Consider the following 60,948-nt stretch of genomic DNA (forward strand, 5'->3'; position numbering starts at 1 on the left):
GGTGCCATGACTGTTTAAATAAGCATGTGACAAATCGATGTGAGTGATTGGCAGGACATGTGTAGGCATGTGTACGTGCTGCGCTGTAACGACTCACTGCACTCCTGCCTGCTCCCATGGGGCACTCTCTGAAAAGATCTGGTTCATACCCTGCATACATCTTCATTCACTCTACCTCTCCCTTCATCAGTGAGACATTTACATTTACATTTAAGTCATTTAGCAGACGCTCTTATCCAGAGCGACTTACAAATTGGTGCGTTCACCTTATGACATCCAGACATCATGTGGGGCATGTCCAATGTCAGCAAGGATACCCTTCAGTTTATCTGAAAACGTGGCACAAGATGATAACACTCTGAAATCCTCCCCTATGCCCGATGGTCTCCTGTAAGGTATGGTACATGGCATACAAATGATCCCAACCAGATGTATGGATGTTGGCATTGCAAAAGGATATCATGCCTGTCCACCTCATGACTTACTTTACTTAAGCCCTTGGCTTCTATGGAGCACAGGCCGTTGATAAATGTTCTCCATCTCACTTGGTTTAGGACAAGTTTTTTCAGGTCACACCAGTTGAGGCCTCTCCCAGTCATTTCTGCCTGGACGTCTTTCTTCCAAGTGTTTCTGGGTAGCCCTCCTCACGAGATAGTTCTATATGAGACAGGGAGATAGGTTAGCTCCCACTATTGTAGCACTTAGCTAACAGTTCCCATAGGGGATTTAATTAGAGGTGGACCTCTGTCTCTGGCGTGGAGATAATGACTGAAGAGTTACTATACAGGAGTAGACCATTGTGGTTCAGCATATAATGGGAAACCTCACTAACACCAGTGTTATGTCACTGACACTTTGACAGGATATCATTCCATCCCTAGAAACTTCAAATTGACTCACCGTTGGTTACACACAGGGGTCTCCCTTTATGGCCCTTTGCACACTCTTGGCATTCTTCCAATCAGCGTCACCTGGAAGGCCAAAATTCACCCAACTTATTGTGGGAAGCTTGTGGAAGGCTACCCGAAAAGTTTGACCCAAGTTAAGTAATTTAAAGGTATGTATGTAAACTTCTGACCAACTGGAAATGTGATGAAATAAATTAAAGCTGAAATAAATAATTCTCTCTACTATTATTTGACATTTCACATTCTTAAAATAAAGTGGTAATCCTAACTGACCTAAGACAGGGAATTTTTACTAAGATTAAATGTCAGGATTGTGAAAAACTGAGTTTAAATATATTTGGCTAAGGTGTATGTGAACTTCCGACTTCAACTGTATACAGTTGTTTAACTTGGGTCAAATGTTTCGGGTAGCCTTCCACAAGCTTCCCACAATAAATTGGGTGAATTTTGGCCCATTCCTGTTGACAGAGCTGGTGTAACTGAGTCAGGTTTGTAGGCCTCCTTGCTCGCACACACTTTTTCAGTTCTGCCCACAACTTTTCTATAGTATTGAAGTCAGTGCTTTGTGATGGCCACTCAAATACCTTGGCTTTGTTGTCCTTAAGCCATTTTGTCACAACTTTGGAAGTATGCTTGGGGTCATTGTCCATTTGGAAGACCCATTTGCGACCAAGCTTTAACTTCCTGACTGATGTCTTGAGATGTTGCTTCAATATATCAACATAATTTTCCTACCTCATGATGCCATCTATTTTGTGATGTGCACCAGTCCATCCTACAGCAAAGCACCCCCACAACAGGATGCTGCCACTCCCGTGCTTCACGGTTGGGATGGTGTTCTTCGGCTTGCAAGCCTCCCCCTTTTTCCTCCAAACATAACGATGGGCATTATGGCCAAACAGTTCTATTTTTGTTTCATCAGACCAGAGGGCATATCTCCAAAAAGTACGATCTTTGTCCCCATGTGCAGTTGCAAACCGTAGTCCGGCTTTTTCTGGCGGTTTTGGAGCAGTGGCTTCTTCCTTGCTGAGCGGCCGTTCAGGTTATGTCGATATAGGCCTCGTTTTACTGTGGCTATAGATATTTTGTACCTGTTACCTCCAGCATCTTCACAAGGTCCTTTGTTGTTGTTCTGGGATTGATTTGCACTTTTCACACCAAATACATTCATCTCTAGGAGACAGAACGCATCTCCTTCCTGAGCGGTATGATGGCTGCGTGGTCCCATGGTATTTATACTTGCGTACTATTGTTTGTACAGATGAACGTGTTAACGCAGAAATTTGTGGAGTGGTTGAAAAACACGTTTTAATGACTCCAACCTAAGTGTTTGTAAACTTCCGACTTCATCTGTACTTCTCTGTTTATCACATACATTATCAAGTTTTTCACACATATTATAGACCGCAACACCGCCTCAGTTGGCATTTCTGTCTTTTTGGTAGATGTTATAACCATGTATTGTTACCACTGTATCATCAAATGTATTCTCTAAGTGAGTTTCAGAGATAGTCAGAATATGAATGTCATCTGTTACAAGAAAGTTATTGACTTCATGGACCTTGTTTCTTAGGCTACGTATGTTAATATGGGCTTTTCTGGATCCAGGGCCTTCTATTCTCAAACAGAACCTACACCATAGTTTGTCCTGCAAAGTGTATTTAAGCAATAATGCCCGAGGAGGTGTGGCATATGGCTTATATACCACGGCTAAGGGCTGTTCTTAAGCACAATGCAACGTGGAGTGCCTGGACACAGTCCTTAACTGTGGAATATTGTCCATATATCACCAACCCCTGAGGTGCCTTATTGCTATTATAAACTTGTTACCAACGTAATTATATCAGTAACAATACATGTTTTGTCATAAACTTGGTATACGGTCTGAGATACCATGGCTGTCAGCCAATCAGCATTCAGGGCTCAAACCACCCAGTTTATAATTGTATTTTAACCAGGTATATTTGCTGTGTGTGTATAGTTGATGATGCCTGTGACCTTAGTGACCATGGAGAGAGGCAGTAAAGTGGAGATGTTGGGCTGTAACCCAGGCAGCAGAGCACCAAAGGCCCACTCACTCACTCACTCACTCGCTCACTAACACACACCCAACACAAACACACACACACACACTTTGACCTTACTTAGGTCTAGGCTCTTTATTTTTCTTTCCGCACACACACACACACACACACACACACACACACACACACACACACACACACACACACACACACACACACACACACACACACACTTTGACCTTTCTTTGTCCATTGTTTATTGTTCAGGGGTTGAAATTGCATGCATACCATGCTGTTTTTTGGTTGCTATTTTAGTGCATCATTTTCCCTGATGCAAATTTTTTTTGCTTTCCATTATTTAAGTGCAGGAATGTTTCAAATCAGATTTTCAAATAACATTCATTAGCAATTCAAAGAATGCGCCTGAAAGATGTAGGTCTATGTTTTCACCATAACCATAATCTATGTCAAGGGGTCCACTGTGATTCAATAAAGTTTGATTTATCAAAAACTATTCAGACCTGAGGGGGTAGCTCTAAACTTCTCACCAGAAATCAGAACATTCTTTGAAAAAACGTATTTGCTGAGATATCCAGAGGGAAAGAGAGCGAGGGAATAATGTCCTGTGATCATTGTACAAAGGTCAGGAAGGTCTTACAGAGAAAAGAAAAACAACCCTGATGTGTTTTCCTCCTTAGCCATGATGTGAAATTATATTTAGCTCACCATGACACAACAAGAGGTTGTCAGCACCCCATTGCTCTCCCCTCTGTAGACCTGACAGGACACACAGCTGTGCTACACTCAGCATAGCTGCGCCAGCCAAGAGCACAATCCAAGTAGAACAAACATGTTTTCATCCAGTTTGTGTGTACGTGTGAGCATGAGCGTTTGCTTACATTGTTACATAAATATTTTCTGTCATTTTCAAAATGACACAATACATTAGTTGGCTATTTCAATCAGATGTGTAGTGCCAGGGCAAAACCCAAAATGTGCAAACCTTGGGGTCCCGAGGACTACGTTTGGGAAACCCTGGGTTAGCATGTCTTGGAGGTGTGATCTTTGACCCCCCTTTCTCACTCATCATTATTCATGATTCCTTCTGGATTCCTTAATTTAAACATTTACATATTCTATTCTTATTTACAATTAAGGTGACTCCAAAATGACACAAATACAGTGCATTCGGAAAGTATTCAGAGACCTTGACTTTTTCCACATTTTGTGACGTTACAGCCTTATTCTATAATTGATTAAACTTGAGTTTTTTTACCCTCATCAATCTACAAACAATACACCATAATGACAAAGCAAAAACATATTTATTTTTTTGCACATTTATAAAACTGAAATATCACATTTACATAAGTATTCAGACTCTTTACTCAGTACTTTGTTGAAGCACCTTTGGCAGCGATTACAGCCTCGAGTCTGCTTGGCTATGACTCTACAAGCTTGGCACACCTGTATTTGAGGAGTGTGTGCTTAGGGTTGTTGTCCTGATGGAAGGTGAACCTTCTCCCCAGTCAGAGGTCCTGGAAGAGTGACCAGCCACTCCTCAGTAAAAGGCACATTTTTAATTTTTAATTTTTTTATTTCACCTTTATTTAACCAGGTAGGCCAGTTGAGAACAAGTTCTCATTTACAACTGCGACCTGGCCAAGATAAAGCAAGGCAGTGTGCCACAAACAACAACACAGAGAGTTACACATGGCATAAACAAACATACAGTCAATAACACAATAGAAAAAAATCTATATACAGTGTGTGCAAATGAGGTAAGATTAGGGAAGTAAGGCAATAAATAGACCGTAGTGGCGAAGTAATTACAATTTAGCAATTTAACACTGGAGTGATAGATGTGCAGAAGATGAATGTGCAAGTAGAGATACTGGGGTGCAAAGGAGCAAAATAAATAAATAAATAACAATATGGGGATGAGGAAGTTGGATGGGCTATTTACAGATGGGCTATGTGCAGTGATCTGTGAGCTGCTCTGACAGCTGATGCTTAAAGTTAGTGAGGGAGAAATTAGTCTCCAGCTTCAGTGATTGTTGCAATTCGTTCCAGTCATTGGCAGCAGAGAACTGGAAGGAAATGCGGCCAAAGGAGGAATAGGCTTTGAGGGTGACCAGTGAAATATACCTTCTGGAGTGCGTGCTATGGGTAGGTGTTTCTATGGTGACCAGTGAGCTGAGATAAGGCGGGGCTTTACCAAGCAAACACTTATAGATGACCTGGAGCCAGTGGGTTTGGTGACGAATATGAAGCGAGGGCCTGCCAACAAGAGCATACATGTTGCAGTGGTGGGTAGTATATGGGGCTTTGGTGACAAAACGGATGGCACTGTGATAGACTGCATCCAATTTGCTGAGTAGAGTGTTGGGGGTATGTTTGGTAGCATGAGTGAAGGATGCCTTGTTGCGAAATAAGTTGCCGATTCTAGATTTAATTTTGGATTGGAGATGCTTATTGTGAGTCTGGAAGGAGAGTTTACAGTCTGACCAGTCACCTAGGTATTTGTAATTGTCCACATATTCTAAGTCAGAACCGTCCAGAGTAGTGATGCTGGACGGGTGGGCAGGTGCGGGCAGCGATCGGTTGAAGAGCATGCATTTAGTGTAACTTGCATTTAAGAGTAGTTGGAGGCCATGGAAGGAGAGTTGTATGGCATTGAAGCTCATCTGGGGGTTAGTTACACAGTGTCCAAAGAAGGGCCAGATGTCACGGCTGTTGAAGGAAGAACTGGACCAAGGTGCAGCGTGGTGAGCATACATTTTCTTTTATGATAAAAAATGACGCCAACAAAACAATAAACACTACAAAACCAAACCGTGAAGCTACAGGCTATGTGCCATAAACAAAAGTCAACTTCCCACCAACACAGGTGGGAAAAAGGGCAGGCTAAATATGGTTCTCAATCAGAGACAACGATAGACAGCTGTCCCTGATTGAGATCCCTACCCGGCCAAAACATAGAACTACACAACATAGAACATAGAATACCCACCCCAACTCACGCCCTGACCAAACCCAAATAGAGACATCAAAAGGATCTCTAAGGTCAGGTCGTGACACCATATGTATACAGAATGGTGTCGTCTGCGTAGAGGTGGATCAGAGAATCACCAGCCGCAAGAGCAACATCATTGATGTACACAGAGAAAAGAGTCGGCCCGAGAATTGAACCCTGTGGCACCCCCATAGAGACTGCCAGAGGTCCGGACAACAGGCCCTCTGATTTGACACACTGAACTCTGTCTGAGAAGTAGTTGGTGAACCAGGTGAGGCAGTCATTTGAGAAACCAAGGCTGTTGAGTCTGCCGATAAGAATGTCGGCTGAGTCGAAAGCCTTGGCCAGGTCGATGAATACGGCTGCACGGTATTGTCGTTTATCGATGGTGGTTATGATATAATTTAGGACCTTGAGCGTGGCTGAGATGCACCCATGACCAACTCGGAAACCAGATTACATGGCGGAGAAGGTACGGTGCGATTCGAAATGGTTGGTGATCTGTTTGTTAACTTGGCTTTCGAAGACCTTAGAAAGTCAGGGTAGGATAGATATAGGTCTCTAACAGTTTGGGTCTAGTGTCTACCCCTTTGAAGAGGGGGATGACCACAGCAGCTTTCCGATCTTTGGGGATCTCAGACGATAGGAAAGAGAGGTTGAACAGGCTAGTAATAGGGGTTTGCAACAATTGCAGCGGATCATTTTAGAAAGAGAGGGTCCAGATTGTCTAGCCCAGCTGATTTGTAGGAGTCCAGATTTTGCAACTCTTTCAGAACATCAGCTATCTGGATTTGGGTGAAGGAGAAATGGGGGAGGTTTGGGAAAGTTGCTGTGGGTGCAGGGCTGTTGACCGGGGTAGGGGTAGCCAGGTGAAAAGCATTGCCAGCCGTATAAAAATGCTTATTGAAATTCTCAATTATCGTGGATTTATCGGTGGTGACAGTGTTTCTTAGCCTCAGTACAGTGGGCAGCTGGGAGGACGTGTTCTTTTTCTCCATGGACTTTACAGTGTCCCAGAACTTTTTGGAGTTTGTGCTACAGGATGCAAATTTCTGGTTGAAAAAGCTAGCCTTTGCTTTCCTAACTGCCTGTGTATATTGGTTCCTAACTTCCCTGAAAAGTTGCATATCGCGCAGGCTGTTCAATGCTAATGCAGTACGCCACAGGATGTTTTTGTGCTGGTCAAGGCCAGTCAGGTCTGGAGTGAACCAAGGGCTATATCTGTTCCTGGTTCTACATTTTTTGAACGGGGCATGCTTATTTAATTAAGATGGTGAGGAAAGCACTTTTAAAGATTAACCAGGCATCCTCTACTGACGGAATGAGGTCAATATCCTACCAGGATACCCAGGCCATGTAGGAACAACAGACTGGGATAGGGATTGATTGAATATGTCCGTAAACACACCAGCCAGCTGGTCTGCGCATGCTCTGAGGGCGCGACTGGGGATGCCGTCTGGGCCTGCAGCCTTGCGAGGGTTGACACGTTTAAATGTTTTCCTCACGTCGGCTGCAGTGAAGGAGAGTCCACATGTTTTAGTTGCGGGCCGTGTCAGTGGCACTGTATTGTCCTCAAAGCGGGCAAAAAAGTTATTTAGTCTGCCTGGGAGCAAGACATCCTGGTCCGTGACGGCCCTGGTTTTCTTTTTGTAATCCGTGATTGACTGTAGACCCTGCCACATACCTCTTGTGTCTGTGCCGTTGAATTGAGATTCTACTTTGTCTCTATACTGACGCTTAGCTTGTTTGATTGCCTTGCGGAGGGAAAAGTTACACTGTTTGTATTCGGTCATGTTTCCAGTCACCTTGCCCTGATTAAAAGCCGTGGTTCGCGCTTTCAGTTTCACGCGAATGCTGCCATCAATCCACGGTTTCTGGTTTGGGAATGTTTTAATCGTTGCTATGGGAACGACATCTTCAACGCACGTTCTAATGAACTCGCTCACCGAATCAGCGTATTCGTCAATGTTGTTGTCTGACGCAATACGGAACATATCCCAGTCCACGTGATGGAAGCAGTCTTGGAGTGTGGAATCAGATTGGTCGGACCAGCGTTGAACAGACCTCAGCGCGGGAGCTTCTTGTTTTAGTTTCTGTCTGTAGGCAGGGATCAACAAAATGGAGTCGTGGTCAGCTTTTCCGAAAGGAGAGCGGGGCAGGGTCTTATATGCGTCGCGGAAGTTGGAATAGCAATGATCCAAGGTTTTTCCAGCCCTTGTTTTCAGATTAGCCTTGTTAAAATCCCCAGCTACAATGAATGCAGCCTCCGGATATATGGATTCCAGTTTGCAAAGAGTCAAATAAAGTTTGTTCAGAGCCATCGATGTGTCTGCTTGGGGGGGAATATATACGGCTGTGATTATAATCGAAAAGAATTCCCTTGGTAGATAATGCGGTCGACATTTGATTGTGAGGAATTCTAAATCAGGTGAACAGAAGGACTTGAGTTCCTGTATGTTGTTGTGGCAACACCACGTCACGTTAACCATGAAGCATACGCCCCCGCCCCTCTTCTTACCAGAAAGATGTTTGTTTCTGTCGGCGCGATGCGTGGAGAAACCAGCTGGCTGCACCGACTCCGATAGCGTCTCTCCAGTGAGCCATGTTTCCGTGAAGCAAAGAACGTTAGTCTCTGATGTCCCTCTGGCATGCTACCCTTGCTCGGATTTCATCAACCTTGTTGTCAAGAGACTGGACATTGGCGAGGAGAAAGCTAGGGAGTGGTGCACGATGTGGCCGTCTCCGGAGTCTGACCAGAAGACCGCTTCGTTTTCCCCTTTTACGAAGTCGTTTTTTGGGGTCGCCGGCTGGGATCCATTCCGTTGTCCTGGGTGAAAGGCAGAACACAGGATCCGCTTCGCGAAAGTCATTCTTGGTCGTACTGATGGTGAGTTGACGCTGCTCTTATGTTCAGTAGTTCTTCTCGACTGTATGTAATGAAACCTAAGATGACCTGGGGTACCAATGTAAGAAATAACACGTAAAAAAACAAAAAACTGCATACTTTCCTAGGAATGCGAAGCGAGGCGGCCATCTCTGTCAAGGCATAATGTACAGAAAAGGGTTTGGTAGGATGTGAATACAGCAGAGGTAAACCTAGGCATTGAGTGACGATGAGAGAGGTTTGCCTCTATAGACATGCTTTAGACCAGGTGAGGTCACCGCAAGTGTGGGAGGTGAAACAAACGGTCTAGCTAAGGCGTATTGAGCAGGGCTGGAGTCTCTACAGTGAAATAAGACAATAATCACTAACCAAAACAGCAATGGACAAGACATATTGACATTAGGGAGAGGCATGTATAGCCTAGTGATTATAGGTACCAGTGGGAGGCTAAGCTAGTTGGAGACACAGCGATTCAGACAGCTAGCGGGCCGGATAGAGCAGGGTAGCAGAAGGACCTTAGGGGGGATGTCGCAACGGAACAAATCTGTTGTTGTAGCACCCTCGGACGGTTACGACAACAGACCAGTCGTTTTGGATTGGCAGGGCTCCCTGTAGGCAGTAAAAGGGTAAGGCCAATTGATAAAATAGGTATTGTAGCCCAAGAAATGGCTGATGGTCCTTTTCAGCTAACAGTCCGATATGCTATAGACAGCTAGCGGGCCGCGGCTAGCAGGCTATCGGATGGGCCTTCAGGGGACGTCGTGACGGAGGAGGGTTACAGTTCTAAAGTAAAGAAAATATCCAAACCACATTGGATGAGGCGGGTTGCAGGAGAGTATGTTAACTGAGGTTAAAAATATACAATATATATATAATATATAAAAATATATACGAAATAAATACGAAGGAAAAAATATATACACTGCTCAAAAAAATAAAGGGAACACTTAAACAACACAATGTAACTCCAAGTCAATCACACTTCTGTGAAATCAAACTGTCCACTTAGGAAGCAACACTGATTGACAATAAATTTCACATGCTGTTGTGCAAATGGAATAGACAACAGGTGGAAATTATAGGCAATTAGGAAGACACCCCCAATAAAGGAGTGGTTCTGCAGGTGGGGACCACAGACCACTTCTCAGTTCCTATGCTTCCTGGCTGATGTTTTGGTCACTTTTGAATGCTGGCGGTGCTTTCACTCTAGTGGTAGCATGAGACGGAGTCTATAACCCACACAAGTGGCTCAGGTAGTGCAGCTCATCGAGGATGGCACATCAATGCGAGCTGTGGCAAGAAGGTTTGCTGTGTCTGTCAGTATAGTGTCCACAGCATGGAGGCGCTACCAGGAGACAGGCCAGTACATCAGGAGACGTGGAGGAGGCCGTAGGAGGGCAACAACCCAGAAGCAGGACCGCTACCTCCGCCTTTGTGCAAGGAGGAGCAGGAGGAGCACTGCCAGAGCCCTGCAAAATGACCTCCAGCAGGCCACAAATGTGCATGTGTCTGCTCAAACGGTCAGAAACAGACTCCATGAGGGTGGTATGAGGGCCCGACGTCCACAGGTGGGGGTTGTGCTTACAGCCCAACACCGTGCAGGACGTTTTTCATTTGCCAGAGAACACCAAGATTGGCAAATTCGCCACTGGCGCCCTGTGCTCTTCACAGATGAAAGCAGGTTCACACTGAGCACATGTGACAGATGTGACAGTCTGGAGACGCCTTGGAGAACGTTCTGCTGCCTGCAACATCCTCCAGCATGACCGGTTTGGCGGTGGGTCAGTCATGGTGTGGGGTGGCATTTCTTTGGGGGGCCGCACAGCCCTCCATGTGCTCGCCAGAGGTAGCCTGACTGCCATTAGGTCCCGAGATGAGATCCTCAGACCCCTTGTGAGACCATATGCTGGTGCAGTTGGCCCTGGTTTCCTCCTAATGCAAGACAATGCTAGACCTCATGTGGCTGGAGTGTGTCAGCAGTTCCTGCAAGAGGAAGGCATTGATGATATGGACTGGCCCGCCCGTTCCCCAGACCTGAATCCAATTGAGCACATCTGGGACATCATGTCTCTCTCCATCCACCAGTCTGTTGCACCACAGACTGTTCAGGAGTTGGCGGATGCTTTAGTCCAGGTCTGGGAGGAGATCCCTCAGGAGACCATCCGCCACCTCATCAGGAGCATGCCCAGGCGTTGTAGGGAGGTTATACAGGCACGTGGAGGCCACACACACTACTGAGCCTCATTTTGACTTGTTTTAAGGACATTACATCAAAGTTGGATTTTAGTGTTCCCTTTATTTTTTTGAGCAGTATATATACACGGGACACGACAGCCCGCTTGGAGTTTGCCAAAAGGCACCTAAAGACTCTCAGACCATGAGAAACAAGATTCTCTGGTCTGATGAAATCAAGATTGAACTTTTTGGCCTGAATGCCAAGCGTCACGGCTGGAGGAAACCTGGCACGGTGAAGCATGGTGGTGGCAGTCTCTCAGTCCCTGCCGTTGAAAACAGCCCCACAGCATGATGCTGCCACCACCATGCTTCACTGATTGCTCAGTTTGGCCGGGCGGCCAGCTCTAGGAAGAGTCTTGGTGGTTCCAAATTTATTACATTTAAGAATGATGGAGGCCACTGTTTCTTGTGGATTTTTTTTGGATTTTTTTATTGGTACAATTCCCTAGGTCTGTGTCACGACACAATCCTGTCTCGCAGCTCTACGGACATTTTCTTTGACATCATGGCTTGGTTTTTGCTCTGACATGCACTGTCAACTGTGGGACCTTATATATAGACAGGTGTGTGCCTTTCCAAATCATATCCAATCAATTGAATTTACCACAGTTGGACTCCAATCAAGTTGTAGAAACATCTCAAGGATGATCAATGGAAGCAGGATGCACCTGAGCTCAATTTTGAGTCTCATAGCAAAGGGTCTGAATACTTATAAATAAGGTATTTCTGTGTTTTGTTTTTAATACATTTGCAAAAATGCCTAAAAACTTGTTTTCACTTTGTCATAATGGGGTATTGTGTGTAGATTGATCAGATCGGCGTAGATCGACGCCGACCGCCGAGCACCGCCCGAACAGGGAGAGGAACCACCTCCCGTGGAAGTCGTGACAACGATTCAATGTGGATCAAATTAAAGCTGACAATCTGCACTTTTACTTCTTAGTCAGTGTTTGATTTCAAATCCAAAGTTTTGAAGTGTAGAGAATAAAAAATGCTTCACCTTCTCAATAATTATGGAATGCACTGATAGTGGAATGCTTCAGTATCATACCATTGTGCATGGTATGATAGAGCCAAACCACAGCACTGAGAAGCATGCTTATGTGCCTCTCCGATGCATGGCCTGACAGCCAACTGTGTAAAGAAGTGATTTTTCTGGCTCTTGGTTTGACTGTGCTGTCATTGTTTTTGAATGGCTCTACATAACACCTGTTCCTACGAGAATGTGGTCATTGTAAAATCATCCATGAGATTGTTCTATGAGGCTGCTTCACAGAAAGTCCTTCATGCTCCTAAAGAAAACAACTGAATACCATCCATGTTTAGTCTAATGTTAAAATCCCCTGTAACACACTGTGCACAAATAAATACCATTTGGTTGGGTCAGTAATTCCCTTTAATGAATGTTACAACCAGGAGAATAAGGCATTGTAATAAAGGGAAGTTATTGACTGGGTTCATGAGCCGTCCTCCCCGTTCATTTGTTTTCTTTCTTTCTTTTGTCTTTCTTTTCTTTTTTTCCTTTCTTTTGTTCCTTCTTTTGTTCTTTCTTTCTCTTAGACACACATACACTTTTCCTCACTCTCTGGTTATAAATGCTGATTTGCAAGTGGACCTAATTACTGCATGTGGTGTAGCAGCCACATGAATGGGTCCATCCATTAATCATCCTCCTCCTCCCACAACAACCTGCTCTGTAACACCACAGCTGGCTGCACACAGCACAGGTGTTAGACAACACTGGCCTCAGATCAGTTTGTGGAGCTGGCACGTTAAATAGAACACCTCACATTCCAGCCCTGAGATCATCACTGGCCTATTAACCCTCTTTCACATCCGTTCCCCTTCAGGAGGGGGCAAGGATTGCTGTGTTTGTCTCTGTGTGTGTGTTAGAGAGTGTGTGCGTGTGTGGAGGAAACCCCCCCATCTCAGAGCCCAACACATATTTTCATGTGCTCCACATCTGCAGTCATGTGTTATCAGGAGATCCATTATTCTCTCACCACAGAGCAGGGCTGCTCTCTGAGCCCACCTCCCTCCCCTTTATTGACTCAATATGAAAACACTCTTCTTGGACAAACAAAAGGGGTCAGAGGTAATGGTACTTAATGTTTTTCAATCATCAGAAAACAATCTGTACTGCTAGTAGGCTATACTTGGCCTGAGTTGGGGGACTGTTGAAAACAGTTGTCATGCCTATTGAAGTTAAGGGATTAGCTTTAAATGATATGGACTGGTCATAATGCAAGTTGCCCCTGATTGAAAAGTACAAATAGGATAATTCTGCAGAAATACAGTTGTGGTTGAATTCAAGTATGTTTAATCAATGTGTAATATGATCAGAGTGTGGTGCCGTCTAGTTTGAGCCTGGGAGCACTTGACTGGACTGTAGATAGTTTTTTCTTTACGAGACAGGTCTACAGTTGGATGTTTTCCTTCTGTGTCTCTTATTGTAATGCTGCCAGTGCCAGCAATGGGACTGACTTTACCTCACTCTGTATCTCTCAGGGTGTCAGGGTGTGTACACATGTATTTTGCATGTTGAATTATATCTGCAGTAATCCCCAGGCCGGCTTTAATGTGCCCAGATTTTTTGACCATTCAATGTTTTGAGAGAGAGCAAGAGGAAGATGGCACCCCATGGTCCTTTCTCAGGCAGAGGCAGTTTATACAATATCCTCCCATGTTCACTGTCACAGCAAGGAGGGATGTCCTGGGGGTTGGGAACACTGTAATCCCGGCATTCTGAGTTTTCTCTTTGGTGGTCCTGAGCAGAAATCTACATGCCTTCTGTGCGGGTTTAGCCTCTCTCTGAACTGCATGTGACAGTGAGATTGCTAGGATTACCTCTGCAGCTGAACATGACTGTGTGTGTGTGTGTGTGTGTGTGTGTGTGTGTGTGTGTGTGTGTGTGTGTGTGAGCGCGTGGGTGTCCATGTGTCACACCCTGAGAGATACAGAGTGAGGTAAAGTCAGTTCAGTACTCATGGATCATAATAGCTGCTGTGATGTTACAGTAAGACTAACCTGACATTGCAGGCCTGAGTGGGGTCCCCACATCCGGTTTCCAGGGGGAAAGGAAGCTTGGTTGAAGATGCTGTATCCCTGAAAACCGGATGTTTCCGGTTTCTATCTACTCCGTTGAGGGTGCGTTTAGGACAAGGCAGTTGAAAGATGGTACATTCATGATAAATATGCCAAATGTGGTTTATAAGTAGGCCTACTGTATAGAAATGTATACCACAATAGGAAATAGGGAGGTCTCCTAAACACAACGCTTCATTGTTGTAATGGAATATAAATTATTTTTGGTGTACATCCTGTGATGTTACATTGTCATCATTTGAGTTTTAACACTCCAAAGGGTTAAATGTGCTCATTTTGTCCATTAGTTGCTAAGGAAGTGAAGCCTCCTTGTGCAGGAAACAGGGAGAGCAATTTCCTGTTATGCAGAAATGTTTTAAGGGACTGCTGTCCTCCAATCAGACTTCAGATGTATAGGCAGGAAGCAATGTTCAAATGGCAGCAGTCTCTGGGATCCCACACATTCTGTTTTCAGCTGGATGTCTCAGAGCCTATGGTCACATAGCCTCATGTGGAAAAGAAAACCATTTTCAACACACAAAACGTTCATCAGCTTGGACAACATGAAATCCATCAGTTGTTTCTATATCATGCATGTTGTCAATTCCAGTTTGTCAATGCATTTAACATAGGCTATCTGTCTGATGAGGGCCAAAAGGCAATGCATTCTGGGTCAACGAGTCTTACAATGTCCTTGGGTTACAGTAGCCTACCCATATTGGCAATTGGAATGTAAAAATAAAAGATACTCATTGTGTAGCCTTTTCATGCAATGGCCATATGCTTTTCTATTTAAATTAACCGCTCTCATTAGTAGGCTACTCAATTTAAATAATAAGTTCAACTTTTCCACCTCTATGTGTGTTGTTTTAAGGGCAAGTCAGTCCCTGACAGGGAAAAAGGCGCTTCCTCCTCAGGAAACGCCAGGGGAGCACCTCCCGCGCTCAGGACCCAACGCCAAACCCTCGTGCATCAATTTAGTCGCGCCTCTCACCACATACAATGCGCGCTTCACCAGGCGAGGACCACAACAGCTGGAAAGTAACTTGACGAAATAAAAACGACATAAGAAAACTAAAGTTATTATTTGACCTTGCTTGTCTTTGAATAGCTTGCTTTCTGTTTCTTGGGATACGTATTGTTGTATGGAATGTACGAGTTGTTGCTTTCTCACAAGGATTGATAAATGATAAACGGTTCGGATGTTCGCGCGGATGGTTCACGAAAATGAACACAGGTAAGATCACTTTAATTTGGACAAATGTACAAATCATATAGGTCTAGACAACGTTTTGGTCAGTTAATAACAAAACGCTAATTGTCAGATTTTGTTTTGTCCCTATAAAAAATTAGTATGTCCTACCCATATAAAAAAATGGGAAAGGGATTGCGTGTGGAGGTAGGGAGACATACTTCCCACTAAGCATGGACCAACGCCAACGCTGTCATTTTTTGGTGCGGCCTTGATTTCACGTAGATTTTTGGTCGTGTCCCCCAAAAAAATCTGGAACATTCATAGACGTCTGAGTGGTGTAACCATTTAACCCTTGTGCTTCGCTGGAAAAAAAAACATGTCCATTGTGGTATGGGTTAGATTCACCTGCACAGTTTAAACACACTCAAGACAGTCAAAGAATCATGTAAAAATAGCCGAAACGATATTTTGTCTTGTCAGACCTTTCGGAAAGAAGAAATACACGAACATTTGATTTCAAAAACTATATTTAAGAACTATTTGTTGACATTTTTGAGTGTCTGTGTCAGAGATCTGCTGCTCTCACACTGAGAAGGAGAAGCTTGGGAAAGCTCCTTTTCACCCAAACATAATTATAAACGTGCAACCAGAACCAGTCAAAACAAAATACATCAAAGACGTGTTTATTTTGGACCTGTGCAAATACCTATACACATGAAAGTCCCCAGGTCAAAATGACCCACATCATGTTTGTATAAAATCTACACATCAGTGTGTCCACATTTTGAAGTTAAGTTCATGACCCTAAATTAGGAAAAGTTATTTAATTTCATGGAGATAAAGAGAAGTTAACTAGTAACTCAAAAGTGGAAATGGGTCAAATTGAACCGCAACATAATAGGAGGGTTAACAAACCAAACATTGAAATAATGTAGAAACCCAAACTGGTCTGTGCATCAATACCTGTATATAGTAAAATACGGTATACCGCCAAGCTCCAGTATTGTACAGTATAATGTATTGTACCCTACTTTACTCAACTCAACTCAACTACTAAACTGTACTGCACTATACTCTGCTGAATGAAACTCTACTATATTGAATTAATCTGTACTTTCCTGTACTCTACTTTACTCTACTCTACACTACTCTCTGAATAAAACTACTGTACTGTACTGTACTGTACTCTACGGTGCTCTACTGTACTGTACTGTACTGTACAAACTTGTAAAACATAGCCTCGATGTCTATGATTCGCTCAGTTCTGGTCTGGTTTGGGCCAACCAAATTGTGTACTTGTTTGGGGGCGGAGCTCATTACATTTTGGTAATTTAGCAGACTTACAGTCAGTGCATTCAACTAATGTAGATAAACAACAACATATCACAGTCATAGCAAGAAATAAATCTCATTGTAGCTGAAGTTGTCTGTTGGTTTATTCTGTAAATTGGACTACTTTAACTTAAGTATCATTGCTGCCAGATTTAACACTTTTGAAAAAGCTAACATAAGTGCATGTGACAGATGGGAGCAATAATAAATATTCTATGTTGCAATCTTCAGTTTGGCCCACTTTCCTATATAAAATAGTTGTACAAATGATTATTGTGATATAATGCTAATAACTTCATTGAGAATTAATGTGCTGTTGATATTTGGCCATAGAATCAATAACCAAAATTCTTTAAAATACCTATTTTCAATTTCAATAAAATACGTTATTTCAATGTCTGTAATGACATCTTTTCAACATGATTTTAACATCCGGAAAGTATGTTTTTTCAACATCCAGAAAATATCTATTTTAAACATATTTTGGAAGTCTTCTCAACAATATTTTGCTTACTGATTTGTGCAGACTACAATAATTGGTGGAAGTTGACAAGACCTGGGATCATAATGCCACAGACTGGGATAGCCTATAGCCATTGGTGGCAAGCCTAATAGAGAGCAAATTGTTGCTTAGATATAGAATTGATCATGCAATTCCAATCATATTATTTAAACCATTGAAGTCCCAAGTGTGAAACAGTCACTAGGTCTGTAGTGTATATTTGAGACTGTGAAAAACTACAATGCAGTAGTTATCTGTGATGCAGTGTTTAGGGAAATTGATGTTGATAGTCTAAATATAAGCTACATGACCAAACATCTCATTCCAAAATCATGGACATTAATATGAAGTTGGTCCCCCCTTTGCTGCTATAACAGCCTACACTTTTCTGGAAGGCATTCCACTAGATGTTTGAACATTGCTGCGGGGACTTGCTTCCATTCCACCACAAGAGCATGAGTGAGGTTGGCCACTGATGTTGGGCAATTAGGCTTGGCTCGCAGTCGGTGTTCCAATTCAACCCAAAGGTGTTCGATGGGGTTGAGGTCAGGTCTCTGTGCAGGCCAGTCAAGTTCTTCCACACCGATCTCGACAAACCATTTCTGTATGGACCTCGCTTTGTGCACGGGGGCATTGTCATGCTAAAACAAGAAAAGGCCTTCCCCAAACTGTTGCCACAAATTTGGAAGCACAGAATTGTTTAGAATGTATGCTGTAGCATTAAGAATTCCCTTCACTGGAACTAAGGGGACTAGCCCGAACCATGAAAAAGAACCCCAGACCATTATTCCTCCTCCACCAAACTTGACAGTTGGTACTATGGATTCTGGCAGGTAGTGTTCTCCTGGCATCCGCCAAAACCAGATTTGTGCGTCGGACTGCCAGATGCTGAAGTGTGATGCATCACTCTAGAGAACACGTTTCCACTGCTCCAGAGTCCAATGGCGGCGAGCTTCGCGTTGCGCATGTTGATCTTAGGCTTGTATGCGGCTGTTCGGCTATGGAAACCCATTTCATGAAGCTCCCGACGGACAGTTCTTGTGCTGACTTTGCTTCCAGAGGCAGTTTGGAACTCGGTGGTGAGTGTTCCAACCGAGGACAGATCATTTTTATGCGCTATGTGCTTCAGTGCTCAGCGGCCACGTTCTGTGAGCTTCTGTGGCCTACCACCTTGCGGCTGAGCCGTTGTTGCTCATAGATGTTTCCACTTCACAATAAAAGCACTTACAGTTGACCGGGCCGCTCTAGTAGGGCAGAAATGTTACAAACTGAGTTGTTGGAAAGGTGGAATACTATGACTGTGCCACGTTGAAAGTCACTGAGCTCTTCAGTACGGGCCATTCCTACTGTCAATGTTTGTCTATGGAGTTTGCATGGCTGTGTGCACGATTTTATACACCTGTCGGCAACATTGTGGCTCAAATAGCCAAATCCCATAATTTGAAGGGGTGTCAACATACTTTTGTATATATAGTGTATATCTAATATATCTAGTATAATATGCATTTCTAAACACATGAGTGATGAGGATTTTATTTACACCAGATATTCTTTTGATAATGCCATTATGGATTTATGACAAAGTTGTCAATGATATTAGACCAATTAGTGAAAAGAATATCAGAATTGGGCTATGATGCACAGCCTATGATGCATGTCACATTGCAACTTTATGGAGAATCTGATTGGTTCTTCATGGTCCAGCTAGGGGTGCTGTTTTCCTCAAGGGATGGAGATCATATAGTTGATTGATCTGTTGAGGTCATGTTTGACCAGTTGTGCTGTCATGTGTTATCTTTTGTTGTTTTGTCCTTTGATACTCACACCTTCAAAAGAGCAGAAACAGTCTGAGAGGGGCTTCTCTCCAGTGAATCGCAGGAAGTGACTTGGGGGAAATCCTTTAATAAATCCTTTCGTGTTGTAACTTTTGTCCCTCTAAGAAAAGTGTCCACTTGCAATACCCTTCCCAGGTTCCCTATCTGTTTGAAGGCTATCATGGCACAAAGATAGTTAGAAATAACTTAGGCAATGCTTTTCATAATGATATGAGCTAGTGTAATGAAAGTTGTTTTAAAGATAGCCTACAGTATTTAAATCTCTTCTGACGCTATATGCATTGTTCCTTGAACTCCTAGTTAATTGTTTTTTTTTGTGCAGATCGCTAACCTCACGATTCCTCCCCTGTATGTTTTGAATATTACATTTCTGATTGAAGTCACTAATGATGATCTCTTTTGTTTTGTTTTCAGATTTTAAGAAGCCTCCTCTTGCTCCTAAACCAAAGCTTGTGAGTCACCTCTCCTTCAAGCTGCCATCCCCACTCATGTCCCGGCCCTGCTCCTCAGCCAGGGGCCCCAAACCTCCCATTGCCCCCAAACCCAAAGTACCACATGATCTTGAGGGGCGTGACTCTTCCCTGTTCTCCAACAACAGCCAGGAGGGGTGCGCCAACAAGGACCTGCTGCCCTCAGACGAGGAGCTGGACCAGGAGAACGAGCCAGAGGACTCTTTAAGTGGAGGGGAGGGGCTAGAGGAGGAGCCAGTGGAACCTCAGTATTCTTCAGACACTCTCAGTTCAGGGGTCAACGAGAATGGGTATGAAGAGCAGAGGGAACAGGAGGAAAAGATGATGCAGGAGGAAGAGGAGGACTGGAGGTTAACTGACAGGGTTCAAACAGAGGAGGTGGATTCTTTGGAAATGCTGACGGTCAGTAATGCTGGATTCACAATTGACTCAGAGGACACGGTGGAGATGATCGATTCGTACATCAATGATGACATCGACGCTGAGGGCAGCTATGCAGGCGAGGCGCTGGCCGACAAAGATGGCCTCTCAGTGTGCGACCTCTCCATAACCAGCATTGAGGAGGAGGAGTCAGCATGCTACCCCTGTGAAACTGGGCCTGGGAAAGAGGAGAGGGATGTAGAGGAGGAGAGGGAGCAGGAGGTGGAGTCCCGAAGAGAGGAAGAAAAAGAAGCAGCTGATAGCACAGCAGACGAAGTAACAGAATCTCTTTCTGAGGAACCCATAGCTCTCATCAAAGACAACAAAGATGACCTTGTTACCCAAGAGCCTTCATCCTTCAAGGAGGATGAGGAGGAAGCAGAGGAATCCTTACCTAACCCTGGTAGTCCTCACAATGTCCTACAGGAGGACGATGGAAATAATGTAATTGGTCCCTCAAATGAGAGAGTAGAAAGGTACCAACCATTTTCCATCATTGACGAAGACCCCATGACTATTCAGTACAAAATGGAAGGAGGTGATTGCCAACTAAGCCACCATAAAGCAAATCAACTCTTTGAGACAGAGGAAGAAGCAGCTGAACCCAGCCTGGAGCCTTATTACATCTCAACTGAGGACATTGTGAACCCAGAGCAGAGCCCCACAGAGGGCAAAGTTCACGGATTGGCAGAGAGTGAGAGCACTCCGGAGGAATCTTCACTGGCCACCACAGAGACCATGGAACCCAGTGAGTATTCAGCCATAGGTGACAATGACTCGCTGTGTGATGACTCTGACGACATGGGGAAGATTGAGTGTGTTTCCTCTGAGGACTACGTTGAGATAGATGACGATGATAAGGATGACAGGGAGAACATGACAGGTTCATGTCAGAGAAGGATGCCTGGATTCCAGACGGTGGAGGCTTTCTTTAACCAGAGTAACAACCAGCCCCGTTTCAGGCTGCTGTCCATCTCTGTGCCAGCGGACACAGAGACCTCCCAGGTCTTGTTGTTCTCTGACAGCCAGCTGCGCTCCACAGATGACTCTGATGTGTTCAGGGATGAGGAGGACCTAGAGGGCCACATCATTCCCTACCTGGATGAAACAGACACAGAAGAGAACCTCAGTGATGAGCATGTCTACGAAGAGGCCGGCCTGGACTCAGAGGGGGAGAATTTCCTGCCTTTTGACAGGAAGTCCATTGTCACCAGGTCCCGGTCACTGTCGGGGAAAGTGCCTGGTTATGTACCTGAGACGGTCCCTGAGGAGGCGGGCTCAGAGTTCCATGTTCAGAACTACTGCGAGGTGGGATTGGACCGGAGGGGACCCGCATTGAGCAGCAGCCCCATGTTAAACTCAACCCGGGCCAATAGCTCATCCAAACCACATCGCTTTCTCCTGTACCCCCGCTCCTTCTCCATGAAGGGACGTGACCTGCCCCTAAGTGTGTACAGGGAGGGCCAGGGTTCCCCGGGGGAGAGGAGGGAGGACAGCCTCTCTCTGCCGTGTGTCACGGGCTCTTCTGGAAGCTTCTCCCAGCGAAGCCCCCTGCCCTCCAGCGGCCTGTCCACCCCTACATCAATGGTGGACATCCCTCCTCCCTTCGAGCTGGCCTACATCACCAAGAAGCCCATCACCAAAAGTTCTCCGTCCCTGTTCATCGAGGGAGACTCCCCAGACAGGCAGAAGAAGATGAAGTCCTCCTTCAAGCGCTTCCTGATGTTGAAATTCAGGAGAAAGACGGAGAGCAAGCTGCTGGTGGATGTCAACGTGTCCTCCTCCAGGTCCTCCTCTGAGTCCAGCCACCACGGCCCTGCCAGGGTCCTTGATTCAGATAGGCGCAGCACAGGCAGCTCCCCGCAGCTCAAGTCCTGGACAGTCAGTAAGCCCAAGCGCTCTCCAGAGTCCCCATCCACCTTTCTGTTCTATAAGGACGGGAAAAGAAAAAGGGGTTCTGTGGCTTTCCTCAACCGCAGCGTGGCCCGGGTAGAGTCCTTCGAGGATCGCACTCTCGCCCCCTTCACCCCCCTCCCCCTGACTAAACCCCGCTCCATCTCCTTCCCCAACGCTGACACATCAGACTACGAGAATATGCCCGCCCAGACTCTCAACTCCGACTATGAGAACATCCAGATCCCCTCTCGGAGGCCTGTACGACCGGGGACCTTTGCAGAGTTTTTTGATCATCCGAGTCGGGCGCTGTCTTCTGCCAATGACACAGATGGTTATGTGGATATGAGTAGCTTCCCTGGGTATGAGAGAAATGCTCAATCGTCTGAGCAGGAGCCTGAAAGGTATGGGGACATTTTTGTTTATACCTTGAGCTTAACTACTGACTTGGATTTTAAGTTGTATAGTTTGGCCTTGTGTGTTATTGGTGTGTGTATGCATGTGTGTGTGCAACATTTTAAACTTGTAGTTCTGACTTGATTTTCCCTTAGGAAACATGTATCAACCTCTGCAAAAATGTCCATTAATTATAATCCACATAATAATTCACATTTATTGCTTTAGTAAACTGGCTCAAATTAAGATTCTACATCTGTAGGAGTGAATAAATCATTCAGGAACGGACATAACAATTCATTTGGGCAGTTCATAGTTTTTCTGCCTTGGATGGCTACCTAAGGGATACGGTAGGGGAGAGTGGGGTAAATTGAGCCAAATGGGTAGTTTGGGCCACCCTTGTTTGTTGGAAACCCTACACACTATGTATCATTTGACCAAATATTTTGGAAGAGGTCATCATTTCATGTAGTCTGTGAAGGAGGAAACCACATGGAAAAAGTGGTAAGCAAGTTCGGGTAAAAAAAAGATTTTCACCAAGTCAAATTAATTTATTGTGTTGAGGTTACACGATGCTTGTGTCAAAACCTAGCTCCAACTGCGCTGTTGGAGCTACTGTAGGAACAAAAGCATTTCGCTACACCCGCAATAACATCTGCTAAATATGTGTATGTGACCAAAAACATTTGATTTGATCATTTTAATATTGTTCTATACATCACTCTTTAAGCTTCAATATGAGGTCCTAAACTTAGCATGGGCTAATATGGTAAACATTCTTTGCCTTGAGGTAAGTTGAGCCAATGGTTGAGCCAATAGCAAGTTGAGAAAATTGAAGTGTTTTCTTCGCAGGCGTAATATGCAAGGCTTTATCGCTGGGATATGAGGTAACAATAGAGCCTAGCCTATGTTAAAAGTGTTTGAAAAAAGTACAAAGTATTTCTTAGATGTTAAGCCTGTGTTAAAAGATGCTTAAAATGATTATAAGACAAAAAAGCGATTGTGATTGTGTTGAATTGTATTTGGGAAATCAAGATGGACATGGTTTAAAAAGGTAGTGGTAATATTTTGTTCGGTACAGAAATTTGTAGGCGGCTTAACTTACCCTGTACCGCTGCTTAACTTACCCTGTACCGCTGCTTAACTTACCCTGTACCGCTGCTTAACTTACCCTGTACCGCTGCCTAACTTACCCTGTACCGCTGCTTAACTTACCCTGTACCACTGCTTAACTTACCCTGTACCGCTGCTTAACTTACCCTGTACCGCTGCTTAACTTACCCTGTACCGCTGTTTAACTTACCCTGTACCGCTGCTTAACTTACCCTGTACCGCTGTTTAACTTACCCTGTACCGCTGCTTAACTTACCCTGTACCGCTGCTTAACTTACCCTGTACCGCTGCTTAACTTACCCTGTACCGCTGCTTAACTTACCCTGTACCGCTGCCTAACTTACCCCATACCCTTTTTTTTGGACTATGTTTTCAAAACAGTAATGTTTACTTGAATTCTGATTATTTCCAGGGATACACAACATCCTGAAATATATGTAGGTATATTTGTTAGAAAGAATACTATATTTCTTTTGACGGAGTGATGCTGAATGAAATTATCTTTTCAACTTACCCAACTCTCCCCTACCTACGAGTCCCATGGTTTGGTGGGGCTGGACAGTGGACAAGGGATTCTGTTTTGTTGGACAAGCTGAGTCCATAGTGAAGTGAACTGTGTGAAATGCAGAGTATTCTCCTGTTATGGTTTTTGCGGGGATGATCTCCAGTGCTGGGCTGAGATTACCCCCCCCCCTGCACCCCCACAGTACTGCACCCTTATTATACAGACCACCCCAGATGATTAATTGTCAGAGCATTTTGGAGTCATCCCTCTTCCCTCCAGCCAATCAGAAACAGGATTGGGAGATGCAATCTCAGTATTCTGTGTGCTCTATGATGTGTTGCCCTCAGCATAGTAGCCACGTTTATTATTCTGGAGGTGCATGGGAGGTAATCATAAGGGTGTGTTGATACACAGGACTCTGGGAATCCTCTGAATTGGTGATGCTGTTGCATGTTGTTGCATCATCAGCATCCAAATGATGTTCAGTTCACATTAAAATTATACATTGGCACTAAGACATTTGAAATGAAATTGTTTGTTTGCAAATAAAGGGTCAGAGATCCTGTACCAACCACACGTCTTACTGTATTTTACTCTAACATTTGAACTGATATGGGTTTAGACTGCACATGTTGACTGTCTTTATTTAGCATAGCAGACAATTTGGCTGTTGATCAGTTTGTAATGGTCAGAAGGATCAGACTGTAGTTTCTGCAGGAGGTTGGTCAGCAGTGGTCAGGGGCTCTGTCTGTAGGTGTTGGGTGGAGGTTGGTCAGCAGTGGTCAGGGGCTCTGTCTGTAGGTGTTGGGTGGAGGTTGGTCAGTAGTGGTCCGGGACTCTGTCTGTAGGTGTTGGGTGGAGGTTGGTCAGCAGTGGTCAGGGACTCTGTCTGTAGGTGTTGGGTAGAGGTTGGTCAGCAGTGGTCCGGGGCTCTGTCTGTAGGTGTTGGGTGGAGGTTGGTCAGCAGTGGTCCGGGGCTCTGTGTGTAGGTGGTGGGTGGAGGTTGGTCAGCAGTGGTCCGGGGCTCTGTCTGTAGGTGTTGGGTGGAGGTTGGTCAGCAGTGGTCCGGGGCTCTGTGTGTAGGTGGTGGGTGGAGGTTGGTCAGCAGTGGTCCGGGGCTCTGTGTGTAGGTGTTGGGTGGAGGTTGGTCAGCAGTGGTCCGGGTCTCTGTCTGTAGGTGTTGGGTGGAGGTTGGTCAGCAGTGGTCCGGGGCTCTGTGTGTAGGTGGTGGGTGGAGGTTGGTCAGCAGTGGTCCGGGGCTCTGTCTGTAGGTGTTGGGTGGAGGTTGGTCAGCAGTGGTCCCGGGGCTCTGTGTGTAGGTGGTGGGTGGAGGTTGGACAGCAGTGGTCCGGGGCTCTGTGTGTAGGTGGTGGGTGGAGGTTGGTCAGCAGTGGTCCGGGGCTCTGTCTGTAGGTGGTGGGTGGAGGTTGGTCAGCAGTGGTCCGGGACTCTGTCTGTAGGTGTTGGGTAGAGGTTGGTCAGCAGTGGTCCGGGGCTCTGTCTGTAGGTGTTGGGTGGAGGTTGGTCAGCAGTGCTCAGGGGTTCTGTTTGTAGGCTAGGTGTTGGCTGGAGGAAGGCCTGGGTGTGGAACCTGTGAGGTCATTGTCAGGTCATCCGTGGGAGGAATCGTACTGCCTTTGAGCGCCCACTTCCCTATTTATGCAAAATGCCGGACAAGAGAGGGGGTGGAGGACTTTACAGGGCTTACAGTACATACAGTACTGTACCTCAACTGGCATGCACCAAGTTGAGATGTAACAGTAGGGTGACCTAACACCTCCAGTAGCCTTGGTGCCAGTCTGCTTAAGCCAATATGTGGTTGTCTTGAGTTGTTTGTGGTGTTTAATGCAGAAACAGTCCAGCACCGTGTTACACCTCTTGTGATAGCATTAACAGCACAGCACTGAACATGATTTGTACCCCAGTTTTCTATACATGTATTTTCACTATTTTAGCCACTGTAGAATACTTACTATCCAATAAACCAAATCCTTAAGTATATTTAAGGTCATTGAGCGGTGTCCACTTACCCTCCCACTATCAGAAGAAGGAACAAATAGGCTCACAAAGAGCCTGGGGAAGCGGGTAAGAATAATTGTTTAACTCCTTTTGTAATTTGCCACTGTAGATTTAGCCTTCAGCTGTCCTAAAACAGCATAGCACAAATTCTGCAGAGACTGGGATGCTATTGCCTTGTGTTGCCAGAGTGCGGAAGTTGTAACATGCTGAGATTAAGAAGTGGTTTTGGTGGGAAATGATTTTGAGTTTGAAAACTGAGAACTGACTTAATGGTCCGATTTGGTCCACAGCACTAGCATTAACTGGGAAGGTATTAATCTGCTATATACAGTACCAGTCAAAAGTTTGGATACACCTACTCATTCAAGAGTTTTTCTTTATTTTTACTATTTTCTACAAATAATTCAAATATATATAAATAAATACATTTTCTACCTATAAATAATAGTTAAGACATCACACTGTGAAATAACACATATGGAATTAAGTAGTAACCAAAAAAAGTTGAACAAATCTAAATATATTTTATATTTGAGATTCTTCAAAGTAGCCACCCTTTGCCTTGATGACAGCTTTGCACACTCTTGGAATTCTCTTAACCAGCTTCACCTGGAATGCTTTTCCAACAGTCTTGAATGAGTTCCCACATATGCTGAGCACTTGTTGGCTGCTTTTCCTTCACTCTGCAGTCCAACTCATCCCAAACTATCTCAACTGAGTTGAGGTCGGGTGATTGTGGAGGCCAGATCATCTGATACAGCACTTCATCACTCTTCTTCTTGGTCAAATAGCCCTTACACAGTCTGGAGGTGTGTTGGGTCATTGTCCTGTTGAAAAACAAATGATAGTCCCACTAAGCTCAAATCAGATGGGATGGCGTATCCCTGCAGAATGCTGTGGTAGCCATGCTGGTTAAGTGTGCCTTGAATTCTAAATAAATCACTGACAGTGTCACCAGCAAAGCACCATCACACCTCCTCCTCCATGCTTCACCATGGGAACTACACATGCAGCGATCATCCGTTCACCTACTCCGAGTCTTACAAAGACACAGCGGTTGGAACCAGAAATCTCAAATTTGGACTCAGACCAAAGGACAGATTTCCACCGGTCTAATGTCCATTACTCATGTTTCTTGTCCCAAGCAGGTCTCTTCTTCTTCTTGGTGTCATTTATTAGTGGTTTCTTTGCAGAACTTTGACCACGAAGGCCTGATTCACACAGTCTCCTCTGAACAGTTGATATTGAGATGTGTCTGTTAATTGAACTCTGTGAAGCATTTATTTGGGCTGCAATTTCTGAGGCTGGTAACTCTAATGAACTTATCCTCTGCAGCAGAGGTAACTCTGGGTCTTCCTTTCCTGTGGCAATCCTCATGAGAGCCCGTTTCATCAAAGTTCTTGAAATGTTCCGTATTGACTGACCTTCATGTCTTAAAGTAATTAAGGACTGTTGTTTCTCTTTCTTATTTGAGCTATTCTTGCCATAATATGGACTTGGTCTTTTACCAAATAGGGATATCTTCTGTATACCATCCCTACCTTGTCACAACACAACTAATTGGCTCAAACTGATTAAAGCGGAAAGAAACTCCACAAATGAACTTTTAACAAGGCACACCGATTGATTGAAAAGTATTCCAGGTGACCACCTCATGAAGCTGGTTTAGAGAATGCCAAGAGTGTGCAAAGCTGTCATCAAGGCAAAGGGTGGCTACTTTGAAGAATCTAAAGTATAAAATATATTTAGATTTGTTTAACACTTTTTTGCTTACTACATGATTCCATATGTGTTATTTCATAGATTTGATGTCTTCACTATTATTATACAATTTAGAAAATAGTACAAATAAAGAAAAACCATTGAATGTGTAGTTGTGTCCAAACTTTTGACTGGTACTGTATGTTAATATATTCTTACTGTTATAGTGGAACAACACATAATTTAATCAGCAGTTATTGTGCACATGTACTGAACAAAAATATAAACGTAACATGCAACAATTTCGAAGATTTTACTGAGTTACAGTTCACATGGGGAAATCAGTCAATTGAAATAAATTAATTGGGCATCTGTTGGTCACAGATACCTTGAAAAAATGGGCTTCACAATGGGCCTCAGGATCTCGTCACGGCATTTCTGTGCATTAAAATAGCCATTGATAAAATACAATTGTGTTCGTGGTCCATAGTTTATGCCTGCCCATAACCTTAACCCCAACGCCACTATGGGGCACACTGTTCACAACGTTGACATCAGCAAACCACTCGCTCACACGATGCCAATCACGTGGTTTTCAGTTGTGAGGACAGTTGGACGTACTGCCAAATTCTCTAAAATGACATTGGAGGCGGCTTATGGTAGAGAAAAGAACATGAAATGATCTGGCAACAGTGATGGTGGACATTCCTGCAGTCAGCATGCCAATTGCACGCTCCGTCAAAACTTGAGACATCTGTGGCATTGGGTTGTGTGACAAAACTGCACATTTTATGTGGCCTTGTATCGTCCCCAGCACAAGGTGCAACTTGTGTAATGATCATTCTGTTTAATCAGCTTCTGGATTCGCCACACTTGTCAGGTGGATGGAGATATGCTCACTAACAGGGATGTAAACACATTTGTGCACAACATTTGAGAGAAATAAGCTTTCTGTGCGTATGGAACATTTCTGGGTTCTTTTATTTCAGCTCATGAAACATGGGACTAAAACTTTACATGTTGCGTTTATATTTTTGTTCAGTGTAGTAACTTCCTATCTGTGAGAAGCAAAGAATGGAACCCCATACATGTTGTTAAATGTTTTTGAGAATTGTCTAATGTACATTTCAGTGTTGTTAAACCCATTGGAGCATGCAGTGAAGCACAGCATTCACACTGTCACAGCAATAAGAAGCACCGGGGTCTGCCACGCTGCTAACTCACGGATGTGTTGTCATTAGAGCATTAGCGCACTCTCCCCACTGAGCCTCAATCATTACCTTATCCACCCAGGCTCCCAGCAGAAGTGCATCTGTCAGCATGTACCATCCTATCCCATGGCCTGGGTATGGCTGTGTCGCTGGAGGCACTATAGAAGGTTTATTGGTCTCTCCACACGCTGAATCTATTGTCTATCTATTGTCATAATTTCACATTCATGCTATCCATACTTCTGATGGTCCTCCACATACTGTAGCTTTGCTATTATTACAGCAGTATTTTAACATGGAGGCATATAAAGTCAACTCAGACGGTTGAGTGCAATTCATTTGCGTCATATATCTCACAGATAAAGCTTTATGGAGAGAGGAGAGTAGGACTGCTCTGACTAAGAGACAAATTATGTGGAGGAAACTGAAATACACTGTGTACAAAACAGTAGGAACACACTCCTAATATTGAGTTGCACCCCCTTTTGCCCTCAGAACAGCCTCAATTCGTAGGGGCACAGGGAGTTCCACAGGGATGCTGGCCCATGTTGACTCCAATGCTTCACACAGTTGTGTCAAGTTGGCTGGATGTCCTTTGGGTGGTGGACCATTCTTGATGCACACAGGAAACTGTTGTGTGAAAAACTCAGCAGTGTTGCAGTTCTTGAAACACTAAAACCGGTGCCCTGGCACCTACTACCATAACCCGTTAAAGGCACTTAAATCTTTTGTCTTGCTCATTCACCCTCGCAATGGCACACATGCACTATCCAGGTCTCATTTGTCTAATGTTGAAATATCCTTCTTTAAAGTGGATTTAACAGGTGACATCAATAAGGGATCATAGCTTTCACCTGGCTTCACCTGGTCAGTCTATGTCATGGAAAGAGCAGGTGTTCCTAATGTTTTGGGCACTCAGTGTATTGAAACAACTTTATAGACTTTATATCAATGAAAAAGCTGTATGAAGATAAGAGTTCATGTTGTGGTCTGTAGATGAAGACATTAATGATTGAAACGGCATACATACATACAGTGCGTTGGAGTGGGCAGATAGAATCTTGAAACATTACTCTAACACCGTTCTCTTCCTGAACAAATGGTTTTTAATTAGTTTCTCTAAGAGCCTTTGAGTTATTATGAGCCATTCATCAACTGGCGACACCGTGGCCTATGAGAGATCACTCTGGGGTTGATTAATCCTCCTTTCCATTGATCTGACATGTTCCTCTTAATTTCCTATAAAGACGCGTTACCAGATCTCTCTGTGTTGGTTTGGAAATGGACACCAACTGAAGACAAGCTGTGTCTCACTCTGTCTCCGGACTTCATATTAATCTGAAGAATGTTTTTTTTATTATGTTTTATAATATTTTATCTGTCTAACAATTAGAGTTTTGTCTTTTATGGATTTGATCCACTGTCCATCCGATGAATTCCAGTTTCATAATGCCTCCCTGTAAATGTCCTTTGGTTTAGCAATATCTTTGATGAGTTCACTACTGCCCCTCTCTCTCTCTCTCTCTCTCTCTCTCTCTCTCTCTCTCTCTCTCTCACTCACTCACTCACTCACTCACTCACTCACTCACTCACTCACTCACTCACTCACTCACTCACTCACTCACTCTATCTCTCACACTCTCGGTCTCTCTCTCCCTCCTCATCTGCCAGATTTCAGTTTACCAACAAAACAGTTATGGTATTGCACTGTATGTGTGTGAGAGAACTATAGAAATTATACATTTGTCACATCAATATTATTATTATTTGTATTATTATTAATCAATACAGTAATATGACATCTTTATATAAACATTGACTCTTATCCAGAGCGACTTAGTGCATTCATCTTAAGATGGCTGGATGGGACATATCACAGTCAAATATACAGGATACAAGCATTCCATTCCAGCAAAACAATGGATATACACCTTTCTAATATTGAGTTGCACCCCCTCTCCCCTTTACCCTCAATTCCTCGGGGCATGGACTCTACAAGGTGTCCAAAGCGTTCCACAGAGATGCTGGTCTATGTTGACTCCAATGCTTCCCACAGTTATTTCAAGTTGGCTGGATGTCCTTTGGGTGGTGGACCATTCTTTGACATTTAAAAAAAACTTGTACCCCTTTTTCTCCCCAATTTCATTATATCCAATTGGTGCTTACAGTCTTGTCCCATCGCTGCAACTCCCATACGGACTCAGGAGAGGCGAAGGTCCTCCGAAACACGACCCTGTCAAGCCGCACTGCTTCCTGACACACTGCACGCTTAATCAGGAAGCCAGCTGCACCAATGTGTCAGAGGAAACACTGTACAACTGGCGACCAAAATCAGTGTGCAGGCGCCCGGCCAGTCACAGGAGTCGCTGGAGTGCGATGGGATTAGGGAATCCCAGCTGGCCAAACCCTACCCTGCGCCACCTTATGGGTCTCCCGTACATGGCCGTCTGTTCACAGCCCGGGATCGAACCTGGATCTGTAGTAATGCAGTGCCTTTAGACCACTGCACCACTCTGGAGGCCCCACATTGGAAACGGTTGAGCATGAAAAAACCCAGCAGTGTTGCAGTTCTTGAAACACAGAAACCGGTGCACCTGGCACCTACTACCATAACCCGTTCAAAGTCACTTTGAACCCATCATCCATCTTTTGTCTTGCCATTGACCCTCTGAATGGCACACATACACAACCCATGTCTCAATTGTCTCAAGGCTTAAAAATCCTTCTCTTCTTTAACCTGTCTCCTCCCCTTAAGCTACACTGATTGAAGTGGATTTAACAAGTGACATCAATAAGGGATCATAGCTTTCACATGGATTCACCTGGTCAGTCTATGTCATTGAAAGATTAGGTGTTCATAATGTTTTGTACACTCAGTGTATAGCATTTTGCAAATAAAACACATTTCAATAAACATCTAAAATCTATTAATAAAAAATCTGAGAAGAGTAATATTTTACACACGTGATGATACCCATAATCAATCATTTCTAGCGAAAAAACACAAATGTGTTTTGGAAATAAACTCTCATATGTTGATACGTATGTGTGTGTTTGTTTGTTTGTCTGTGTGTGTTTGTTGACCTGTGTGTGTTTGTTGACCTGTGTGTGTTTGTTGAACTGTGTGTGTGAAGTGTGAACTACAGTATACTGATACTCTGATTCGGTCCTGTCCATTCAGTGCCTATACAGAAGCCTACACCGTGTGCTCCCTAGCTGTTGGTCCCCCTGGTGGGTCATCGGGTGAGGCGAGGGGAGGGACAGCTGAGGAGGAGGACCAAGGACGCACCTCTGAGGAGGAGGAGGAGGAGGGAGGAGAAGATAACACATATGGCAGACAGGTGAGACTTCAAAACCTTTGAAACGGCTTGAGTGTTAAAAAATAAGTTAAGATATTGCTATTGTATTATGTTTGCTATTAAACAGAGATTTGTTAGTGATAATGTTGTTCTTGACAGAGCGATGGTCGATCCAGAGCCTTCTACATTGCCAAAGAGCTGGTGGACACTGAGAGATTGTGAGTATCACATAGAACAGGTATTCCCATGCTGGGGTACGCGCAATGCCGTAGGGGGTACGCCAAATAAAAATGTGATTCACATTTTCTGCACATTTTCAAACAGTCCATTTATATTTTCCAACTGGGCTATACATTTGGGTGAGTTTTATTTCTTTCCTGAGTAGCCTCGTTTCACTGCCAAGAATAAAATTCAACCATCTAGTGTTCAGCGAAATAACAACACAATGTCAAATACAGGTAGCCTAGTCAAATAATCACATTAACCGTTACTCTCTCGCGGGAATTCCACTATGTAGCCAAACGTAGCTGCTGCTCATGTTGGTATCTGTACTGATGGTGCAAAAGCCATGACAGGGATACATAGCGGAATGGTAACGCGCGTGCAAGCAGTTGCTCCCGACGCCACCTGGGTACACTGCAGCATCCACTGAGAGGCTCTTGCTGCCAAGGGAATGCCTGACAGCTTGAAAGACGTTTTGGACACTGCAGTGAAAATGGTTAACTTCGTTAAAGCAAGGCCCCTGAACTCTTGTGTATTTTCTGCATTATGCAATGATATGGCCAGCGACCATGTAACGCTTTAACAACATACAGAAAGAAGTGCGCTAGTTATCATTGGCAAAGTATTGACATGTTTTTTTTATTGAGAGACAAGCTTAAAGTTGTCTTTACTGACCATAATATTCACTTGTCTGACCGCTTGCATGATGAGAGTTTCTCACACGACTGGCCTATCTGGGTGATGTTTTTTCTCACCTGAATGATCTGAATCTAGGATTACAGGGTCTCTCCGCAACTATATTCAATGTGCGGGACAAAATTGAGGCTATGATTAAGAAGTTGGAGCTCTTCTCTGTCTGCATTAACAAGGACAACACAGGTCTTTACATCATTGTATGATTTTTTTGTGTGCAAATGAACTCAAGCTTACGGACAATGTCAAATGTGATATATCGAAGCACCTGAGTGAGCTGGGTGCGCAATTACGCAGGTACTTTCCCGAAAGGATGACACAAACAACTGGATTCGTTATCCCTTTCATGTCCTGCCTCCAGTCCACTTACCGATATCTGAACAAAAGAGCCTCATCGAAATTGCAACAAGCGGTTCTGTGAAAATTGAATTGATTTATTTCTGAATAGGGCTGTGCTCAGAGAATCCTGCCTTGGCAAATCACGCTGTTAAGACACTGATGCTCTTTGCAACCATGTACATATGTGAGAATGGATTTTTGGCCCTCACTAGCATGAAAACTAAATTCAGGCACAGGCTGTGTGTGGAAAATGATCTAAGACTGAGACTCTCTCCAATACATCCCAACATTGCAGAGTTATGGTCATCCTTTCAAGTATAATCTTCTCATTAACCTGTGGTGAGTTATTCACAATTTTCGATTAACAAATAAGGTTATTAATATATTTTTATTTGTGCCCTGGTCCTATACGATCTCTTTATCACTTCCCACGACCCGGGATGTGACAAAAACACACACTCATTCTTATGTTTAATAAATGTATCGTATAGTGTGTGTGTGGCAGGCTTACAATGATGGCAATAAACAACATTTGAGAGTGCGCTGACCCTGGTGCTAGAGGGGGTACGCAGCTGGAGGTTGAATGTTTGAAGGGGTACGGGACTATAAAACGTTTGGGAACCACTAACATAGAACACTAATGATCACCATCACAGTAACTCTGTAACATTGTTGTGTTCATTTCACCTTAATAACCTGGACATTGATGCATTTTTACATTTGTCTGCACATGGAAACCTGACAGTGCCTCAATTTCTCTCTCTGCAGACATGTGAAAGCCCTCAAGCTTCTCCAGGTGGTATGTATCAAGAAGTCTTTGAACTTGACATGTCTTTATTGATGGATTTTCCCTTACTTTCATGGGGCAAAATCTGCTCCAAGAAAGCTACCTGTCGTCTTTTAGTGCCCCTATGAGCTGGGTAGGAGAGAGATACAGAAGATGTGGAGTAAGGGTTAGGATGGTAATCTACAGGGATATGTTTGGTACTTGGTACAACAGTATAGTAGTCGGAACACTAGTAGCCATGATTTCAAATGGCAAACAGTACTTTTTGGTCTGTGGAAAGTCAAATCGTGTGAATCAGAGACAAGATAGAATCATTGGGATGGCTTTGAATGATGTAATGGAGGGTTACCTACAGACTGGAGAACAGTGCTGTCTGCACTAGCTGTGGAAGTGTTTTTAGTAGCAGAGAAACTATCCTATTTTAGGGGAGGGTAAGTGGTTCATTGCACATTTCAAGAAGAAGGCAAGCGATTTGGAATGCAACCCTTCTGGGGTCAAAGTTCATCTCGGTGCACTTCTCTCTACATTACATCACAATGTCTGTCACCCCTCTCCTGAGAAACCAGGGTGGGGTTGGTATGGCGCTTCAAAAAGTGGGTCAGCTCAACATGGTTAATGGATTGACACAGCAATTTTAGTGTGTATAATTTCTGGGTGAAAAGAAGAGAACCTGTTGTTGTGATCAGAGACGTAATCATAAGATGTAATGAAAATTCCATCAAAATATGGCAATGCCCCTATTGCAGTCATTGATAGGGTACTGCGCTATTCTTCTGTATATGTAGGCAAGTAAACATACATGTACCATAGCTGGCCTACATCTTATGGCTTATGGAGAGAATTTAGTGCTCTGGCTCTGTACATTATAGGAGCTAACTGGCTGCCTCATGCAGTCATTAGCAGTCTGTCTAAAAATAGATATCATGGAGGACAGCCAGACAGATCGACATAATGCTCAGAAATTCACATTTTTGTTGTGTGAATGGAGGACTCTTCCAACCGTTGGGCTGGCAGCACTGATTGACTTCATAAAATTAGTGTGTGTCATATACAGTATGTTAATAACTCCAATAATCAAATCATGTTCATCTCTGTGTCAGGACTTCAGGGAGGCGGTGGGGGCTGCAGTAGGGGATGAGGGGGATCCTGTGCTGGAGGAGGAGAGGCTAAGGGAGATCCTCAACAAGCTGCCTGATGTTTACACTCTGCACCGCAGAATCCTCACCGAGTTAGAGAACCGCATCCGACAGTGGTGAGACACTGCAGACTACACCACACACACACACACCCACACAGCCGACACACACAGTACTTATGACCGACAGAACACACATTAATGCAGCACAGAGGTCATTCATCAGATCAGATGGACCATGTGTCTGCTGCATACTGAGCACAGTGTCTAGTGTGCAATCCCTCATGTTTCTTCATTCCATTCTTTCTCTTCCTTCAGGGAAGAGAGCCAGAGGATTGCGGATGTCATCCTATCCAGGAAGTTGGAGTTTGTGGTCTTCACGGCCTACATTGGTCACTACGACCGCAGCATGAGCCTGCTGGACGAAAGCTGCCGGACCTCGCCCGCCTTCTCAGCCATCGTCAGCCAGTATGAGGTCAGACAGCAGGGCTGTTTAAAGTCATGTCAGGACTGTTCATAGCAAACACACTGTTTTTGAATAAGACCAGAGAAGACACGGGAGGTTTCTCTTAGGTTTCTCTCTGTGTGCAGGCTCTGAACCCACAGTGAGCTATTTGTTAGCCAGTTTCAGCTTTCCGTGCACAATGTTAGATGAGTGTGAGAATGTCATGCTATGCCACCTAAAACACATCATGTGGCAGGGAGCTGCAGGCCATCATTCTGTCTCTGCTGAAGAGGGGACTTTTCTGTGGAATATCATTCTTACTTTTAATCAGGTGTATGTTGATTACATTGTTTAATTTCCAGCTCTTATTCTATGCAGTATGCACCCATACACATGACAGATAATAACTAATGACAGATAATAACCCAGTTTACATCATTTACTTGTTTCATTTAAACTCAATACAATAAAATACATATTAGCTTTATGCTTTGAGAAAATCGACCCACTTAACGACACCCACTTCACTTGGTTTTAAAAAGGACACATCAGAAATAGACCTAAAAGTACCAAACGAAAGATAGATAAAACCTGATATACAATATCATAGAACAAAAAAATAAACTTATAAAAAACAACTAAATATGCTAAATGTAGGCATAAACTTAAAAGTTATCTGATATTGACAGTTTCAGTTTGAATTAACATATTGTAATTCACATCATCAGACTGTGACTGTTTGACATCTGGTCCAGCTGCTCTGCTCCTCTTCTTCAGTAACAATGTTATATCCACAATAACTGCTGTAACCACGATGACTGCTGTAACCACGATGACTGCTGTAACCACGATGACTGCTATAACCACGATGACTGCTATATCCACGATGACTGCTATAACCACGATGACTGCTATAACCACGATGACTGCTATAACCACAATGACTGCTATAACCACAATGACTGCTATAACCACAATGACTGCTATAACCACAGTGACTGCTATAACCACAGTGACTGCTATAACCACAATGACTGCTGTAACCACGATGACTGCTACAACCACAATGACTGCAAAAACCACGATGACTGCTGTAACCACGATGACTGCTATATCCACGATGACTGCTATATCCACGATGACTGCTAGAACCACAATAACTGCTAGAACCACAATAACTGCTAGAACCACAATAACTGCTGTCACCACGATGACTGCTATAACCACGATGACTGCTATAACCACGATGACTGCTGTAACCACAATGACTGCTATAACCACAATGACTGCTATAACCACAATGACTGCTATAACCACAGTGACTGCTATAACCACAGTGACTGCTATAACCACAGTGAAAGCTATAACCACGATGACTGCTGTAACCACGATGACTGCTATAACCACGATGACTGCTGTAACCACGATGACTGCTGTAACCACGATGACTGCTGTAACCATGATGACTGCTATAACCACGGTGACTGCTGTAACCACGGTGACTGCTGTAACCACGATGACTGCTGTAACCACGATGACTGCTATAACCACAATGACTGTTATAACCATGATGACCGCAATGAGCACTGACACAATACTAAAGGATAAGTACAGGAGGTGTCTGGTCTCTGTTAAAAAGTTACTGTACATGCAATACCAAACCATGTGTATGTGTGTAAAATAGTTCCTTCTGAAATTGTATTATAATGTTCTCATGGAGTTGCTATATCATAATTAGTATGTAATTATGTATTGGCACTTACCTATGCTTGTTGGTTGGGTGGTTGTTTTTGTTTGGGTGGTTGTTGTTGGTTGGGTGGTTGTTGTTTGTTGGGTAGTGGTGTTGTTGGTTGGGTAATGGTTGTTTGTTGGGTAGTGGTTGTTGTTGGTTGGGTAGTGGTTGCTATTGGTTGGGTAGTGGTTGTTGGTTGGGTGGTTGTTGTTGGTTGGGTGGTTGTTGTTGGTTGGGTGGTGGTTGTTGGTTAGGTGGTTGTTGTTGGTTGGGTGGTTGTTACTGGTTGGTTGTTGTTGGTTGGGTAGTGGTTGTTGTTGGTTGGATGTTTTTTGTTGATCAAGCGGTTGTTGTTGGTTGGGTGGTTGTTGTTGGGTGGTTATTGTCGTTGGTTGGGCATTTGTTGTTGGTTGGCTGGTAGTTTTTGGTTGGGTGGTTGTTGTTGGTTGGGTGGTTGTTGGTTGGTTGGGTGGTTGTTGTTGGTTGGGTGGGTGGTTGTTGTTGATTGGGTGGTTGTTGTTGGTTGGGTGGTGGTTGTTGTTGGTTGGGTGTTGGTAGATATGGTGGTTGGGCGGTTGTTGGTTGGGTAGTGGCTGCTGTTGGTTTGGTAGTGGTTGTTGTTGGTTGGGTAGTGGCTGTTGTTGGTTGGATAGTGGTTGTTGGTTCGGTGCTGATTGATGTTGGTTGGGTAGTGGTTGGGTGGTTTTTTGTTGATTAGGCGGTTGTTGTTGGGTGGTTGTTGTTGGTTCTGTGGTGGTTATTGGTTGGGTGGTGGTTGTGGTTTGGGTGGTGGTTGTTGGTTGGGTGGTGGTTGTGGTTTGGGTGGTGGTTGTTGGTTGTTGGTTGGGTGATGGTTGTTGTTTTTTAGGTGGTTGTTGTTGGTCAGGTGGTTGTTGTTGGTTGGGTGGTTGTTGTTGGTTGGTTGGGTGGTTATTGTTGGTTATGTTGGTTGTTGTTGGTTGGTTGTTGTTGGTTGGGTGGGTGGTTATTGTTGTTGGTTGGGTAGTGGTTGATATGGTGGTTGGGTAGTTGTTTTTGGTTGGGTAGTGGTTGTTTTTGGTTGGGTAGTGGTTGTTGTTGGTTAGGTAGTGGTTTTTGGTTGGGTAGTTGTTGTTGGTTGGGTGGTTGTTGTTGGGTGGTTATTGTTGTTGGTTGGGTGGTTGTTGTTGGTTCAGTGGTTGTTGTTGGTTGGTTGGGTGGTGGTTGTTGGTTGGGTGGTTGTTGTTGGTTGGGTGGTGGTTGTTGGTTAGGTGGTTGTTGTTGGTTGGGTAGTGGTTGTTGTTGGTTGGGTGTTGGTAGATATGGTGGTTGGGTGGTTGTTGTTGATTGGGTGGTTGTTGTTGGTTGGGTGGTGGTTGTTGTTGGTTGGGTGTTGGTAGATATGGTGGTTGGGCGGTTGTTGGTTGGGTAGTGGCTGTTGTTGGTTGGGTAGTGGCTGCTGTTGGTTTGGTAGTGGTTGTTGTTGGTTGGGTAGTGGCTGTTGTTGGTTGGGTAGTGGTTGTTGGTTCGGTGCTGATTGATGTTGGTTGGGTAGTGGTTGGGTGGTTTTTGTTGATTAGGTGGTTGTTGTTGGGTGGTTGTTGTTGGTTCTGTGGTGGTTATTGGTTGGGTGGTGGTTGTGGTTTGGGTGGTGGTTGTTGGTTGGGTGGTGGTTGTGGTTTGGGTGGTGGTTGTTGGTTGTTGGTTGGGTGATGGTTGTTGTTTTTTAGGTGGTTGTTGTTGGTCAGGTGGTTGTTGTTGGTTGGGTGGTTGTTGTTGGTTGGTTGGGTGGTTATTGTTGGTTATGTTGGTTGTTGTTGGTTGGTTGTTGTTGGTTGGGTGGGTGGTTATTGTTGTTGGTTGGGTAGTGGTTGATATGGTGGTTGGGTGGTTGTTGGTTGGGTAGTGGTTGTTTTTGGTTGGGTAGTGGTTGTTGTTGGTTAGGTAGTGGTTGTTGGTTGGGTAGTTGTTGTTGGTTGGGTGGTTGTTGTTGGGTGGTTATTGTTGTTGGTTGGGTGGTTGTTGTTGGTTCAGTGGTTGTTGTTGGTTGGTTGGGTGGTGGTTGTTGGTTGGGTGGTTGTTGTTGGTTGGTTGGGTGGTGGTTGTTGGTTGGGTGGTTGTTGTTGGTTGGGTGGTGGTTGTTGGTTAGGTGGTTGTTGTTGGTTGGGTAGTGGTTGTTGTTGGTTGGGTGTTGGTAGATATGGTGGTTGGGTGGTTGTTGGTTGGGTAGTGGTTGTTGTTGGTTTGGTAGTGGTTGTTGTTGTTGTTGGTTTGGTAGTGGTTGTTGTTGGTTGGTTTAGTGGTTATTGGTTCAGTGGTGATTGATGTTGGTTGGGTAGTGGTTGTTGTGGTTGTGGTTGGGTGGTTTTTGTTGATTAGGCGGTTGTTGTTGGTTGGGTGGTTGTTGTTGGTTGGGTGGTGGTGGTTGGTTAGGTGGTTGTTGTTGGTTGAGTGGTTGTTGTTGGTTGGGTGGGTGGTTGTTGTTGGTTATGTTGGTTGTTGTTGGTTGGTTGTTGTTGGTTGGGTAGAGGTTGTTGTTAGTTGGGTAGTGGTTGTTGTTGGTTGGGTGGTTTTTGGTTGGGTAGTGGTTGTTGTTGGTTGGATGTTGTTAGATATGGTGGTTGGATGGTTGTTGTTGGTTGGGTGGTTGTTGTTGGTTGGGTGGTGGTTGTTGGTTAGGTGGTTGTTGTTGGTTAGGTGGTTGTTGTTTGTTGGGTAGTAGTTGTTGGTTAGGTGGTTATTGTTGGTTATGTTGGTTGGTTGTTGTTGGTTGGATGGGTGGGTGGGTGGTGATTGTTGTTGGTTGGGTAGAGGTTGTTGGTGGTTGGGTAGTGGTTGTTGTTGGTTGGGTGGTTTTTGGTTGGGTAGGTGTTGTTGTTGGTTGGTTAGTGGTTGTTGTTTGTTGGGTGTTGTTAGATATGGTGGTTTGGTGGTTGTTGGTTGGGTAGTGGATGTTGTTGGTTGGGTAGTGGTTGTTGTTGGTTGGTTAGTTAGTGGTTGTTGCTGGTTGGGTAGTGGTTGTTGGTTGGGTAGTGTTTGTTGTTGGTTTGGTGGTGATTTTTGTTTGTTGGGTAGTGGTTGTTGTTGGTTGGGTAGTGTTTGTTGTTGGTTTGGTGGTGATTTTTGTTTGTTGGGTAGTGGTTGTTGGTTAGGGGCGGCAGGGTAGCCTAGTGGTTAGAGTGTTGGACTAGTAACCAGAAGGTTGACGAGGTACAAATCTGTCGTTCTGCCCCTGAACAGGCAGTTAACCCACTGTTCCCAGGCCGTCATTGAAAATAAGAACGTGTTCTTAACTGACTTGCCTGGTTAAATAAAGGTAAAATTAAAAATTAAAATTAGGTAGTGGTTGTTGTTGGTTGGGTAGTGGTTGTTGTTGGTTGGGTGTTGGTAGATATGGTGGTTGAATGGGTTGGTCTATAATGTGAGAGGAGATGATCAATGTTTTTTTCACCCTTGGAGACCGGTTCTGCTGGTCGAGGTACAGCTCCTTTGCAGCTCCTACCATGAGCATACTCTGCTCCTTCTGTGCTTGTGGAATTACATTATGCAACACGGTGAGATGGATTTCTTTACAGCGGTTGCAGGGTTTCCTCAATGTGCAGGTCTCTGCCTTATGACTACGGGCACACTTGTAGCATCGCTCGCCTGAAGTGATCCAGGCCTTCAATTGAGTTTGAGTGAGCTTTTTAACCCTGGGGCATGAGCCAAGGAAGTGCCCCTTACTATTGCAATATGGGCAGTAAGGCTGGAATTTGATGTTCTTGCTCTTGAGAGGGGTCTTCTTCCTGTGTTCCTCCCCGGCCTCACTATTTAAGTACATGGTAGTGGGATTTGGCCTTTTCTGTCCCTGCTGGCGTTCAAACTCCTTCCTTCCCCCTGTGGCTATGGCGGAGATTGTGGCCTGGTGAGCGATGCTCTTCGCCTTTGCCTTCACCTCCAACCATGCGGCCAGGTCTCTGAGAGCATAGGTGCTTCTCGAGCCCTCTTTCAGGATGCCCTTATTCAAACAATGTTCAATGAAACTGTCTCTGAGGTACACTGGAAGTTTGCTAAGAAGCCTGTCCACGTGGGAGCCACATTTAAGCTCGTTCCCGTCTTCTCCTTCAACGGATTGGAGCATCGAGGTCAGGGATTGGACAGCCAGGGAGAATTCTTGGAAGGCAGCATGGTCTCCCATTTTAATTGGAGACGTGTTCAGGATGTTGTTTAGTTCATTCTGGACTAGCTGACGTGGCTCACCATATCTCGCCTTCAGGGCCTGGAGAGCTGCAGTGTATGGTGTTGCGGAGTGCATAAAGGATTGGGCCAGCCTGTATGCACTGGGAAACCGCAAATGATCCATTAGTACTTGGTATTTGTAGCGTTCTGACAGATGACTGTGAATACCCAGTAGACTCTCCAATGCCATTTCCAAAAGGACAAATTCACTCTCCTTTCCATTTTCAAAGTATGGCAGTTTGGGTCTGGGAATTCCATAGGCTGAGGCTACTAGAAGTTTCATAATGTTGGCTCCCTCTTCTGGTTGCGTGAAGGATAAACCCGGGACTTCTGATGAGCCCACTGTGGCCTCATTGGGCCTGTCCCCTACTGTCCCAGACCCTCCATTTGTGGCAGCCGGAATTGGGCGAGATCCCTCCGACCTGTTGTTTGAGGACTGGCCTGGCCCTGGACGAAAGGAACGATTTGCCTTGGTTGGTAATTGGCGGAAAGGCGAAGGAGTGTTGCTTTGTCCAGATGGAGGAATGCTAACTTGTGTCACTAGCGGAGCGGCCTGTCTCCCGTGCTCCGTGTTGGCTGTTGACCCCGGAGCCTCCGAGGACTGTGTGCCATGCTGTACCAGAGGGGCAGATTGGGAAAGAAAGGCAGACAGTTCAGGTCCATGTGGAGGGGTGGTCAGGTCAACTCCCTGTTCGTTCCTCTCCAGGAAGGATGAGACCATCCGTGCCTCCTCCAATTCCCTTCTGTCTTGACGGTGCCGTCGCTGCTGTGCCAGGTCCTTGGCAATGAATTCCCGTACCTGTAGAGCTCTACGGGCCTGCACATCCAATTGGTGACATCGTTCGTCAGCCTGTCGTTCCTCCTCAATCTGACGCTCAATTTCTTCCAAAGCTAATAGTTTCATCCTCTCTTGTAGGACAGCGGTCTGTGAATCGCTGAGGGCTAGTGAATGGCGGCTGCCATGGCCACTTCCAAAGGGGTATCCACTGGTCGAACTCCCACTGCGTCTAGAGTGCTTCGACGATTTCCCATTAGTTAAGGGGTGAGCGGAGCCTGCCTCTGGAAGCTGGTCGACCTGTGCGGTGGGAGTTACCTCCTCCATAGGTTCTTCACGTAGACCACTTTCCTGCTCCAAAGCAGTTTCCAGTCCTTGGCTCAAAGGAGATGGTTGATGGCTGAAACGTATAGTTGATCCATCAACTCTTTGAGCTCTGGTGGGCTTGCCCTTTGATGTCGGAACCTCGACCACATAATCCTTAAGATAACCAGGTGCTTGCCTGGTTCTTCTGGTGCAGCTGGTAGTTGAGGATGAAGCCTTTGTTGCTTTAGGCTTAGCTCCTGGATATTTCCTTTGTTCCAAGACCTTTCCCTCAGCTGCTCTCTCCTCCTCTCTTCTTCCTTCCAGTGGAGACAATTCTTCCCTCTCCGCCTCCATTTCCTTTTCACCTGTCTTTGGTTCAGTCATCATCCGGCTCAAAGGACCATTGAAAGAGGCACTTATACAGAGGCACTGTTACAACAGGTATGACTGGCCACTTTCTAGAGGCACGATATTTCAATGCCTTTCAAATGATAATCGTTGTCATGAGTGTTAATGAAGACATTTTGTTTGGTCTAGTAGGCTATACTCTATGTTACTGCCAGATCTGGGACAGAGATGTATGATAATGGCTCTGGTCAGGGAATCAGATAGAGACCCTGTATTTTAGTGACAATTGACATCCTTTGCAGAAGCGTTTCGTAATCATGATGTCTTGACTTTCCAATGGATTTGGTGTAAAATGTATTATTTAAAATGAAATTAAATATACATACAAATAAATGAAAAGGCTAGATCAGAATAAGGTGTCTTACCTTTAACATAAAGAGTGATGTCTCTGTATTCTCTATTTAAGCAATTAGGCCCGAGGAGGTGTGGTATATGTCCAATATACCACGGCTAAGGGCAGTTCCTACGCACGACGCAACGCGGAGTGCCTGGACCCAGCCCTTAGCTGTGGTATATTGGCCATATACCACAAACCCCTGAGGTGCCTTATTGCTATTATAAACTGTTTACCAACGGAATTAGAGCAGTAAAAAAATGTGTTTTTTTTTCAAACCCATGGTATATGGTCTGATGTACCACGGCTGTCAGCCAATCAGCATTCAGTGCTCAATCCACCCAGTTTATAATATTGATTATACACCTGTAATCTCCCTGATCCTTCTCAGTGAGCTCTGAGAGGAGGACAGAGGTTTCCAGGAGAGTTCACAGTATCAAACATCTCCACTCTGTCTCTTTAGAGATCACTCTGGGTTAATGACATCTCAGGTCTCTTTGCATCCTAGAGTTTAGTCCATGTGATGCTGTCAGGTTTAGTCTGAGGGTCAGTACAGGAACAGGGTATGAGAACCGAATGGCCTGGTGATCTAACTACTGTCTATCCAGCTGGGTTTCAGCTTTAAATCAGATTCTGGTTTTCACAGGCAGCTCGTTTGAGTTTCAGCCATAAGTCACAAGATCAAGAAGTGGACAGATAATGTTAATACTGTACACAGGCATATTTTGAAATCAAATGTATTACACGTATAAGATCTTATTCTGTTTTTCCTTTTGATAAAGAAAACCTTTTTCTTCAAGTCATCATCCTATAAGATTAGATGAAGTGTTGCCTCATCGGTGACATGTTGGAAATGTCTGAATGTCAATGAACACAGTTCCTATCTCATTTGCTTTGTTTGGCTTTTAGAATGGACAAAGTAAAGATCTTCATACATACATTAAGCAAGATCCATTGAGCAAGATAACTCCATTCACAAAGCAGAACGACCGAAAGGAGTCTGTTTTATTAACCACATCAACATGTATTGTAATTGCCAGGCTTTGAATGGTTGAGGTGTTGGTCTGTAGTCCTCTTCTTCAGTAGCACCACTGTAACCACAGAGTTGAACATGATTGTAGAAACCACAGCAAAGGGGAAGTATTGAAGGGGTCGGGTTTCTGTCAAAATCATTCAGATCGTAAGCAACCATGAGCTATCCATGAGTGTGTGAGCTACCGTGCATATTGGATAAGTGCAAACATCTCTGGATATCTGCATGCTCCAGTTTATATTGCATGCATTGACGGCATTGCCTTGCAGTACATTATAAGGAGTTGATTGTAGTGTACTTCTAGTGTCTTCATTGACATCCATACTGTAGCTAAAAATGGAGCATGGTGCATTCTGGGTATAGGAGAGTATTGATCTTCAGGCTGTGTAGAATAACAGTCCTATTGATGCTTATGCCACCTTCAGAAGTTGATACTCCAGCCTTATAGAGGATGAGTGTTGAATGAATCTGGGATGAGAGAAAGAGCCCTCCTCCCCCTCTCTCTGCCCATTCCCTCTAACGGATCTCCCATCAGAAGCTCCTGTGTGTATCATGTACAGACACCATGATGAATCTCCTGTGTGTATCATGTACAGACACCATGATGAATCTCCTGTGTGTATCATGTACAGTCACCATGATGAATCTCCTGTGTGTATCATGTACAGTCACCATGATGAATCTCCTGTGTGTATCATGTACAGTCACCATGATGAATCTCCTGTGTGTATCATGTACAGACACCATGATGAATCTCCTGTGTGTATCATGTACAGTCACCATGATGAATCTCCTGTGTGTATCATGTACAGACACCATGATGAATCTCCTGTGTGTATCATGTACAGTCACCATGATGAAGCTCCTGTGTGTATCATGTACAGTCACCATGATGAATCTCCTGTGTGTATCATGTACAGTCACCATGATGAATCTCCTGTGTGTATCATGTACAGACACCATGATGAATCTCCTGTGTGTATCATGTACAGTCACCATGATGAAGCTCCTGTGTGTATCATGTACAGTCACCATGATGAATCTCCTGTGTGTATCATGTACAGTCACCATGATGAAGCTCCTGTGTGTATCATGTACAGACACCATGATGAATCTCCTGTGTGTATCATGTACAGTCACCATGATGAATCTCCTGTGTGTATCATGTACAGTCACCATGATGAATCTCCTGTGTGTATCATGTACAGTCACCATGATGAATCTCCTGTGTGTATCATGTACAGACACCATGATGAATCTCCTGTGTGTATCATGTACAGTCACCATGATGAATCTCCTGTGTGTATCATGTACAGACACCATGATGAATCTCCTGTGTGTATCATGTACAGTCACCATGATGAATCTCCTGTGTGTATCATGTACAGTCACCATGATGAAGCTCCTGTGTGTATCATGTACAGTCACCATGATGAATCTCCTGTGTGAACTGAAACAGATGAAGTTGATATGGTTGGTGTTACTGTACAGTATGCTACAACTGTGTGTGTGTGGAAAGGGAAAGGGGGATATCTAGTCAGTTGTACAACTGAATGCATTCAACTCAAATATGTCTTCTGCATTTAACCCAGCCCCTCTGAATCAGAGAGGTGCGGAGGGCTGCCATAATCGACATCCACGTCTTGTGTGTTCTGTGTATGTGTTAGTGCTGAGCAATCAGTGCTTTTTGACGGCAGTTTGGTTTCGGTTAATTTATTAAAAAATAATCACAGAATAAAACAATTCATAAAAGTCCCATGATGGTAGTGACTGCCAATTACTGCTTATTACTTATTAACCATCATTTATTCATATTTACATCACGTTAATAAAATATTTCAGTTGTTATTACATTTGTTTTATTTGATGACTTTATTATTTCATCCCAAGTCATCATCTCATCTCAAAAGAGCTGCTGCTTAAAGCTGTCTGACAAAATCACTATTTTAGTAGTTCTTAAAAGTAAATGAGGCATACTTTATGACTGCTGAATACCAACTATCAATCACTTAGGTCATGTATTTTCAGGTAGAGATACCTCACGAAGCAACTGCTCTGTATCCCTCTCCATCGTGCTTTATTCTGTCTCTTCTCTCCATGTCTGTCCCACAACGACTGGACAAGTAGACGCACAGTGTTTTATGGCCATGGTAGTTCATGTCCATGTTTCCTGTGCTAAACAAGTCTGTACTACATCGCACAGTTCGAGCTTGATCTGATTTCTCTCTAGAGAAACTGTGCATTGAGCTCACCGAAAAAAACGTACAAAATGGAATTCAAATAATTGAACCGACGTCAGTCAATTAGTTGTTTAAAAAATGAAAAAGAACTGGCATTTGGTTAATCGCTCGCCACTCGTGTGTGTGTGTGTGTGTGTGTGTGTGTGTGTGTGTGTGTGTGTGTGTGTGTTTGGTTGCATTGCTGCTGGCTAGCTCTCCCTTATCAAATCAACATATTTCTCTGCCAGGACTTGATTTGTGATCCATTCTGTTTGTGTGGGTAGTATGAAATAGGGTGTGCATGTGTGTGTGTGTGTCTGTGTGTGTGTACATGCTTGTTTGTGTGTGTAAGAGTACAAGTGTATGGGGATGTTTGAGCAGGGGACTATGAATGCTGACCAGCACTCTGTTGAGTTATTGGTCCTGGCTCGCCACATAAGTGACTTGGGATTCTGCTGAAATATCTCTTCCCACCATCTCTTTTTCTCTCTTTCTTTTCTCTGTCTCTACTTCGTCTGTCAGTGCAACAGCTAATTTGGTCAATGTTTCTCTTAAGACATTTTGGGATGATATGGACATAGGAAATAGTTTTGTGCGATGTGTATCAGTAACATGGGTGTAGGTGAGGCCCAGTACTGAGTGTGTGTCTGTCTGTCCCAGCAGCAGAGTCCAGCAGGTGACAATGTCTCTCTGAAACACCAGCTTCTGCAGGTCATCGTACGTGTGGCTCAATACCGCATGCTCCTCACCGGTAAGTGTTTGCGTGTGTGTTGTGTGGGTGTGTGTGTGTGTGTGTGTGTGTGTGTGGGTGGGTGGGTGGGTGGGTGGGTGTGTGTGTGTGTGTGTGTGGGTGGGTGGGTGTGTGTGTGTGTGTAAAAGTATGTCATAACGTACACATTTATACATCAGACAGTCTTCAGATGAAATTGATCTCATTATGTCTGATTGTACCGGGGTTTTATTAATGGTCATGTGTCTTTCACTTTGTTTGAGTCTTTTCTCAATTGCTGCTGCTTGTTTTCCTCCTGCTCCAGATTACCTCAACAACCTCTCCCCAGACTCCAAAGAATACGAAGACACACAAGGTACAGTGGGGCTCTGTTGTAAGCCCTAGCCATGTATAGCACCTATTTACTCTGCATTGTGTTATTCACAAGAGGGCCATGTCAGTTCTGTTTCTATGTGTTTATAAGGGATTTATTTGGCATTCTTACCTTACTAGGGAGCCATTTTGTCTGTTTTTCTGTGTATTTGTGTTGGTGTGTAAATCACTAGGTAACCATTTTGGCTCTCTTGTCTCTGTGTGATGTATGAGTAATTCATGAGTGGGTTAACCACTGTGCTATCTCTAGCTACTAGAAAAGCCACTTCCAGCCCAGATGATGTGTGTGTGTGTGTGTGTGTGTGTGTAGGAGGAAAATTGTAGGGATGTTATCTCTCTGTATGTGTATGGGGGACAAGGCTGGAATGAACACCTCATGAAATATGAGAATAGTCTCTGGTGAACATGTCCCTATCTGGTTCTCTGTGTGTCTGATGTGTTTCATTTTGCGTTAACGACAACTCGTTGCTTCTGTCTTGTCACTGTCTCCTCTCTCAGCTGCTCTGGTGGTAGTCTCAGACATTGCAGATCAAGCCAATGACAGTTTGAAACATGGGGTGAGTTTCAAGATGAGTGTCTTTCAACATAGTGTGTGTTTATTGTGTGTGTGTTTGTGTTTGTTGCGTGTATGTTTGTTTTGTGTCTGCGTGTGTGTGTGAGAGTGCTTGAGAGAGTGCACACATGCAGTGTTGTTATTTGGTAGTTATTGCTCAACATGGCATGTCTCTCCCTCCTCTCTCTTTCTCACTTTCTCAGGAGAACCTGCTACGTCTTGTCAACATAGAGTACAGTGTTGGAGGCCAGAGGGATCTGCTCCAGCCTGGCAGGGTAAGCTCCGTCCTGTCTGCCTGCCTGATAACACCATTGTTTCTGCCCAGGGCCCCGGGCAATGGTACACCCTCTCCCCCCTCCAACCTCTACCTCTCCATCCCGCCCGTGTCGACCTTTATATAACCAGTCAGCTGGAAATCCCCTGGCCCTCTCTCTGTGTCTGGGTGGAGAAGAGCGGACACACACACTCTTTAAAGCCCTCTCTCCAACCCTCTTGCTTATCATATGTGGCACACTGTCCTTAATTGCCATTTCATCTACTATATGTGCGTGTGTGTTTTGTACTCAGGTGTTTGTGAAGGAGGGCACTCTGATGAAGGTCAGCAGGAAGTGCAGACAGCCACGCCACCTGTTTCTGGTAAATGTCACTTCCTGTTTGGAGGGAGGGTAGGGGACTCACTGTCACAAACCTGCAGATAACGGACAGAGCTTTTAGGCCAAAAATCTAAAATAACAATTTTCTCAAATTTGAACATGGTCACCGTGCTTGTCATTAAGACTACACAACTATGCACCATCTTGTTGCAATGTAAATGTCATCTGAAAAGGATAAGCAGCAGATCTGTTCTGTTTGCTCTATATCTATGGCCCTCCCAGACACAGACCCTGCTATTGAGAGCAGGGTTTCCTGGCAGGATGTTTCTGAATGGCAGCTTCCTGAGCTGCTCTTTACTGACTGAACGGGGAAGGTCAGGAACGCTCGTCATGCACCCACACACACACTAGACCTGCTTCTCTCTGTTTAATACACACACACATACACTAGACCTGCTTCTCTCTGTTTAATACCCCACACACACACTAGACCTGCTTCTCTCTGTTTAATACACACACACATACACTAGACCTGCTTCTCTCTGTTTAATACCCCACACACACACTAGACCTGCTTCTCTCTGTTTAATACACACACACATACACTAGACCTGCTTCTCTCTGTTTAATACCCCACACACACACTAGACCTGCTTCTCTCTGTTTAATACACACACACATACACTAGACCTGCTTCTCTCTGTTTAATACACACACACACACACTAGACCTGCTTCTCTCTGTTTAATACACACACACATACACTAGACCTGCTTCTCTCTGTTTAATACCCCACACACACACTAGACCTGCTTCTCTCTGTTTAATACACACACACATACACTAGACCTGCTTCTCTCTGTTTAATACCCCACACACACACTAGACCTGCTTCTCTCTGTTTAATACACACACACATACACTAGACCTGCTTCTCTCTGTTGAATACCCCACACACACACTAGACCTGCTTCTCTCTGTTTAATACACACACACATACACTAGACCTGCTTCTCTCTGTTGAATACCCCACACACACACTAGACCTGCTTCTCTCTGTTTAATACACACACACACACTAGACCTGCTTCTCTCTGTTTAATACACCCACACACATACACTAGACCTGCTTCTCTCTGTTTAACACACACACACACACACACACACACACACACACACACACACACTAGACCTGCTTCGCTCTGTTTAATACACCCACACACACACTAGACCTGCTTCTATCTGTTTAATACACACACCTACACACACACTAGACCCGCTTCTCTCTGTTTAATACACCCACACACACACACTAGGCCTGTTTCTCTCTGTTTAATGCACACACACTCACACACACTAGACCTGCTTCTCTCTGTTTAATACACACACACACACACACACACACACACACACACACACACACACACACACACACTAGGCCTGCTTCTCTCTGTTTAATGCACACACACACACACTAGACCCGCTTCTCTCTGTTTAATACACACACACACTAGACCCGCTTCTCTCTGTTTAATACACACACACCCACACACACACTAGACCTGCTTCTCTCTGTTGAATACCCCACACACACACTAGACCTGCTTCTCTCTGTTTAATACACACACACATACACTAGACCTGCTTCTCTCTGTTTAATACACACACACACACACACACACACTAGACCTGCTTCTCTCTGTTTAATACACACACACACACACACACACACACACACACACTAGACCTGCTTCTCTCTGTTTAATACAGTCACACACACACTAGACCTGCTTCTCTCTGTTTAATACACACACACACACTAGACCTGCTTCTCTCTGTTTAATAAGCACACACACACACACACACACACACACACTAGACCTGCTTCTCTCTGTTTAATAAGCACACACACACACACACTAGACCTGCTTCTCTCTGTTTAATACACACACACACACACTATACCTGCTTCTCTCTGTTTAATACACACACACACACACTAGACCTGCTTCTCTCTGTTTAATACACACACACACACTAGACCTGCTTCTCTCTGTTCAATACACACACACACACACACACACACACACACACACACACACACACACACACACACACAATCTAGACCTGCTTCTCTCTGTTTAATACACATACACACACACTAGACCTGCTTCTCTCTGTTTAATAAGCACACACACACACATACACACACACACACACACACACACACACACACACTAGACCTGCTTCTCTCTCTGTTTAATACAGTCACACACACTAGACCTGCTTCTCTCTCTGTTTAATACAGTCACACACACTAGACATGCTTCTCTCTCTGTTTAATACAGTCACACACACTAGACCTGCTTCTCTCTCTGTTTAATACAGTCACACACACTAGACCTGCTTCTCTCTCTGTTTAATACACCCACACACACTAGACATGCTTCTCTCTCTGTTTAATACACCCACACACACTAAACGTGCTTCTCTCTCTGTTTAAACCTGATGTTAGTTTGTCTAATCATAATTATATTTAGATATCTATTTTGTATGTATATCAGTAGATATTAATTTGGATGTCCTACTATTGTTTTACCATGCCATGCCAATTTCTTAGATTCAACCCACCTCCCCCACCTAAAAATCTTTTAAAAAGAACATACCAGTCTTTAGCACCCACACAACACAGGATATGGTAGTAGGGGTGACATGTCTGAGGAGGAGGAGGGTGAGGAGGAGGAGGGTGTTATTTATATAGCCATAAGTCCAAACAGAGTAACGACTTCGGACAGGCCATTCTTTAGCAGCCTGGCAGTGAAAGCCCCCTCTGTAACTATGCCAACAGAACACTCTGATTCTGCCATCTCAAAGTGAGAGAGAGGGATGTCGGCAGAAGAAGAAGAGAAAGAGCTTAAATCAAGGAATGGGTTAATATGATGGAAAATTACAGAGTTAAAGGGGACTTCCTTATTTTTTCAAATGTACAGGCCTCTCAGTGACGGTAAACAATGATCGACAATAGAGTTAACGAAATAAATCTGTTATGTGAAAATGAAAAGATAATCCTAAATGCCTATTCTTGAATGACCAATGACCTTTGTTTACATCTACCCAGAATGAGTCAACTTTAAGGTTTTCTAGGTCACTGTTGTCCAACTACAGGGATTTGCACTAAGACGATTCACTCAATCATATTTTGGAAATATTATCCAACCGGATAAAACGTAATTTAAAGTATTATAGGATAAACTATAGGAACTGCTTGTAGGAAATCACGTTAACATTTAAGAATAAAACACTGCAGTCAGTCCACTCATGATCACACACAACTATAATCCATTTATTGTTTTTCTGAGATAAAATCTGTAACATCTCCCACTCTCCTCGGGAGGTGGAGTTACGGTGTGCTTAGGACCCCAGTGGAGTGATGAGTCATGCCCAGAGTTTTAACTGGTCAAGTCATGCGGTCAGAAAAACAGTGAGAAATCTTGATTTTTGACATTGAGACACATTTAACCAGAGGCGACCTGTCATTCAGGCCAGGCAGGGCAGACATTTTTTGGGCTTGCCTGTTTTGCATGTTATTTTGGCATTTAAACGTGTCACGTATCAGTTTGCAAACAATGTAAAAAATAGTATATATATAATTGAGTTAATAAAGCCACATACAAACATGGTTTCTTTTTTGTTTTCTTGAGTAAGGCAGCTCCAAAATGCAGGCAGCCTAGCTCAGTGCTTTCTGCGGTGGTGGGGCAAGCCAGCAGAAAATATGGAGCGTTACGATGTGATTGCCTCAGTGTTCTGTCACTCATGGGGACTTTACGTCACTGCCAAGTATAAGAGGGGACATTGAAAATTCTAGCCCTTCGGCTCCTGCCATAGAAGTGCCCATCCAAGAAGGCTCAAGGTCATTGGCACAGTAGCTTTGATTGGACTGATCATGTCAACGTCATACTTTCACAATCTTAGCTAGCAGTCATCATCATGAATCAAGTCGACAATCTACTGGCAAATCCTTTTTAATCCTTGTCATATGAAGAGAAATATTGAAGAGGAATTATAGATAAAACATATCGGTGCTCATCGGCCATAAAAATTACACAACAAGTTGGAAATCGCAAATTCAACGAGTGGTTTGGAAGGAATCAGTGACAGTGGCTGTGTGGTCCCAAATCCAAGTTTAAAATGATAAACATTCAACATTGGCCATGCTGTCAATGAAGCTGTCACGCCCTGACCATTGAGAGCTGTTTATTAAGGGTGGGTTATCTAGGGGAATTATATGTCTATGTTGGCCTGGTATGGTTCCCAATTAGAGGCAGCTGTTTATTGTTGTCTCTGATTGGGGATCATATTTAGGTAGCCATTTCCCCATTGTGATTTGTGGGATCTTGACTATGTTTTTGTGTAGTACCTGTGAGCACTCCAGTCGTTACGTCTCGTTTGCTGTTTATTGTTTTTGTTGGTGAGTTTCATTTAAATAAACATGTGGAATTCTATGCACGCTGCGCCTTGGTCCGATCATTATGACGAACGTGACAGAAGCATGGTTTGTGCCGGGCTCAAAACAACTGTTAACTCGTCCTGTTCAAGTGAGCCGAGCACAACAATGTGAGTCCAAAAATGTATTGTATGCTGCTTCATAAAGGATGTAATATTCCAGTGAGATATGTATACTGTAGCTAAGAAAGTCATACTAAGTGTATGTTGTGTAGTAACATCACCCTAATCATTTGGTATTTTAACCCCTCTTAATTTCGCCTACTGTTATGACTGTTCTACTGTAGCCTATAACCTGTTTTAGAGAAATGTAATCATTGACTATTGTAAGAGCTTTCATTGTCTGCTTATATGCCCCTTTATTTATCCTACGGTTCTGACTTGGTGTACAGGGAGAATACTGTAAGAACTGCCCATTTTCTTAGTTCTGTTGCTGTACATTTCAGAAGTGCTGAACAAATAGTTATATTGATTACGTTCGTCCTAGCTCGCTCATTGTCTTAATCAAAATACAGATTGACTCTTATCCGCTTGTAGTCCCCTCAGGCCATAGTTTGTACGTCTTAATTGTCAGTAGAAACCACATTTGTTTAAGCGAGTCAGCCACATCAACTATGGTTTTTTAAAAGGCAGTAAATGAGGCTGAATGAACTGTTTTGCTGCCAGACAAGGTTCCACTGATTGACAGGTGTAGCAGTGGTAAGGATTCATGGTGCTGAAAAGAAAGCTCTGATGTTGGGACAGCTTTATGTCGGCCCTAACAGGTGGTAGGCACCGTTTGTCACCTTTATATTGCAATTCATGTATTGTTTAGTGTTGTGTAGTGGCTTTGCTGGCATGCATTCCACTTTTATTTATTTTTTGCCCCACCAAGGTTTCTATGCTAAAACCGCCACTGCATTTAACTGTAAAATCTGATGAAATGATGATAAGTAAAACAGCCCACCTCCTCGTTGAGGAGCAGATGGTTTCCTCTTAGTTTAGGGCACCACCATGTGGTTATTTAACATGCAGGAATAATGTACAATGTATTTTTAATCAAATCAATTTTTATTTGTCACATGCGCTGAATACAACAGGTGTTCAACAGGACCTTACAGTGAAATGCTTACTTACAGGCCCTTTCCCAATGATGCAGAATTAAACGAGACAAAATGAAAACACAAGAATGAAGCTATATACAAGGAGTACCAAAACCATATCAATTTGCAGGGACATGTGGTAATAGAGGTAGATACAGTATTTACAGAGGTAAAGTGACTAGGCATCAAGATATATAATACTTAGTAGCATGCTATTTGGATTGGAGAGTACTGACAATAATAAGTAAGTTCTCCATGCACTTGTCCTATCCAACAGCTGAATCAGTGAAATGTTTGTATACAGTATTATCTTGTTCATTGGCTCTGAGGATACAAAATGAAAGTATGTGTGATTCTGAGGTTTGTTAGTGAATTCTGAGTGTGTTTGTGTGTTAACAGATGAATGATGTGCTGCTGTACACCTACCCTCAGCAGGACGGGAAATACAGACTGAAGAATAGCCTCCCACTGACTGGGATGAAGGTCAGAGTCCTCCATCTCTCTCTCTCTCTCCCGTTTCTCTCTCTCACGGTTTTTTTCCATCACCATTTACCAAATTTCTCTCTCCTTTTTGTCTATATCACTCACCCCCTCACTTCTCCCTCTCCCTCCCTCTCTCCCTTGTTCTCTCTATAATTTTGTCTTTGTCTCTGTTACTCCCTCTCACTTATATCTCTCCTTCTTTTCCTCTCTCTCTCTTTCCTCATCCTCTCTTTCTCTCTATACCCTTCTCAGACCTATCTGTCCTCTCACTCACTGATTCCTGATGGGTCTGTGTAATGTGTTGTTGATGTTCCAGGTCAGTAAACCCGTCATAGAGAATGTACAGAATGCTCTGAGTATTGAGGGAGCAGACATCTCCATCACCTTGGCAGCCAGGTGGGTCACACTAACACACACTCACACCTTGGGTGGCATGGTCGGTATTATGATTGTAGTTCACACTTCCCACGGTCACCAAATGCACTGTTTAAACAGTGAATTAAGTATAGTAAAGCTTCTCGTGACAGACCTTTTGGATATTTTATAAGTAGTGTCCGTGCTGCTTTCCTGACCATCTGTCTAGACCACTCTGGGCCATTTATAGCCCTCATAGTAGTGTAGTCAAACACATCACTGGTATATGAGAAGTATGGTGAGAGGGCTTAATGACCTGTGCTCTGTGTGTCCCTGTGCAGCTCCTGTAGTGAGAGAGAGGACTGGTTCCACACTCTGAGTCGGACAGTGTCTGACCACGCCAGAGGACCTGCGCCATTCAGCAGCTGCTCTGGAGAGGTGAGGAGGACTTTGACTGGGAGACAGAGCATACAGAAAAGTGACGCTAGCAATGTTAGCAATAGCATAACAATGCTCCCCACTCAATGACAATAGCAAACCAATACTCATACATTTACTGAGGTTATATTAACATTGCAGAGGGAGTATTTTCTCTTTTAAGTTGAGTATGAGTCACTGAGTATGAGTGTGAAGTCTAGTATGGTAGTCGTAGCTCTAACCATATTGTCCTGTCTCTCTTCCAGGCCAGAGAGCGTCTGTGGCTGTCCCTGGGGGAGAAGGCTCCTACTCTGGTGCCTGTATCCCATGTGATGATGTGTATGAATTGCACCTCAGACTTCAGCCTCACACTGCGCAGACACCACTGCCACGCCTGCGGGAAGGTGAGTCTCTCGCAGACAATGCATGGCTACGTCACATGGGAGAAGTTTAGCACGGTATGATGTGGCTGGAGTGTGTTTTCCACAGTCAGGCCTGACCTGTGTGTGTTGGGTGTTGTGACGTGGTCCTGCTCTACTCAGATTGTGTGTCGGAGCTGCTCCAGGAACCGAACCCCTCTGAAGTACCTGGAGGACCGCATGGCCAACGTGTGTGACCACTGTTACAGCGAGCTCCAGAAGAGAGGTGCATAACTCCTCCTCCTTTCCTGTACTGTACTATACTGTACTGTGCTATACTATACTGTATTGTACTGTACTATACTATACGGTATTGTACTATACTGTATTGTACTATACTATACTGTATTGTACTATAGTATACTATACTGTATTGTACTGTATTGTACTGTACTATACTGTATTGTACTGTACTGTATTGTACTGCACTGTACTATACTGTATTGTACTGTACTATACTGTATTGTACTGTACTATACTATATTGTATTGTACTATACTATACTGTATTGTACTATACTATATTGTATTGTACTATACTATAATGTATTGTACTGTACTATACTGTATTGCACTGTACTATACTATATTGCACTGTACTATACTGTATTGTACTGTACTATAATGTATTGTACTGTACTATACTGTATTGTACTGTACTGTACTATACTGTATTGTACTATACTATACTGTATTGTACTGTATTGTACTGTACTATACTGTATTGTACTGTATTGTACTGTACTATACTGTATTGTATTGTACTGTACTATACTGTATTGTACTGTACTGTACTATACTGTATTGTACTATACATGCCGCTCTTGACTACTGGAGCATATTGAATGTGTGTGAGTCCAGGTGTTAAGGTCAGGGCTTCTCTGTCTCCATAGGAGGAAATGTGTCTGGGGTGAGTGGTACTGACAGTCCTCGTTCTAATCGCCGCTCCATCCGCCCGCTCTCTGCCGTCTTCCAGAACTTTCACCCTCCCAGCCTGTGGAGACGCAAGGGTACCGCCTCTCTGACCCAGGTAATCTCACACGCACGCACACACACACACACACACACACACACAAACCACTAATATTCTACCAAATGAATGGTAAAAGCTATTGTCCACGCACTAAACTTATATTTGAATGTAAACATTCCTCAAAGTGTCTCTTAGACAGGGTTTTTTCCAGCTTGATCTTCAATTCAAGCACCTTGGTTGTACTGAGGTAGTAGCAGCATACTCTCCCTTTGTCCTGTTATGTATGTAAGTAATCTCTCTGTGTGTTCCTGTGTTGTCTCTAGGTGAGTGTGTCAGAGGAGGGCTCTATGAGCGGGACTCTGCAGCGCAGTAAGAGGAGCAAGAGGAACTGGAAGAGGCTGTGGTTCCTCCTCAAAGACAAGGTGCTTTACACCTACCAGGCCTGCGAGGTGAGGGGGAACACACACTCCCCTTAAACCTGAACCCTCACACACACCTCTGCCCAAACCACGTATCCCTCCCTGTAACTCTGTAATGTACACATACCCGACTCAGATGGAGAAAGAGCAGAGTTTCTCTGGTAAAGCTAATTCACCCTCTCTACTTTTTTAGTCAGCAAAACCTCCACAAACTGCATCCTTAAAACGATGCAGGTTAATGATCACTGTGTATTTCTCTCTCTCACCCTATCTTTCTCTCTGTCTCTCTCTTCCTCCTTCTCTCTGTCTCTCTCTCTCTCTGCCTCTCTCTTCCTCCTTCTCTCTGTCTCTCTCTCTCTGCCTCTCTCTTCCTCCTTCTCTCTGTCTCTCTCTCTCTGTCTCTCTCTTCCTCCTTCTCTCTGTCTCTCTCGCTCTCTGTCTCCAGGAGAAGGTGGCGTCTGAGAGTTTGCCTCTGTTGGGCTTCACAGTGAAGCTGCCTGACAGGCCAGGTGGAGCGGAGACTACCAACGTCTTTGAGCTGTACCACAAGAAGACCCTGTACTACACCTTTAAGGCCGAGGACAACCACACTGCTAAGAGGTGAGCCCTGCACTGCACCAAAAATATATCACCACATGATCTGACCAAAACTAACTCTGGGCCATAGTTATAGTCTTCAGCCTTATACGTGGTGAGGTAAAACTCCTGGCCCCACTTACAGGCCTCATTAAGTCATGTCCTAGGCATGAATCACATTGGCAACAGTATCAATCAGATTGTAATTACAATGTATTATAATTACAGTCAGCACTTTTCTTTCTACCCAGATGGGTGAACGCCATGGAGGAAGCCACAGTTTTATAGCAGTGGCCATCTTGGGTGGGTTGTTGAGTCTGTATCTTTGGATGTGCATCACTCACCTTCCAGACTTACCCTGGGGACCTCACTGCCACTCTCCTGCTACACATAGCAGTGCCTCAGAATGCCTGAATGTAAAACAAAAAGGGAAGAGTAAGAGGGAGGAAAATGTTAATTTTGCCTTTAGTCAGCTGTGACGGCTGTGTCTTACTGTGTGTGGACCGAGAGAGGAGAGAAGGAAACATGGTGTTCTTAAAGGAGGGGACACGCTCGCCTACTTTGTCACCCTCCAATGTCCCCGTCCCGCTGCTACGGAAGGTGTGACACCCAGAGCCAAGTGAGGAGCTGGCACGGATATGTTCCGTTCTGGAAAATTCCACCAAGACTACCTATGACCCCCCCCCACATACACACACACACTTTCATGGAATTAACTACTCTGGATTACTTATATAAATGGAAGGAAAATGACATGCAAAAGAAATGCAGGATTTATTAAAGCAAAGAAGAATATGTTGGTTGATATCAAGCTATCACTACATTGACATGTTTTTGACACGAAGAGCCCTGACAAGGGGTTACATTTGAGGTTAAAGAAGACAAGACAGAAAAAGAACATTAGCAGTAAATGTGTTTAAACTGCATGTCCTACTAATGTGTAACCTACATCCAGAGGTTATGAAAATGATGAATCTGTTATTAATACACGTTGACCACATGCCATCGTGACTGTAGTCTTAATGTGATGTCAGAAGAATGAGAGTGGATCTCCAGGTATTATTACACCATCCACCAAGGTCTGAGGTCGTAGGGTCATTCACCCCTCCCGGGTCGACCCAGTATGTGCTTCCATGTTCACAGTGCAATACAGCCTTTGTAAACCAACATGGCGGTACTTTAAAAGATCTCCCTCTATTTACTGAATGGACGCCCTATTTCTATCCTTTTATCAGAACACGTTTCTGCACTGGACTTAGCCAGCTTCACGTGCCTGACATTTTGAAGCACAGGTTCTGCTAAAAGTATGACTATTGTCCTGTATTGTTTTACATTTAATGTGTTTCTTAGCTACATATTTTCGCCATGTACTGTGTTTTCTGAAATGGCCTTACATACAACAATTAGTTCATGTAAATACATATGTAGAGATTTTGATAGGCAAAAATGATTTTGCTTTTTTTGCACTCATAAAAGAAGAATGGAACTGAAAGAGCAATGTAGTGAAGTGCACTCCTCTAAACGTTATTGTTTGATCATGTGTCTTGGTCAGCCTGTGCCAAACTCACTAAGCCCAGTGCCTGGAGTTCGTTCTCTGTGTTAGCAAACCATGGATATATCAATTATATCAGATCAATGACAAAAAAGAGGCTTGTCCTCAACGTTAAGTTGCATAATATGTCAAATTCCTATTTGTACCAAGCCTCAGCTCCGCCTTATAATGGGAGTGGTTTCCCTGATGTGAAACACTGCTATCAGCCATAATCACTGTAGTGGACTTTGAAATGGATGAGTTATTTATTTCAAACTGTTGGGGTTTCTCAAACAAGTAAAGTGGATATCCTTTGTGTGTATCAGTTTGTATGATTTCTTCTCACTACCCTGTGCTATTCCTATATTGGTCACTAGATGGCATATACACTGAACAAAAATATAAACACAACATGCAACCATTTCAAATATTTTACTGAGTTACATTTCATATAAGGAAATCAGTCAATTGAAATAAATGAATTAGGCCCAAGTTTAAAGATTTCCCATGACTGGGCAGGGGAAGAGCCATGGGTCGGCCTGGGAGGGCATAGGCCCACCCAGTTGGGATCCAGGCCCACCCACTGGGGAGCCAGGCCCAGCCAATCAGAATGATTTTTCTCCCACAAAAGGGCTTTATTACAGACAGAAATAATCCTTTCATCAGCTGTCCGGGTGGCTGGTCTCAGACGATCCCTCAGGTGAAGAAGCCTGATGTGGAGGTCCTGGGCTGGTGTGGTTACACGTGGTCTGCGGTTGGACGTACTGCCAAATTCTCTAAAACAACGTTGGATGCGGCATATGGTAGAGAAATTAACATTAAATTATCCTGACAACTCTGGTGGACATTCCTGCAGTCAGCATGCCAATTCCAACTGTGGCATTGTGTTGTGTGTCAAAACTGCATATTTTAGTGGCCTTTTATTGTCCCCGGCACAAGATGCACCTCTGAAATTATAATGCTGTTTAATCAGCTTCTTGATATGCCACACCTATCAAGTGGATGGATCACCTTAGCAAAGGAGAAATGCAGGGATGTAAACAAATTTGTGCACACAATCTAAGAGAAATAAGCTTTTTGTGCATATGGAACATTTCTGGGATCTTTTATTTCAGCTCATGAAACATGGGACCAACACTTTACATGTTGCGTTTATATTTTTATTCAGTGTAGAATTAGGGGACATTCAGACTGACTGACATCTGTCATGTCTGTATCATGAGGGTAGAGGAGAGTACTGTATATAGTTACAGTACATGGACATCAGTGTGCTGCTA

At 44.0% G+C, this 60,948-nt stretch overlaps 1 protein-coding gene across 2 annotated transcripts; it reads left to right on the top strand.

Moving 5' to 3' along the window:
- Positions 1-15,127: 15,127 nt before the first annotated feature.
- Positions 15,128-59,993, top strand: LOC115139951 (FYVE, RhoGEF and PH domain-containing protein 5-like). Of its 2 annotated transcripts, none has more exons than XM_029677861.2 (21): positions 15,128-15,388; positions 19,430-22,202; positions 31,925-32,084; positions 32,202-32,260; positions 34,065-34,095; positions 35,184-35,335; positions 35,537-35,693; positions 47,331-47,418; positions 47,702-47,752; positions 48,268-48,326; positions 48,526-48,597; positions 48,890-48,958; positions 54,900-54,983; positions 55,300-55,379; positions 55,679-55,775; positions 56,021-56,158; positions 56,297-56,399; positions 57,066-57,202; positions 57,469-57,594; positions 58,010-58,164; positions 58,392-59,993. In XM_029677861.2, the coding sequence occupies exons 1-21, from the start codon at positions 15,379-15,381 to the stop codon at positions 58,426-58,428; spliced, it is 4,638 nt and encodes a 1,545-aa protein (XP_029533721.1). In that variant the 5' UTR covers positions 15,128-15,378; the 3' UTR covers positions 58,429-59,993. The 2 variants fall into 2 exon arrangements, with proteins under 2 accessions (XP_029533721.1, XP_029533729.1); XM_029677869.2 differs by having other exon boundaries at positions 57,469-57,567.
- Positions 59,994-60,948: the final 955 nt, after the last annotated feature.

This window comes from Oncorhynchus nerka, linkage group LG2 (assembly GCF_034236695.1).
Source record: "Oncorhynchus nerka isolate Pitt River linkage group LG2, Oner_Uvic_2.0, whole genome shotgun sequence".
Taxonomy (NCBI): Eukaryota; Metazoa; Chordata; class Actinopteri; order Salmoniformes; family Salmonidae; genus Oncorhynchus; species Oncorhynchus nerka.

Coding starts and splice junctions, on each gene's coding strand:
- LOC115139951 (XM_029677861.2), top strand. Junction 55,776..56,020: donor TCAGCAGCTGCTCTGGAGAG/GTGAGGAGGACT, acceptor TCTCTCTTCCAG/GCCAGAGAGCGTCTGTGGCT. Junction 56,400..57,065: donor CAGCGAGCTCCAGAAGAGAG/GTGCATAACTCC, acceptor CTGTCTCCATAG/GAGGAAATGTGTCTGGGGTG.